The 71,311-nt window shown below is 39.0% G+C and overlaps 6 protein-coding genes, 3 long non-coding RNA genes and 2 pseudogenes across 9 annotated transcripts; 5 read left to right on the top strand and 6 right to left on the bottom strand.

The window, feature by feature from the left end:
- Window positions 1–4,276: 4,276 nt before the first annotated feature.
- On the bottom strand, window positions 4,277–4,815 carry LOC133743637 (uncharacterized). Its single transcript, XR_009863163.1, has 3 exons — window positions 4,685–4,815; window positions 4,459–4,566; window positions 4,277–4,347 (listed from the first exon to the last, which is right to left on the bottom strand). It is a non-coding gene; the product is annotated as an uncharacterized LOC133743637 (long non-coding RNA).
- Window positions 4,816–8,033: 3,218 nt separating this feature from the next.
- Window positions 8,034–11,451, bottom strand: LOC133744350 (uncharacterized). The gene is made up of 4 exons (XM_062172473.1): window positions 10,020–11,451; window positions 8,996–9,893; window positions 8,780–8,885; window positions 8,034–8,678 (listed from the first exon to the last, which is right to left on the bottom strand). The coding sequence occupies exons 1-4, from the start codon at window positions 11,449–11,451 to the stop codon at window positions 8,034–8,036; spliced, it is 3,081 nt and encodes a 1,026-aa protein (XP_062028457.1).
- A 1,186-nt stretch (window positions 11,452–12,637) lies between these two features.
- LOC133743007 (uncharacterized) lies at window positions 12,638–13,762 on the bottom strand. The gene is made up of 3 exons (XR_009862856.1): window positions 13,500–13,762; window positions 12,805–12,902; window positions 12,638–12,666 (listed from the first exon to the last, which is right to left on the bottom strand). It is a non-coding gene; the product is annotated as an uncharacterized LOC133743007 (long non-coding RNA).
- Window positions 13,763–21,204: 7,442 nt separating this feature from the next.
- LOC133744351 (uncharacterized) lies at window positions 21,205–22,534 on the bottom strand. Its single transcript, XM_062172474.1, has 2 exons — window positions 21,940–22,534; window positions 21,205–21,749 (listed from the first exon to the last, which is right to left on the bottom strand). Exons 1-2 carry the CDS (start codon window positions 22,532–22,534, stop codon window positions 21,205–21,207), a joined length of 1,140 nt encoding a protein of 379 aa, XP_062028458.1.
- Window positions 22,535–23,546: 1,012 nt separating this feature from the next.
- Window positions 23,547–25,621, top strand: LOC133744352 (disease resistance protein RGA2-like). The gene is made up of 4 exons (XM_062172475.1): window positions 23,547–23,713; window positions 23,773–23,903; window positions 24,416–25,008; window positions 25,079–25,621. Exons 1-4 carry the CDS (start codon window positions 23,547–23,549, stop codon window positions 25,619–25,621), a joined length of 1,434 nt encoding a protein of 477 aa, XP_062028459.1.
- Window positions 25,622–29,508: 3,887 nt separating this feature from the next.
- LOC133706998 (putative ripening-related protein 1) lies at window positions 29,509–30,772 on the top strand. Its single transcript, XM_062132546.1, has 2 exons — window positions 29,509–30,162; window positions 30,375–30,772. The coding sequence occupies exon 1, from the start codon at window positions 29,579–29,581 to the stop codon at window positions 30,137–30,139; it is 561 nt and encodes a 186-aa protein (XP_061988530.1). The 5' UTR covers window positions 29,509–29,578; the 3' UTR covers window positions 30,140–30,162; window positions 30,375–30,772.
- A 9,693-nt stretch (window positions 30,773–40,465) lies between these two features.
- LOC133706996 (putative disease resistance protein RGA3) lies at window positions 40,466–45,405 on the top strand. The gene is made up of 2 exons (XM_062132544.1): window positions 40,466–44,498; window positions 44,594–45,405. Exon 1 carries the CDS (start codon window positions 40,794–40,796, stop codon window positions 44,496–44,498), a length of 3,705 nt encoding a protein of 1,234 aa, XP_061988528.1. The 5' UTR covers window positions 40,466–40,793; the 3' UTR covers window positions 44,594–45,405.
- Window positions 45,406–48,389: 2,984 nt separating this feature from the next.
- On the top strand, window positions 48,390–50,362 carry LOC133706997 (putative ripening-related protein 1; annotated as a pseudogene).
- Window positions 50,363–50,483: 121 nt separating this feature from the next.
- Window positions 50,484–56,533, bottom strand: LOC133707000 (uncharacterized). The gene is made up of 10 exons (XR_009844861.1): window positions 56,519–56,533; window positions 54,173–55,200; window positions 53,747–54,016; window positions 52,731–52,847; window positions 52,475–52,619; window positions 51,713–51,855; window positions 51,511–51,583; window positions 51,351–51,384; window positions 51,180–51,225; window positions 50,484–50,849 (listed from the first exon to the last, which is right to left on the bottom strand). It is a non-coding gene; the product is annotated as an uncharacterized LOC133707000 (long non-coding RNA).
- A 182-nt stretch (window positions 56,534–56,715) lies between these two features.
- On the bottom strand, window positions 56,716–57,071 carry LOC133706999 (small ribosomal subunit protein eS28-like; annotated as a pseudogene).
- Window positions 57,072–63,740: 6,669 nt separating this feature from the next.
- On the top strand, window positions 63,741–66,530 carry LOC133744354 (putative disease resistance protein RGA3). The gene has a single exon (XM_062172476.1). The coding sequence runs from the start codon at window positions 63,741–63,743 to the stop codon at window positions 66,528–66,530; it is 2,790 nt and encodes a 929-aa protein (XP_062028460.1).
- The last annotated feature ends 4,781 nt before the right edge of the window (window positions 66,531–71,311 follow it).

Consider the following 71,311-nt stretch of genomic DNA (forward strand, 5'->3'; position numbering starts at 1 on the left):
GCTTCAGTGTGAGGCGACCGCAAAACGCCTCTCACCGTTCTTGAATCTAAAGGAATGTGTGTTGGTATATAATGATCTAAAATTTATTGGGGACCTAGATCTTTCACCATATGAAGAATTATATATGGAATGAAAACAAGTTGTCCCATATATTAGATTATTGGTAGGTTAATTTATGGGAAGCTCCTTGACCTAAACTACAAGTAGCTAGTGATGAGGATCTGGATATGAAGTCCGCGATCTTTCATTTTGAAATAACAGAGATACACTAGAATTAAAACTGATTATTTGGAAGGGGAAATTAAGAAGAAAACAAACAAACAAACGAGTGAAAATACAAGAAACATGATTTCAAACTTGCACAATCCTGAGGGCAATCGCAGACTCCTGAAGTTCTGTCCTTGGGGAGTATTTCCTTGACCTCACAACTCTGCAGAACAGCCTTGAGATTGTTGAGTTGAACAACCGGTACTTCCTCTTTCTGTCCATTCATAAATTCTTGGATGCCTTAACAACATCAGAATTAATGGTAATGGGCGGCGGAGTGTGGTAGCCATGGTGGTGGATGAGTGTGACTCTACTGAGGGATCTGATAAAGACCATGATTATCAGCCTCCTTGTCCCAACAACATTGTTGATGCCTCCAAGGCTGTCACATGGTCCGACGCTTAGTTATAATATTAGAGTACGTCCAAGTTTGCTACATATTTTCGTTTCTTCTTTATGGTTTGATGCTGCTTAGTTACACAACATGCGTCTATGTATTTGAAAAGTGTCATATGTACATTATAGAAAGTCAATATGTTAAATCTTCTGTTATCTATTTTTTTTTCTTCTGAAGAATAGATAATTTCATTACTTATCCATGGCCAGAAGGCATGTACATCAGATGCTGTCTTATACCAAAATCATAAATGACACATGCCTCCAAGAAAAAGACAGGTAACCCTCATTGTTAACAAAAGCACTCCATTATTGAGCCTAAAAACAAGAAAACAAATCCTCACCACCTACCTCCCTTTGAGTAGTAACCTAGTCGTCTAGAGACATCAATTGGTGCACAACTAGAGGAACTAAGATGCAAGTAGTAAAAGACCATATATACTTCTAGTGATAGGCAAGAAGACTAGGGAAACTTAAAGCTTCCCTTTGCCCATGTCTTTAGGGCTAGGATCAATACCAGTAACTGCAGGGTAAGAGAGTCGCAAAGTAGCGACATTCGGCTTCTTGCTAGGGCGATGATTCTTGTTCCTACTCCCAAGTAGCTTGCCCGACTTCTTCTTCAACATCACCAGAGTGACATCCATCCAGGTACGAAGGAAGTGAGTCTTGAAGGCCGCAGGGTTGACCGGCCGGCAGGTCAGAGGCTTCCCAATCAAAAAATATTTGGAAGACCGACGAACAGGGCCGCCACCAATTCTCCCTAGATCAGGAGCACTACCTCCCTCTGCAAGCGCAAGGGAGGCAGCAAAGCTAGCGGTGATAGCATAAATGGAGGCCATGTGGCTAAGTGAGGGTTGAGGGTGAGAGACGTAGAGAAGAAAGGTAGGAGAAGAGGAGGCGAGGGCGCCGTAGAGAGCTAGGGTGAGAGAGATTGAAAATCTCTCCTAGGGTTTTTGTGTTTTTTAATATGAGATGACTTGATAATCTTCTGTTATCTATACTTAAGCAGTTTGTTGTGAAATATAGAACAATATCCAACACTACTTCTGTGTTTTCTTTAGGTATATAATATGTTTCCCAGCCTTGTACATATGATAAGGGCCTAAACATATTACAACTTGACAAGAGGAAGTGAAAATTTCCTAGAAGATCGAATTGTATTATACATGTCAGTGATGAAGCTGCTCTTATAAGTATGGTTTAAAAGAGGAACCGAAATGGGGTCACCTTATGGAATTAGATTGCATACTCCAGTGAAGTTATCCATCCGGTCCTCTACTTACTGCAGGAGATCAAACCATTGTCTCTTTTGGACAATTTCAAACCGCCACTTATGTCTTCATTTATAGCAAAATCTGGAGAATGTGCTGCTTTCTTGGTGAACAATGGCCCCAAAGATTCCACCTCAACTCTATGTGCTAATCCTGAGAATGTTGTCTCTTGTGCTTCTTTGAGGTTCCTTTGTTCGGTCTTGGTGGTTTCATATGTTGTGCTTTATAATTGCTCTCTGCTGGCCGGCTCTGCCCGTAATTTGATCGAGGCTTTCTATACTTGCTAGCACCAATCCTGCTAGCTACTCTTGAAAAGTTACAACCACAAATCCTCCTAGCTACCAAGTCATAACTGATCATAAGAAAACGAAACCGAAACGGCGAAACCAGTAGAAATATCTACTCAACATTAAGGCGAAATCATTGGATTGCTTTGGAGATGAACGACCTAGAGCAAAGAACATTGTTTCTGGGTTGCCTAGGGTTACAAACACCTGTTCCTTGACTCCCTACATGAGCCATTGATCTTCCACCACAATGAGTGCGTCAGCTATATTGTGGATCAATGCAATAAATGTTGAAAGAACTGAGGGAGAATATCTTCACTATGCCAAGAAAGCCTTCAGACGACAGATTATATCTGTCGTCTGATGAAGTAAAAATCTGTTGTCTAAGTGGCTGCCGTCTCTTTGCCACTCAAACGACAGATATTCTCCGTCGTTGATAATACACTCAGACGACAGATTCAGTTTAAGGTACTGTCGTCTGAAGTACATAATATTGAAGAATCGGGGTCTTTCTGTCGTCTAAAACACCATACCACTACATATTTATGTTGTTTCTGTCGTCTGATTTGAAGAACAATGACAGTTATATGTCGACTGATGTCGTATGTAACAACATTTATATCGTGAGTTATGTTGTTTGAGATTTCTTTGGACTACAGATAATTGTGATTCTTATGGTTAGATTGGATTTCCAACTACAGTTTTAGTTTTTTTATGTTGTTTGAATGTCACTTGGAGTATAGTCTTACTCAAATTTCTGTTGTTTGAACTAGTATTCAATCTCATTTTTCTGTTGTTTGTTTGGACTTTAAACCATTGTTTAAGTTATATTCTGTTGTTTGAGAATGATTAGAAATATACTTTTATGTTGTTTGAAGTTGGTAGAAACAACATATCAACCACCTACTTCTGTTGTCTTAGAGCACTTTGAACTCCACTTTTCTGTTGTTTGAAGTGGGTAGAAACAACATATCAACATATCAGCCGCCTACTTCTGTTGTCTGAGAGCTCTTTAAACTCCACTTTTCTGTTGTTTGAAGTAGGTAGAAACAACATATGAACCACCTACTTCTGTTGTCTGAGAGCTCTTTGAACTCCACTTTTCTGTTGTTTTAAGTAGGTAAAAACAACATATCAACCACCTAGCTAGTTCTGTTGTCTGAGAGGTCTTTGAACTCTACTTTTCTGTTGTTTGAACGTGGTAGAAACAACAAATGATCATTTGTTTATGTTGTTTCTATTTTCTTGATACAACATAAATTGTGAAACCTGCATATATATATATATATATATATATATATATATATATATATATATATATATATATATATATATATACATCTGTTGATGCCTACGTTTCATTGCATCAACATCATCCAAAATACACTTCATAGTTCCAACTCTAAACCTAGCCAACAGTTACATAATGATCGAGATCGAGAACCAAAAAACCATCTTATCTCGATCATTTACCTAATATTGCACCAAGTCAAAAACCTATAAGGTAAAGAAAGAGTAGCTAGGCAGAGAAACTGCATGCATAATATAGGTTCATCAACACTTTCCATCAGTTATATATAAATGCACAAAAGCAGTTCCTAGTGCTACTCATCTACCTTAAACAGAACCAAAGTTAGAACTTCATAACATGATTTGCCCATTCAGCTCGAACCACATCAATATCCTTCTGTGTGTAAGCAAGATTTGATTTCCTGTCCCACTGAAACAAGCAAATGCAGCAAGTTATTATGATGCAATCAGATTTCATATTATAGGTGTATTTCAGATTTTGACATAATGAAGTTCATTAAATTTGAGAAGCAAATGCAGCAAGTCCATTATGCAGTTGATCATTCTTACCTTGTTAGCAAACTCCAAGTTCTTGTCCTCTACAATTTCTTTCATATAACGCAAGATGAAATAACCACAAGTTTTAGAATCAGTTTGCTCTGGAATACCCTAAAGATAATAAACTAGTATTAACCATCGGGAAATATGATATACCATATGAGGAAGTACGACTTAATGGAGACTACAAAAATTCCAACCAACTTACAGCAAGATTCTTCCATTGGATTATTTTCTTTCCTTTCCTACCCTTTTGGGCATTGAAGATTTTAATGGAGCTTGAAAATGATGATCACAAAAATTAAAATTAGTAAGCAACAAGTTCAGTACATGAAGAAACAACATCAACTGATCAATATGGAAAAAAAAAAATTGGGAAGCAGACTCACTTGTCGACAATAGCTTTCCATTCACCAGCACAAAGTCGCCTTTTTAGCGGATCCATGAAATGCACGACTTCTTCATCCGGGTTCACCACCGACAACATCCAATGAGCACTATAGAAAAAGATGTAAAATTTTCAGGAAGGATTAAGTCCATTAAATCTATACATAGAAGCTATCAACAAGCAATATAACATGCCTAACATATATTGTAGTAATACTAATTACATACCCTGAGTTATATGGAACCAAAAATATCTGCCCCGGTTTCCCTAACATGTACCGATTTGACATAGACCGTGCCCGTTCAGTGGGATTTCCACACCCAATTATACCGGTGTGTGCAGGGTCGATAAAGCCAACCATATCAAGCATCTTAGACTTCTTCAGGACTCCATAAAGGTAGCTACAAATAATATTGCAATATTAAATGGTTAAAAAAAAGGCTTCTAATTATGAAGATTATGCAGTATAGTCAATTACTGAAGATAAGAATAAGGTAATAGAAAACTGATCTGTACCTCATGTAAAAAACAATGACTCCTCCAGATACTTCCAGCATGTTAGCCATGTTAAAGATATCCCTTCTAAAGATGACGGCTTTCCTAGAATGACCGAAAATTTCCCCATGATGTTGTGTGGATTGTGGCGCCATCCGTCAATCCAGTCTTGGCCCACATACACAAGTCCTTTACTGGTATTGGCAGATTCTTCGGCAAGTTTTCCAAGTCTTCATTGTCATCATCAAATGAATCTCTGCTTCTCTTCTTCGGATTAGCACGCTTTGTTTTCTAATTTTGTAACGATAAGACTACATGTTATCAACCCTTTCCAATATTAACATATACCATATATATGAAACAGATTTCCATATTAATTGAACATCAATAAATAAAAGAAGAAGATGGACTATAAATGAATTAAGAATGAATTACTTTCTGCTCAATGGGTTTAGGGGGTGCCTCTGGTGCAGGGGTAACAACTAGCTTTCTTGGCCAAGCAACACAAGTCCCAATGGCGTCTCCGACAGTGACTATGTCAGCATCCTTCACTGGAAACGGTAGCAAGGCATCATGCACAATGGTTCCAATGACTGAGACGCGCACATTGTCCGCTCCCAATGGAACCCCATGGATCTTCTGATTGTCTTCCTCAACATTGACTTGAATGACGGTACCATATGCAACAATATTCTCCACCCTATTTATTGCCAGTCCACAGTCGTTCCCATCAACCAGCTCCTATGTCAAACAATGAGCAGTTAATCATTCACTATATTAATTCCACATTTAGCGATGTTATTGTAGTTTCAGATAAAGACAGTCAAAGAAAAATGAAGTTAAGGAGAACAGAGATAAATTAAGGCAAGAAAGGTGCTTACATTGTCATCATTGACAGAATTTTTCGAAGATATGTGGACTCTAACCTCCTCTTCAATTATAGAAGTTAGTTTCTGCTTTGGTTGATCTGTAGCCACTTGCTGGTCCTCTTGAACAAATATCTTCTCGTCAGCTAAAACCAACTGCTTCTTCACTGTTTTGGCCTCACCCTCCACAATGTCAATCATAGTCTTCTCAGCATTTGTTTGCTTCAATTGTTTTGGTGACTCTAGTGGCACCTCCTTCCCATCAATTTTTGCTTCCAACCTCGCAATCTTGGCTGTCCAATATGCTCTTTCCTCAGCAACTTGTCTATCTCTCTCTTGTTCCCATGCAACTCTTTCCTCCTCCAAAATCAACTTCACACTCTTCCTCACATTCTCTTCCGCATTTTTCTTTCTGCTTTTTGGGAGGTTAAAGTATGAAGCTGGTTTGGTGAAACCACCAATGCCTCGTACCCTCCCAGGATGCTCTGGGTTCCCCAATGCTAAGGTGAGCACATCATCTGAACCATCTGTTGTAAGCTCTCCGTCAGACTCCTTTTTCTTTAACATTTCCTGGTACAAATATATATATGTATATAAGCTCACTTATTAAGTGATTCACATATGAAGGACAAATATATGTGTGTATATATATATATACACACACCAAATCAGCCAGTAAAGTTTCAGATAAAGACTTACAATTTTTTCTGCCGTCTTCTCCACAGGTTCATTGAAGCAGCCATTCTTATCTTGCCGTGCCTTCACCCACATCGTCGCACGATCCAGTTTCTCTAAGGGGATTGACTCAGACTATAAAAAATGAAAAATATATATATTAGAATTGGTAACCACAAGCTCTATTCACAAAGTTCAATAAGTATCATCCAAAAACTAACCAGTTCGGCTTCTAAGTTGGCATATCCTTTACGTGCCATACGATGAGGGTATCGATTTTCCTTTCTTTTTTGTATTTGTGCATCACGCAGTTCCTACAAACCAAACCATATTTAGGCACTACATTGCATTGAACTTATACAAACCACTGATAAAATGAAACCAACATATGAACTAAGTTTCCAACAGCTAACAAACCTGAAATTTTTCAGAAATCCTGTCAGCGACAAAGATATCCCAATCAGCCTTCTTCACACATCGATAATCATCCGGTGGATTTTCAAGCAATTCAGGGGTATCCATATAAGGGATAATGTACTTGTTGGTCAATTTGCTCTTGAATTTCCTCCATTTATTTGCAGCAGAGGTAATCACCAGCTTCTTACATTCTTTAGGGATCACATATGCATCCTACGTATAAGAAAAAGAAGATTAGTTTACATCGGAAACAAGTGTGACTGAAAGCAATAAGGATTGCAATATGTTGTAAGATTTAGTTTAAATACCTGAATCGATTCCCAGATTTTCTGTTTAGCATCAGGGTCCACCTCTCTCCAATCACCAGTGACAATCGAGATCTTTGTACGTGCTAAGACCCCAATGTAAGACTGCATTTCTTTTGCTGCCTTACCATAAGGTTCCCCCTTATCATTAATTTGTATAGTTAGCTTTCTCCCTCTGATGAGTCGCCTTGTAATGCGACTCATTGTCACCATCCCTCGCCTTAGCAGCTTCAAACCACCAGTTGCATCGGGATCTTCCTCATCATCACCATCCTTTGTCTTATTAGAGTTAGAACTATTTCCAGACTTGGTCTTTGATACAGCCTTTGTCTTCTTCTTCGGGGATCTAGTCTTCTTCCTAGTTTCGACAACCTTCTTCTTCGGGGACACCTCCTTCTTCTTGGCAGACACAACCCTCTTCTTTGGAGACAAAGCTTTAGGTGTAGTTGACAGCCCTGCATCCTTAGAGCTAGTTCTTTTCATTTGCACAGCTTTCATCCTCAAAGCTATCGCTTTAGCGGCTGCTGCTCTATTAGATGGAGCCATGATCTAAAACACACAAGCACATAATCTGTTAGCCACATGATAGGCTAGATGACATACATAGGATGCATCACTTACAATGAAAATGACATATTAGTGAAAATCAAACACTTAGGTAATCAAGTAACAACTTGAATTAGCATATATTCCAGCAACTAACAGATTAAAGTACAACAGCTAAAAGCTACAAATGGAAATGCAGCCTATACTAATATGCATACATAAGCATCAAAATCCTAAACACCATGCTACTCCCATCAGTCACGGGGCAAACTTTAATTGTCAACCCATATTCCTTCATCACCATCTCGCATGTGAATGCTAGGTTCATGCCCAACTACATCATCAAAGGTTTCAACTGATGGCATTGTCGGAATAAATGGTAGCTGCTCCACTTCAGGGTCTTTGCACTCATCATTAGCCCCTTCGTAGTCTTTATCCGGGCACCTCACCACTACTGACCATTCAGCATTGAGGGGGTCTTCAATATAAAAAATTTGTTTCACATGCGTAGCTAAGACAAACGGATCATTTAAATGCCCTATCCTATTCAGTTTCTCCAAAGTAAACCCAAGATCGTCTACTTTGACGCCCCTAGAACTCTCTACCCAATTGCATTTAAACAATGGTACCCTAAATTTGTAATAGTCAACCTCCCATATTGTTTTAATTACACCGTAGAAGTCCATATCATCAGTTCTGGGCTTTCGATTCTTTGCACTTGCAACTTGCATTGCATCGGCAAGTAAAAAAACACCACTGTTCTGAACAGATTTGACATTGTCCCGGGCTTTGGTGTTGAAATCAACTCCACTGACATGGTATCCACTAAAGGTTGGCACTTCACGCCTTGGGCCGCCAGCCATCCACCTCATTGTTTCTGAAACATCATTGTCGGGAACACGCATTGCATTTGCAACCTGCTAATTGAATTATACATTAATAAAGTGCACTCATCAAATAATTAAACTCAGAACATTCAAAATCAACATATGAATAAGCATAACCCATATGAACTTACCCTTTCCCTTAACCAATCTCCAAATGTCGCATTCTGTTTTTCCCTCAACCACCTCTCGTTTTTCTTGAACTTAGGGAAAGTTAACTCCAACAATTCCATATGCTCCCTAAGTACAAGGAAAAGAAAACTGATCAACAATATAACTCAAATGAATATATATTACAGGTATTGATATTACAAAGGAAAAACAGTAGCATTGCATAAAGTAATACATACTTGAAGTATGGCATAGCATCTTCAGTGTTCCGCAATACACACAAGTGTGCAAGTCGTAACTCCTTTGCAGAAACGGTCACCATGGTTGCACCTGATAAAGGCTTGGATCCATTACACAGTCCAGATAAGCTTCTTGATGGAATTCCCACAGTGGTATCATCTTCAGGAAGCATACGTTCTGAGCAAAACTCTATAGCCTCTTCAACAATGTAATTCTCAGCAATACACCCCTCAGGAAAATGACGACTTCTCACATACCCTTTGAACACTTTCATGTACCTCTCAAACGGGTACATCCATCGAAGAAACACCGGACCACATAACTCTACTTCTCTAACAAGATGGACTGTTAAATGAATCATTACATCGAAAAACGAAGGTGGGAAGAACTTTTCAAGCAAGCAAACTGTATCAATAAGGTCAGCTTGCATCTGTTGAAGTTTTGAAACATCTATCACCTTACTACAAATTGCCTTGAAGAATAGGCAGAACCGAATAATAGCATACCTAACCGGCTTTTCTAAAACTGATCGTAATGCCACAGGGAGAAGAATCTGCATAATCGTGTGGCAATCATGTGATTTAAGACCAACGAGTCTCAAATCTTCTATTGAAACCAGATTCCTTATGTTTGAGCAGAAGCGCACAGGAACCGTCATGTTGAAAAAGGAAGAGCATAATATTTTCTTCTCATCTAGCAGCAAGTTCCAACTCGCCAAAGGCAACTTGGCCCTTTTCGGACTAGGTGTAGGCTTCAAATCAGTTCTGATGCCCATATCAACCATGTCCAAACGAGAAGCAGCTCCATCCTTGGTCTTCCCGGGAATGTTCAATAGGGTACCAAGAATAGCATCGCAGCAATTCTTCTCAATGTGCATCACATCGAGAATGTGTCTCACTGGAAGATGTTTCTAGTAATCAAGTTCAAAGAAAACTGATTTTTTTTTCCAACAAGGTCTGTTTTTCGCTTCAACACCCTTATAAAGGGTAGAAGGTTTTTTTTTCCCAAATGGTATGTTCAGACCTTCAACTCTTGACAACATCTCCTCTCCACTTAATGGTGAAGGAGCGACATCTTCCTCTATGGTATTGTCAAAAGCTGCAGCTTGCCTTCGATATGGATGATGTCTTGGCAAAAATCTGCGATGTCTCATGAATGCCATTTTGTTACTATGCTTCAACCTGTATGGTCGGGTTTCATCAACACAAACTGGACAAGCATTGTATCCTTTGGTAATGCTGCCCGAGAGGTTCCCATATGCGGGAAAGTCATTAATAGTCCAAAATAGGACTGCCTTCAGTTTAAAGGACTCTCCTCTAAGGGCATCATACACTTCAACCCCATCCCACAGTTGTTTCAAATCATCTATCAAATGCTGCAAATAAACGTCAATATCATTTCCCGGCTGTTTGGGTCCAGATATTAACAATGTTAACATCATGTGCTTCCTCTTCATGCATAGCCAAGGAGGAAGGTTATACGTAACAAGAATAACAGGCCAGCAAGAGTACCGGCTACTTAATGAACTGTGGGGATTAAACCCATCTGAGGAAAGGGCTAGCCTAAGGTTCCTCGGTTCACTACCAAATTCTGGCCACTTTGTGTCAACTAACTTCCAAGTCAGGGAATCTACTGGATGCCTCATCATTCCATCTGTTTTCCTATCATTGGCATGCCAAGTCAAATCCTTAGCTGTCTTGGTCGATAAGAACATCCGTTTGAATCTCGGGATTGGTGGGAAGTACCACAAGACCTTCCCAGGCACCCCTTCCTTATTAGTATTGTCTCTGCCCAATTTCCAACGTGATTCACCACAGGTTAGACAACTTGTTGCTTCTGCATGCTGCCCTCTATAAAGGATGCAGTCATTTGGACAAGCATGAATCCTTTCATAGGCCATGCCCAATGTAGAAAGTGTTTTCTTAGCCTCATATATAGACCCAGGTACCTCATTCCCTTCAGGCAGCAACATGCCAATCATTATTAGCATGTCAGAATAACAAGAGTCCGTCATTCCGTGTTTTGCCTTCAAATTAAAGGTTTGTATCAAACCGTTTAACTTTGTAGTCTTAGTACAACCCGGATACAAAGGCTTATCTCCATCCTCTACAAACCTAATAAACTCATTTGAGTCACTCGAAATCTCATCATCTTCATCCCCTATCCCAAAATCAGCACCCATATCTACTGTTTCTGATTCACCTAATATATCCGCATTCATGGCAGAAGGTTCTCCATGCCATTTCCATTGCTTATATCTAACATCAATACCATTAAAGTATATATGGTCCTTGATCACTCCAATAGAAAATTCATCATTGTTACAACACTTCAAACAAGGACAACATATTTTATCTATGTCGCTTGCATTTGCCAAAGCGAACTTCAGAAAGTCTTCAAGTCCTATCTTAAACTTCAATGATCTTCTATCAGCATGCATCCATGATTTATCCATCTTTTATATAAACACATTATACAATTAGGAACTATATTATCACCTAGGATCAGAAAGCTTAAAAACGTACATATCACTATTAAACAACTTCACCACACACACACACACACACACACACACACACACACACACACACATATATATATATATATATATACACAGACAGATACATGAAGCAACATTAATTCATAAACATACAGCAGAGCTTAATTAACATTCGAATGTAGCTACTCCATGACAAACATGAGCATCAATATAACAGAAAATTCCAATAACTCGTGAACCTAACTCTAGGAGAAAATAGTTCATTCCATGAAAAAAATTCAATTCTATAACACAAAATGAAACATTGTAACCAGAACTATAAAATTCCAAAAATTCATGTGCTTCTAGAACAGAAAGTTCACAAAAATAAAATGAAGAACGAACTATGTGATGATTATAAATGCTTACCTCAATTTGTTTAAGTCAGAGCTAAGCCAATCATCCGCTTCCAATGCTTGCCTAATGAGCCTAACTCCAAGCTTTCACTACATAGCACCAACAAAAAAAAAAAAAAAAAAAACATGATCAGCAGTATATACTATAGAACAAGTTCAGATTGCAGAAATAGAACACGACAAAAAATGATGGATGTAACAGAATAGCTTAAGGGAAAGATATATTTCTATTTGGATATGCGTATGAAAGGGAGAGCCAACTAGAAAGTGCTGAAAGTGCTTTTTTTATCAGAAAACAGAATGCTGAAGCATGCAAGTCTGCAAAATGATTTAAGTGCAAACCAAATGAAATGAAGCTCAACAATAACTGATGAAAGTGTATTTCATGAAATAACTTGAAAGGCAGTTCATCTATGTACTTTTACAATATGACTGCTTCATGAATTTGAATCAAATCCATTGTTCATGGTATTCAAGTAAAATTGGTTTGCACTCTGTCAATACTAAAACTTAAAAATCATAATCTCACATAAATGAAAAAAACTCAAGTCTCACCAAGAAAGATAAAATGTGGTGCTATAATCTTCAAGTTATACTGATTCATTCACTTCACCAATTAAAACTAAATTGGGTGAACCATGCAGAAGGATGTTACAACAGAAAAGTAAACAAACACTAACGATCAATTCCAGTTATTCAATAAAAGGTTCACTTACATTGGCTGCTTCACCCCAGATCAAACAATAGCTTTTTCTCCTTCCTAACTGACTGCAAACTGCACAAAATTGATTGATTCCATTAGTCACTAACTCACTATCATCAATCACCATCATTTAATAAACAAGAAAATATCAATTTATCATCGGAAGAGTGAAGTAAGAAAGGATATGAAATCAAATCTAGAAGTCCATACTTGCTCCAAACTGGCTGAATGCACAAGTAGTTACACCACTTTATATAGTTGTCTAGGGACTTTAAAAATATATTTTGCACCGCAGCCTCATCCAATATCTGCGCAATACAAGGACACAAGTCACAATTTGTGATAAATAAATTAAATCTTACAACAAGTCTTCAATAACACATGGCACTGTAATGAAATAACTAGAAACCTCATGAAGAGGTCCAATAAGTTCTTATGGAGACTGTTGAAGTAAAATAAGATGTGTACTTTTGTTTAACCACCTTTAACGATATGAATATCATATTAAGATAGAAATTTCATTTTATGTAAACCCCCACTGAGGCCAGCACGTCAAAGACAAACTTGTCCACAAAATTTCTTGTCTTTTCCAAATTATAAAGTGCAGTATTATCATGTCATGTGTCTGAAATACATGAAGAGCTTCTTATAGATATCACTTTCGCATAGGTACCAGACGAGTAGGTAGATATAATTCATTATATTCAAGTTTAAATGATGTATATGCCATTGGATAGCTAGCATCAAAAATAAGATTTACAAAAGATCCCCACCCCATCCTTTACTTCCAATAACACTAAACTCAAGACAAAACATATATTCATTGGCAACACAACAATGCCGCCCCATCATGTACTTCTCAGTTAACTATCTCAATTAGCATGGAATATTGATGAGAGACTTACAGGTTCAGTTTCTTCAGGAATGCGAGGACGAGTTCAAGGTCAGCAGAGCCTCGGGGCTGTCGGAGGAGGAAGTCGAGAAGCGCCGGGCGGTGTACGGATGGAACGAACTGGAGAAGCACGAGGATCAGTCGATCCTGAAGCTCCTGATGGATCAGCTCAGCGACACGCTCGTCCGGGTTCTGTTGTTCGCGGCGGTTCTCTCCTTCGTTCTCACATGGTACCGATCTGTTGGTCGTCTGGGATCAGAGATCGCTCTGATCTGGGTTGGTCGTCTGAGATCGGAGATCGCTCTGATCTGGGTTGGTCGTCTGAGATCGGAGATCGCTCTGATCTGTTAGTCTTCTGGGATCGGAGATCGCTCTGATCTGTTGACGATTTGGGGTCTAGCTCTGATCTGGGTTCGCTCCAATCTGTTGCTCAATTGGGTTCTAGGCCGACTGCTGGAGGAGAAGGGTTCTAGGTCGACTGCTCGAGGAGAAGAAAAGAGGCGTCTATTTTTTTAACTAAGTGTTATTAGAGAACTCGGGGTCTAGCGCTAGGTCATTTAGTTCAGCCAGTTTTTTTTAGGGCTAAATACTGGTTACTACCCTGTGGTTTAGGTCCAAAATCAATTCAGTCCCTGGACTTCTAATTTCATCAAAAACACCCCTGCACTTTCAATTTTGATCTAATAGGTCCAATTCGTTAATATTTTGTTATGGGTTCAAGTTATAGTTGAATTATTTGTTGAAAAACTATTTATTTTTAATAGTAGGACTCACTCTTAAATTGACTAGAGGTGGCCTGCAGACACCACATCATAAAACATAGGTCATATATGAGCCACATTAACAAGTTAAATAACTTAATTGTCGGAAAACTAACAAATTGGACCTATTAGATCAAAATTGAAAGTGCAGGGGTGTTTTTGATGAAATTAGAAGTTCAGGGACTGAATTGATTTTGGACCCAAACTATAAGGTAGTAATCTGTATTTAGCCCATTTTTTTAACCAAGTTTTAGTTCAGCCAAAAATGTTTTTTTGTCCAGACAAGGAGAAATAATTTCTCCCTTTACTCAGACAACAGAATCTGTTGTCTGAATTTTCTAAATTATAACAAACTTGAAAAAGTTGAATTGGTGTTGATTTTGATACCATTTAGACGACATAAATTGTTAAATCTGTTGTCTGAAGACGTTCAAAAAAATCAGACAACAAAAAAAATGTCTTCTGTCGTCTGATGGGTATGGTATGAAGCATTTTTTGACATAGTGCTTGACCCGTTAGAGAAATACAATTGGGTGATCGAATAAACAAAAGCTTGTTACTTATTTAATATACACTTGAACATCTTCATCTCCGGTAAGGACAAGTTACCACAAAGGGGTTATCCTCATATTAATGTGTCAGCCGGTTAGAGTCTGCCTGGCGAACTAGAAAATGACGTGTGGAGGAAACAAGGGAAACTTAGGGCATCTCCAATGGTAAGGGTCAAAAGCCATTTTGGCTTTGGCTTTTCCGGAACGCATCTCCATCCATTCCCAATTCTTAGCCATTTTGACTTATTAGTCAAAAGTGGAGCTAAAATGACGAAGGAAGCTGGAACGAAAGCCATTTTGGCTTCAGACGGAAGAGGGTGGGCCCCAGCTACACATGGGTCGTGAGAGGAAGATAGAGGCAACGCGCAGCGGGAGTCTAAATCCCATAAACGCGCAAAAGGAAAAAAAACGACCTCCCAGCCTTTAACGCGCCTTACATGCACAGTAATGTGGCCGACACTGGGCCCCTCCAGTGACAGAAGCCGTTGGGGCTTCCAACGGTCCTCAAACCAACGGACGAGATTCAGCTATGATTAATTCAATTTAAAATGAAAGGCCGAGATTAATTGGTTCTAAAAATGAAAAAGTAAATATATATTTACTGAATATCTAATCTGACGGTTCAAAAAATTGTATGGATTAAAATCAACGGTTAATAATAAAGTAAATGTGTTTTAAACCAAAAAAAAAATTGAAAAAATAAAAGAAAATTTTCTAAAAAATCATAAAAATGTTTTTTGCCCATTGGAACAATAACTTCTATAAATTCTATAAATACCAACCCTCTTCTTCATAATTTTTCACTCCAAAACATCTCCAATCTCCTCCAAACTTCATTCTTTTTCACCATTGTTCTTCATCTAGCTAGCTTTCAATTTTTTTAGAAGATGCCTAACCCGAGACAAGAGTGTTGGAAGGCCGCCGAAGATATAGCCTTAGCCTTGTGCGTAGCTGTAGTTACCGTTGGTGAAGACGGCTCTAAGGGTACTAGTCAAGAGAAAAAAAAAATTGTGGGAGCGTATACATGAAGTATACGAGACTTGCAATCCTGCCGGAGGCATGGTTAGATTGGGAGGAGGGTGTGACGGTCGTTGGAAAAAGATTAGACTGGCATGCCAAAGATGGCGTCAAGCTCTTAACAAAGCGGCACTTCTTCGAGGAAGTGGTGATAACGCCACCGACGAGGTAATCATCCTTATTCTTGACGTTTAATTCTTATTTTTAAAATTAATTTTACCGTTATTTTAGCATGTTATGTATATTGACTTTCGTATAGATATATATAATACATGATTAATATCTTCTTATTTATAGGAATTACAAGCTAAGTCAATATATCGTACCTTAGCTAAAGGAGAGGAGTTTACGTTTGAGCATTGTTGGCCAATATTAAAGGATACAAAAAAGTTTAGCAATCCTTCGGGCATGAATGTCGGCAGCTCAAGTTTTCCTACCTCTATCAACTTAGAGGACGATCGACGGGAGGAGACTAGATTAGCTGAGCAGCATGCGGATGATGCTCGCACAATGACAGTGGATCCATCAATTTTCACACCCAAAAAAAGGAATTGGGAGAGGAAGCAAGCACAGATTATTGAGAGGGAGGAACAAAGCTCTAGTGCTGGTGCATTTCGTCAACCCTCCTTTTCTCCTGAAGAAAATACACCACATAGTGAAGATGACTCTAACTTGGACCTCTACGTGACAGTTCAAGAGACTCAATGGATGGGGAGAAATTAGAAATATTTTATTGGTTGTACTTTTTCACTTATGTTTTTCAATTATGAAATAAAATTGTTGCTTTATTTTATAATTAACAAATAAAAACAAAAACTTGTTTTTATCTCACTTTTATCCATAACAATAAAACACACTACATTACAAAAGCATAAACACACTAACAATAAAATAAAGGGGCTGTGACCACTTACCCAATTTGAACCTAAAAATTGCCCACTTACTCCACTAAGAGTTTTTTAGTCTCATTTACCTGATCTAACATTTACTGACAGTTTTAACCTTATTTTAAATAATAAATTACCTTCTCTCTCTCCCCCTCCCCGCCTCCTCACCCAGACGATCGTCGTCTCTCTCTCTCTCTCTCCCCGCCTCCTCACACGTCCGCCTCCTCACCCAGACCCATCGTCGTCGAGCCCTAGGCCTCGTAGTTCAAACTTCCACTTGGGTTGAAAAGGAGGGCAGTTCTTGTCACGCCCCTGATTTTTAACACAAATAAAATCGATATATAACCCCATAATTATACATGCGTGAACGTTCAGCCATCAATACCAAATATCTGGAAAACTTTTTCCCTTATACAACATACATATTGATGTCCCGAACCCACTATGTCCATATTGACCCGCTCTACAGAGTCATATATTACATAAGCTTACAAATTAAATTGTTAACAACAAAATAATAAGTAAATGCTCCTCAGAGCTTACTACAAGCGGAAGTCATAACAACGGTAAAGTCACAAAATTGGCTTCCTACTGTAATGCTGCCAGCACGCCACCTCAGCTTCAACCACGATTACCCTGACCTGCAGGATTAACCCCTACACCATTCCATTGAATAGTGCACCGGGTTGCCACACAACAAACCCGGTAAGCTTATGAAGCTCGTATGAGTAAACTCAAATCCACAAAGCAAAACACATTTCTTAAGTCACCACAACCTAAACAACGATAAGCACACATCTCACACCTACAACCATCAATTCCATATCCTTCCATATTGTGCTTACATAAGTCAACTGGTGACTAAAGCCTCATGCTCAGATCCTTAATCCTAGCATCCAATTACACAGATTTCGGTCAAACAAGACTTCCTCAAGCAATGTTTGACGCCATCCTAACGCCCTATGGCGGATTCCAGAATCACACTCATTCCCTCCTCACTGGAAGCTTTTGTCATCAACATGACATCAAAGGTGAAAAGCAATGAATCACCTTCCTATCCTCACCACAGAGTACTATTTGTCACCACAATAGCCCTTAAGATAAATCAAAGCATCAATCAATAAATCAAGAAGAAAACGAGGCAATTATAATTCAAGCAGCAAGCAAAACAATTCATAGTAACCCCTACATATAATTTAGTTCAGGGAGTCACATTAAGTCAAGCAATTCAAGTCAAAGTAGTCATCGTAACCCCACACTCTGACGTTCGTAGGAAACCCCGACTATCACAGCAGTCTTCTAGATCATTGTTAACTTAATAACAATCCAGCTCCACTACCGAGCAGTAATCACACTGATCATCGCACAGATTCCACCGATCATCACGCAGATATTCATCATCCTACTGATCATCACACAGATTCCATGGGTCATCACACAGATAGCAATTATCCAGCTGATCATCACACAGATTTCATCGGTCATCACTCAGATAGCCATCATCCAGCGAGTCATCACGCAGATTCCGCCAGTCATCACAGAGATAGTATTGATCACAAAGATTCATCACATTGATTTCAATGATTCATTACACAAGCTTCACATAGCAATCATCACAAAGATTCAATACACTGATTTCAACGATTCATTACACAAATATTCCTACACAAGCTTCACATAGCAATCATCACAAAGATTCAATACTTAATTTCACTATTCCCAACTATACTGAACCCAGTACGTCCTATGCTGCCCATATCACAACAATTGCACCAATACATATATATATATTTCACGTAAATATATATATGCGTAGTCATCCACTCAGAAATGCCACTAATACCAACTATAGTCATGGTTAAACTAATAACTCCAAGACAATATGGTAATTATGCTCATAACACATATCGCGAGATTTACTCACCTTGAAACTCCCGCTGCGTCTTCAATACAGAACAAAGCAGCCAAACCACCTAAATTCGCTGTCCAAAGAATACCTCGTCACGTACCTAAGGAATTTCAGCTCTGATTCAGTTAACGAATCACAAAGAATAACGTTTGAAACCCTAAATCGAACCAAAATTTCTAAAGTGATGCCAATTAAGGCGAAACCACATCCGAGACCACCCAATGTCTCCGGAATACTTCCACGACCGATATGTCCAAACCACAAGTCGATTGAATGCTCGGATCCTCACGGATAGAATAAATTCACCGATATGAAACGGTAAAAATCATAACAAATCCATTCGAACTCCAAAAATTTGCATATTATATATCGAAACGCTCGTATCAACGAGTAGAACATATATAATACCAAAAACAGTTCCCTACATGGCCGGAAAGCCACCAGAACGCTGCCATAGGCGGTGGCGCACCGCCGCCGGCCAAAATTCATTATTTCCCAAAACTCCCAACATCAAAAAGTTTCATCTAAGCATGCTTGTAAATTTTCATAACTAGCTCGAAGTCAGAAAACAAGCATAAAGGATCGAAAACTACCTCACAAGCCGTGGATTACTGTTCAATCCGAGTTGAACCAAGTTTCACGTGAATCGATCCAAACAACCACCAAGGATCGATCAAGGAGGCTGCTCTGAGCTCAACCAAGAAGACTTGAAGCCTCGCCGACGTCGGAGATCGGAGAACCGATCGGGTCCGAAAACACCCAACTGCGCCGCGTTGCTGCATCGTACACGGTGGCTATCACCGCAAGAGGATGCCACAAAGACGACCAGACAGAGGAGACGAATCGGTCTGTGCAGGTTTCAAGGCTAGACGTCACCGGAGATCGCCGGAAAAGCCGGGTCGGATCCGGGTCGGGTCAGTCGGATATTTTCGTTTCTGAAGGTGCAGCCGAGAGAGAAGAGAGAGAGAAAGGAAATCAGTTTCCAGAAATGGAAACCAAATGAAAATAGTAAATTTCCCACTCGGGAAACTTCTATTAATACCAAAATGGAAACTTCTTCCAATGACCATAACTTCCTCATACGAACTCCGATTTTCGCGTTCCACATGTCCACGAACTCGTATCGACATGCTCTACAACTTTAGTGAAGGAAGTTTTTGGAGAATCTCAATGAATAAAAAGTCAACCCTTGCGCCCCCCCCTAAAATGGCGCTTCCTGAATAATTATTCGCCCTAAACACTTCCGCTCCATCCACGAACCACGAAATCGTCCAATAACCACTAATTAAATTCTGAAAAATCCTCGGAAAATAATAACGAATTTCCGGGGTACTACAGTTCTCTCGTGAGAGAACATGGCTTTCTTCATCTGAGCTTTATATATATATGGACAAAGCCACAAAGGTCACAAATGCGAAGGTGGCAGTAGTAGCACGTCATTACAAATGCTCTGTGCTCTCTGTATGCATCGATTATTCTTGAAATCGTCTCTCTATGACACGTTTGTGCACTCAGAGCAGTATGTGTCGTCCTGTTCATCTCCCTCATCTCTTATTTTTTTTTCTCTATAAAGCACACTCCTCTCCTGGGAACGATCATTATCGATCCGTTAATATATATCTCTGTTCAACTTCACTGCCCTAATTAAGCATCATGATCATGGGTAGCAAATGGCTTGGTCTTTTCTTTCTGCTCTTCATTGTCTTGGTTTCACGTAAGTCTCGCTCATCAGTCAGTCACTCACAATTTACAGTTTTATTGCATACCTAGGGTTTAGGGTCAGACCATGAGGGGCAGAAGCTCCAGGTCGAAGTCGTTTTTTTTTTTTTTGGTAAATTTGGCAGAAGGCTTATAAGGAAAGAAGAAAGAAGAATGAAAAAAAGTTTCAAAAAAGGTTTTATTGAGGAGTTATACATGTCTATTGCGGGTCAATAATATCATTATTGCGGGATAATAATATGATTATTGGGGGGCAATAAAATTATTATTGGGGCAATAATAAGATTATTTATTTGTATAAACCTATAAAAACTTTCAAAATTATAAACATTTTTCATTAATATTGATCCCTAATAAACTTGTTACTGGGGGCAATAATATGTTTATTGGGGGCAATAATATGATTACTGGGCATTATTAGGGGGCAATAAAATCAGATGCCGGAATCCGGTTACAAGTCCGGTAGTTGAATTCGGAATTCCGGTGACCGGTCGCGGGATTCCTGTCACCGATCGCCGCAGTCCGGTCACCGGAGTCCGCGGCCGGCCACTGGTCACCGGAGTCCCTCAAGGTCTCCGATGACTCCTCTCTCTAAGTGACAAAGAAGGAGAGGGCATAAATGTCCCAAAAATAAATAAAAAGGAATAAAAAAATAATTAATTGGGTATTAGGGAAATGATCTCTTAGAGTGTTTGGGTAAATGGGCAATCTCTTAGAGTGTTTGGGTAAGTGAGCAATTTTTATCCTAAAATTGTGTAAATGATCATTTCTCCTAAAATAAAACCACACAACATTACAAAGCATAAACACACAAACAATCAAACCACACAATGGTCACATTGCCAATTATTGAAAGCGTGAAAATACAATCTCTTCATCTGCGGTTCCGCTCTGCTTGCAGCTTCATGTTCCAGAGGTGATTAACCAAATCTCCTTGAAGGACTCTATCCACAATTGGGCATCTAACCCCCTGGTAACGGGTCATGAACTCCTCAAGTTCAGGATGGTTGCGCTCAACCTCATGATCAACCTCATACCTCTCATATATTTCTGCTTTCCTTGGTCTGGTGGGGATATCATCGGGGTCAATAGGCGACTCTTCATCTTCTTCATGCTCATCATTGACAATCATGTTGTGCAAAATAATGCAGGTCATCATGATGTATTGGAGATCCTCTCTATCCCATCCACTAGCGGGTCCTCTTACTATTGCAAAACAAGCTTGGAGAATTCCAAATGCCCTCTCCACGTCTTTTCTGTATGACTCCTGCATCTTTGTAAAATGAGCTTGCTCTGGTATAATTGGATTTCTAATTGCTTTCACAAAAGATCCCCATTTAGGGTAGATCCCATTGACTAGGTAGTAGCATTGGCCATATTCTCTATCACCTACATGGTACGAAACTCGAGGAGCCTCACCTGTGCATATTTCGTTGAATAATGGAGACATTCCAAGTACATTGATATCATTATGGAAGTCTGAAATAGGCGTGCCAAATCCAAGCATCGTATGATGCGACCGCCTCCAGAATGATTGTGGGTTTTCCCTTATAACCAGTGAAGTGCCCTTGCCATGAGGTTGGGCAGTTTTTCCACTGCCAGTGCATACAGTCGAGACTTCCCACCATTCCGGAGAACCCCTTTTTGTCGGCAACATCGAGCAACCGCTGCAAATCTGCCGTAGTTGGTCGACGAAGGTAATGCTTGTGGTACACATTCCAGATTGCTCTAGTAAAGTGTTTCAAGATCTCCAAAGCTGTAGATTCAGCTACGTCTAGAAACTCATCACACAGGTCAGCCGGAAGCCAGTAAGTAAGCATCCTCATAGCACAAGTCAGCTTTTGTTCGGTAGACAAACCAACTCTGCCGGACGCATCATCAGTTTGCACAAAGTACGGATCGTGGTTGGCGACATCATTCATCATTTGGTCAAACACATGAGGTCGCATTCTGTACCTTCTGCGAAATACATCGCCCTGAAACCTGCACGGCGAAGTGAAGTATAGAGCTTTCAGTCGTCGATCCATAGCTTCTCGATCTCTTGCGATGTACTGGCACCCGGGTTGTGAACCACCCCACTGTGATTCTTCCTCTTGGATCCTCAAGATATGAGAGGAAGTTGCCTGCATCACCAGGGCTCTTTGACGATTTCTTGTAATGACATCTTCTTCCTCTTGTATCAGCAATTTCCGGAACCTATTCATTGCAACAAGGAACCAAAAATATAAAATGAAAAGGAAGTTCAGAATTTCTAAGCTTCTGATATGAGAAGAGATGTGTTTGTGAATTGGTGAGCTATGATGGAGTGACTCCGTATTTATGGAGGGTTGGAAAATGATATATGAAGATAGGATACGACACGTAGCAGATAAAAATCAAAAAAGTAATCTAACCAGTCTTTCAACGACTCACACGTGGCACTAAAATCGGTAATAAAGTTGAGATAGAAAATCTCATCTTATCACGTGGTAAATAAAATCTCAACCGAGATAGAGATAAGATATCGGATCCGAATAGCATTGACACGTGACACGAATATATAGATTCCCAAAAATAAATAAATAAAAATTTAAAAATCAATTAATGACGATATATTATATAACATAATTATGTATGATATATAAATTCATATTGTAGTTAATTAATTCTCTAAAATGATTAATTTATTAAATGACTTTGGCTTTGACTAAAGATGGTTGGAGATGCAAAAATTGAATGAATAGTGATGGCACTACGGTAGTCAAATTTTGCATATGACTTTGGCTTTTGACTACATTGTTGAAGATGCTCTTAAGATTTTTGATTGAGTGCAAGGGCATACCCCAAAATGAGGATTTTGTTGTTTTGTCGTTTTGTGTACGTGTCACCATAGGTTTGGTCAGGGAACCAATTTCTGGCAGCCCCTCTGAAGTTAATATGCTTCTGTAACATACGAGACATTCTGATTGTACCTGGCGGACTGGTCACATATGTTTTTTAAGGTTGACGAATTTTTTTACTTTTGTTGAAAGTCAACCCACTAAGACAGTTGACCAGAAAGAGTACGTACAGGCTGAAATCTCAGCCCAGGAGATGGAGAAACTGCAGATGAAAGATTAGAAGAAGTAAACTTTGCTGGCGAAAGCTGAAACTTGTGACCTACAGAGATGCCCACCACCTGTTTGACGGAATTTCCACCGTTGTTTGAACACCCAAACAAGGGTGGAAACGAAGGAGATGATTGGTAAGAAGTCGCGCAAACTAAAGGAGCTTCGTGCAAGATTGGATGATGTAGCCAAGGAAATGTCTTCTTTCGGGCTCAAAGAAACTCAGTCTTATGGACGGTCAAGTACCATGGAGCGACGTGAAACTGGACCCTCTGTCAATGAGTCAAAGACTCAAAGGTTTATGGCAGAGAAGAGGATGTGGATAAGATTGTGGGCATGCTATTGTCTTCCAGTAGTGGTCCTGATGTTGGAGTAATTCCCATTATTGGAATTGGAGGGATGGGGAAAACAACACTTGCTCAGTTAGTCTATAATGATTTGAGGGTTACAAGCCAGTTTCAATCTTCGATGTGGGTATCTGTCAATGGTAAGTTTAACGCGGCAGGGATAATAAATCAAATGTTGAGTTACGTCAGAGAGGGCAGCCATGACCTGTTTCAGATTGGGTTGCTGCAATCTCAATTGAGAGAATCCTTACTGGGAAAAAGATACTTAATAGTGCTCGATGATGTGTGGAATGAGGATTCAGATGAATGGGATAAAATAATGAATCCATTGAAAGGCTCCGCAGGTGGAAGTAAAATTATATTAACCACACGGAATGAGGTAGTTGCAGCCATAACTAGCACATTTCCCCCCCTTTTCATTTGGAACCACTGAGAGAAGAAGAGTGCTGGAAGTTGTTCAAGCACCGAGCCTTTGCAGATGGAACAGAGGATGGTTTTCCGATCCTACTGCACATCGGTGAACAAATAGTAGACAAGTGCAAAGGTGTCCCATTGGTTGCAAATATTCTTGGAAGCCTGCTGCGCTTTAAAAGAGAAGAAAGCGAGTGGTCGTTACATGTTCAAAGGAGTGAACTACGGAGTATTGATGCAGGTGAGAACAGAATTCTATCCATCTTAAGGCTGAGTTACAATCATTTGCCATCGTATCTGAAAGCTTGCTTTACATATTGTTCAGTGTTCCCAATGAATTATGAGATTAATAAGGAAAAGTTGATCCATCAATGGCTAACACATGGCTTAATTCCTTATATTGGAGATCCTTCATTTAGGCCGGAGGACATTGGCAATGAGTATTTTAACAATTTATTGATGATGTCTTTCTTCCAAGAAACAACAAAATCTGATGACAGAGGTATGGCAGAATTTATAATGCATGATCATATTAATGATCTTGCAAAATCTGTTGCTGGAGAGGAATCATTGACTCTAGGACAGGAAAATGTGCACTGTAGTCTCTCAAAGACATGGCATGCATCAGTTGTTTCCAGTTCTAGCTCTACTTTGATCCCTGAAGCCTTGTGTAAAGCAAAGAGATTGCGAACCCTCAATTTCCTGTCGTCAAGAGACAATTATGTGGAAGCCATTCCAAACATACTAGCAACTTTTAAACGCCTCAGAATGCTGAACTTCAGTGGATATGGAATTAAGAGGCTCCAAAGAGATTGGTGGGCTAATATCTTTGCGGTATCTTTATCTTTCAAATACTCTCCTAGAAACGATGCCAGCGACTATCTGTGATCTTTGCAATCTGCAGACACTGAATCTCTCAAGTTGTAGTGTGCTCAAGGAGTTACCAAGAGGTACTACCAAGTTGAGAAATCTGAGACATCTTAACATAGATGATTGTCCAAGACTTGCTGGCATGCCTCCATCAATGGGAATTTTACAACAACTTCAAACTTTGCCAGTATATATCGTCGGCTGCAACTTTGAAACTTCTATTTTTCAGCTCTCATCAATGAATCTACGAGGGAAGTTAAAAACCAAATGTCTGGAGGAGGCTAAAATTCCATTTGGGAACAACATGATTAAAGTGTGGATGAAAACTAGAGAGTTTTATTCATTGGAACTGTTGTGGCAAAATGATGATGGGGGCAAGCTAGATCAAAACAGATCTAGGCAAGCTGGCAGGCAAGTTGATGATAAAACTGATTTTACTCTGGTAGATTCTTTAACTGTATCTCCATTTGTAAGGATGTTGTCAATAAATGGTTATTCAGGAACAAAGTTCCCAGATGAGATGAGTTGGTCTCAGAAGTTCCCAGATGAGATGAGTTGGTCTCAGAAACTTGACTGAGCTAAACATAATCAACTGCAGAAGATGTGGAAGTCTACCTCCACTCTGCCAACTTCCTGTCCTCAAGATCCTCAACATCCAAGGAATGTATAATGTAGTCCACATTGGTATTGAATTCTTAGGTCAAAGTGACAGACCCTTTGCTTCTCTTAAAGAGCTATCCCTCATAGATTTTCTTGAGTTGACTACTTGGAATAACGTGGATTCTACGGAAGCATTTACAGGCCTTGGCAAAGCAACCATAAGAAATTGTCCATTGTTAAAAGCCATGCCATGGCTTTCATGCATTCAATACTTGGAGCTGAAGAAATGCCACGAATTGGTAATGAGGTCAGCATCAGAGCTTAAGTCACTGTCCACTCTTGTTATTGACTTCTTTCAAGAGTTGGGATTTATACCAATGAAGTTGCTGCAGAACAATTCGGGTTTGATGTCATTGACGGTTACATCTTGTCGAGTGCTTCGTTATATTCCTGAAGATCTGGAGTACCTCACTGCTCTCAAATCACTGAAAATTGGGTGGTGCAATGATCTAGATACTTTGCCAGGCGGAGGATTGAAGAACCTGACTTCATTAGAGAACTTGGAAATAATGAGTGTCCTAACTTAATCTGTTTGCCGGAGGAAGGCTTCGGTGGCTTGTACTCACTTCATTCCTTCTCAATTAAGAATTCTCCCCGCTTAACTTGTTTGCCTATGGGGATGAAACACCTCACAGCTCTTGAGAGCCTCACCATTATGTATTTGAATCTAGTTCATCTGCTAGATTCCATTGAAAGCCTCTCAGCACTTAGAAGCCTGACCATTTTTGGCTGTCAAGAGCTTACATCACTGCCAGAGGGACTGCAATACAGCCACAACTTACAAATCCTGGAAATTCATAGCTGTTCAAAACTCATGGAATTTCCAGAGTGGGTGGAGCATATTGTTTCACTCCGGTCTTTGGCAATTTCTGATTGTCCAGAGATAAAATTGTTGCCAAAAGGTCTACAATGTCTCAGAGCGCTCCACCACCTGTCTATCAGAGACTGTCCTAACCTTGAGAAGCGTTGTGAGAGGGGAACTGGTGAGGACTGGCGCAAGATATCTCATATCCCCTATGTCTATATTGGATCATCAGCATTGCATCAGCATTGCCAATTTAATTGAATATTCTCATCCTTGAGAACATTGTAATTCAGAAGCTAATAAATCTTTCTTCTGTTTGTTTTCTTGTGGCTTTTGCAGTCATCTAGAGAAGCGTGAAGCCTAGCTACATCAAGAAAACAAAATCTTGGTTTCCAATTGATCTTTTTTTTTTTTTTTCCCCTAATGGTCAGCTCAGAGGAACCAATTCAGATAAGTATCAGATTGGTTTTGCATGATCTGGTTTTGCCAGGTGGTTGCCCATCTATGTTTGCGTTGCTATGACTATTGACTTCCGCAGCTGTGCTAGTCATCTGCTCAAGCTGTCTTGCATCTTTAAGATTCCTTAGTTCGGTTTATATTTTCAGCTGATTTTGACTGTTTTTCTGGCTTTGTGTTAGTCAGTATACGTTTTGTTAAACAAAGCACTTAATGGTTTTCTGTTGCTTGTTTAGTTGTTTTTTGTGTTGGGAGACCTGCCTCTTTGTAGCTCCTGTTTGGTTCAATAAATCTGATTTACCATAAGAGCAGCTTGAACGAGACTGCAAAATAGTGTCTTGCTATGGTGACTAATTTCTTTTGCCTGGTAGCATGGACTAGCTTTTATTTCTTTAACAAAGAGCTTTTTTTTTTTTTTTGGTTAAGATAGGAATCGGGAAGAGCAAGTGCTCTCCCACCCCCAAATTTATTGAAAAAAAGATAATGTACAATCTAATGGGGTGGCACAAAAGCCAAACCCCTGGAGAACAATGAGAATGACATCAAATTTAAACAATACCACTAACACAAAGAGGAAGACCAAATTAATGAAAACGAAAATTAGGGAGACCAAGCTTATCTCGTCGACATTGGTCCTGAATGACATGAGGAGGCTCGTCCCACCAAGTCAATGCAGACAACGATAAACCAATATTAGCAAGAGCATCTGCCACTTGATTACCTTCCCTGAAAATATGAGAAGATCGAAAGTTCATCTGAGATATGCGATGCAAACAATTACCCCATGCCACTCGTAAACGCCATGGAACACGATGAGGATCTCGAAGAAAATTAAGCACAAGTGTCGAATCCACCTCAAGCCAAATATGCTTCCATTCCCTAACCCAAGCCAGCTCAATAGCATGAATAACTGCCATGACCTCCGCATCAACAGAGCTAGGAATATCGAGGTTAGAAGCAAAAGCACCAAGGAATGAACCATGAAAATCTCTAAAAACTCCACCAAAACCCGCTCTCCCTGAAACACTTTGCCATGCACCATCAGTATTAATCTTAATCCAACCCAAGATGGGAGGGTGCCAATTTACTTCAGTAATCCTAAGGGTTAACAAAGAGCTTTCCACTAAGGGTTTTTTTTTTTTTTTCCCCTTGTTTGGTCAACTACCTAGTATTCTCTCAGCTTAATTTCTTTTGCCACATTTATAAGATAATCTAATTTCATTCATATATATATATATATTTCTGTGTTCGTTTATTAATTTTATGAAAAAAGTCTCTCCCATCACCTCCCCCTTCCCACCTAGGTCATGGCAGCTCACATGCCAGACTGACTGGATAGTGAATAACTAAATATGAGCCGTTGTACAAAGGAACCAACACTATTCAGATGTCACAGTCAGTTTCCACATTTTACTTGCAACTCCAGTAGCTCACTGGAAACTTCAAAGATTTGGTGTCAGAGATCCCATACTGAGGCTGGCATGGTCTCAATAAGAATTACTCAACTGAGATTCGCTTATCATTCGGCACATCATAAGTTAGGAAAAAGTTCATAATGATTCCATCAAGTTAGACTGCATAAAACCACTTGGCAAGGAGCTTCAGTTACCTTTGTGACATAACCCAATTTTGTGTATGGAACTTGTTGCACTGGAATTTGAATTTATCATTAATGAACCATACCCGAAGTTTAAAATGCCTTGTGACATTGGGGTCTTCATAGACAAACTAAGCAAGTGGTACCACGCTTTCAATCTTAAAAGTACATATTAAAATGAGTATATACAACACGTAGATTAGGTTTGAAAACTTATATGGACCATACCTGGAGTTTATTAAGCAAACCTGCACACCTTGTCAACACAGTTCATTTGTTTTCAGTGACAACTTAGAAGTAAATGTCAAAAAGATTGAATATATTACCGCCGATATAAATTCAAGTGATCAAAATCATTTCTATGAAGTGAGATGCTGTTAGCTGCAAGCTATAGTTGGTTGGAAATGTCTGATGTGAATAGGAACCTCAGCAATACCAGATTTTCGATCAAGTGAAAAAACCACACACCATATCTCCAAAGACCCTCAAAAGGAATCGACTGACCGGAAGGCCAAGTGGGACAAGGAATAAGTGAACAAAAACTATAACAAGGCATTTGTTTCAACTATGTTTAGATAGAAGAAAGTGCAATGAGACGACAATATAGAAGGAAAACAAAGCAGATGTCACATTTAGGTGAAAACAAAACAATAGCAATGTTTTGTTAAGTACAGAATTTCACAACAGTCCATAAGAACATTCAAAAGATGTAACAGTCCTGATGCTAAACCTCACTATCTATACGAATTAATTCTTAAGAAACAAAAGGCGAGGACACCATTGTAGCCTTAATTAGTAGAACCTGACACATTGTTTTACAACATATGTACAATTGGGGTCTTCGTTACGTTGATGCAGTGTAACTGTAACTGCGTAGCAAATGATATGCTGAACTTTTGATTGTTATCTTCTAGTACTTTGAAGCTATATAAACCTATCTCTGCTTTCATGCATTAAGCATCCCACACAATCTACAAGCAGAGAAATAAACAGAGGCAAAGGCAAACAGATAGAAAATGACTTGCTTCTTCACAAAAGGGTCTATTCTAATCATTCTCCTTTTAGCTATTTGCTTGGTTAGTGAAGCACAGCAATGCCGTCCAAGCGGAAGGATTAGAGGAAAGAAGCCCCCTCCTGGACAATGTAACAAGGAGGACGACTCTGACTGCTGCAAAGCTGGAAAAATGTACCCAACATACACATGCTCACCACCAATGTCGGGTAACACCCAGGCATACCTCACTCTCAACAGCTTTGAGGCAGGCGGTGACGGAGGAGGACCATCCGAATGTGATGGCAAGTACCACAATGACAACACTCCAGTTGTGGCATTATCTACCGGATGGTACAATGGTGGATCAAGATGCCTTAACAAAATCAAGATTAACGGTAATGGGCGCAGTGTGGTGGCCATGGTGGTGGATGAGTGTGACTCGACTGAGGGATGTGATGCGGACCATGATTATCAGCCTCCTTGTCCCAACAATATTGTTGATGCCTCCAAGGCCGTCTGGAAAGCTTTGGGTGTATCTGAGGACAATTGGGGCGGTTTGGATATCACATGGTCCGACGCTTAGTTATAATATTAGAGTTTGTCCAGGTTGTTACTTATTTTTGCTTCTTCTTTGGGGTTGATGCTGCTTAGTTTCGTTGTTTTATGTGCGTCTATGTATTTGGATTTTGAAAAGTGTCATATGTATATATTATAGAAAGTCAATATGTTAAATCTTCTGTTATCTATACTTAAAAGTTTGTTGTGAAAAATAGAACAATATTAAGCATGGACTTAATCATTTCTGTGTTTTGTTTCAGCTAATAATTTGCTTCCCAGCCTTATACAAATGATAAGGGCATAAACATGTTACAATTCGACATGATCGCGGAACTGCAAATTTCCTAGCAGAACTTTATCGTGTTAATGATGAAGCTGCTCTAATGAGTTTGGTTTAATAGAGGAACCAAAATGGGGTCACCTTATGGAATTGCATACTGCAGTGAAGTTATCCTCCCGTCCTCTACTTATTTCTGGATTCGGACAGTTTCAAACCAAAATCTGAAGAATGTGCTACTTTCTTGGTGAACAATGGCCCTATAGATGCCTCCTCAATCTATGTGTTAATTCTGAGAATGCTGTCTCTTGTGCTTCTTGAGGTTCCTTTGTTCGGTCTTTGTGGTTTCATATATTGTGTTTTATAATTGCTTTGTGCTGTCTCTGCCCTTGATTTGAGGCTTTCTATACTTGAATATAACTTCTAATTTTAATAGAGCTGCTGTCTTTTCTTAATCTACCATCACCATCACATGACAACCTAGGTTCTGAGCTGCAAAGCACATCTAGTTATTCCGCTTACACATTTCAAATGGCAAACATGACAACATTACCTAAACATATGTAAAGGACCACAAATTGATCCCACCGCACTTCAAAAGTTACAACCAGCAATCCTCTCCTAATTCTTAAAAAAGTGTAAAATACGACACTTTGCTCTACTTAACTCCAAGGCAAAATCCTTGGGGTTCATAAATTTCCTATCCTAATGAGAAAAACTGATGTATCAGTCGATCCAACTTGGAAGATACTTGCATTATCAGTATTGAACCTTTAATGATACTTGATCCAAAAAAAAAAAAAAAAAGAAGAAGAAGGAATCTTTAATGATGCTCAGTGTCAATATTACGATTCTCAAGTATAGGTATTCTTCCATATCGAGAGTAGAATTACGAGTTTAGAGCACTATACAAACCAATTCTAATGTTTCGATAAGCAAAGATCAAGAGAAGAAAAATTATTAAAAGGTGAGCCATTTGTCTTGGAGTTTATTTTTCAATTTTTTGAACACTAAATTGAAATCTCTTCTACAACTTTTCTGCGCATCAACAATTTATAAAACTCGTGATTGTAGGGTGTTTACAGGAGAAATGCATTTGATGTGCTTCACTAAGCAAAGGATCAATTCGAGGTATTAAACCATTTCAAACATATGTTATTTCTATCAATTTGATTAGTTACTACTTTCTGTTGTATTGTTGCAATTGATGTGAAAGCATAAAAGAAAGTTATGTTTGAAAGTATTCTGCTCAAACTACTGAGAAATTTGGCCTACAATATGAGGAAACTTTAACGTCATTCGTCCCTTCACCAATAACACATGCATCACATGGGTACAAGGTTAGTCTATCTATGAACGGAAGCTTAAGTTTTTTTTTTTGATAAAAGGCTTGTGCGGCTGCCCTCAAGCCTTGATTAATAAAACTGTTGAATACAAGGGGAAAAACATTGACCTAAACCTCTTATTACAATAAATATACAGAGAATATCGTGAAATAATAACAAGAATCTCTACCAAATAAATGTATTTTACGTGGCACCAACTAGCAGAGAGTGCTCCACTAGTCACTCTATTTGTTTTGACATAGCTTTCCTACTATATTGTCACCGGAGAGTAAATTCGACGACACTTAGTTTCATCTTGCTACTAGGAGGTTGCGACTATTTAACAATGGATCGTCGCCTCGCTAGGCCAGACAACGCTTAGAGTGCACACAGGCATTTAGCTCAACTAGCCCTACAAAATACGTGATGGGGAAGCTTAAATTTGGTGTCAAATGATTCACCAAATTTTGATTTACCAAAAATACACTTTAAAATTAAAAAGAAAAAGTTATTCATGGTAAAATGACTAATAATATAAAATGTTTATTGCGGTAAAATAAACAAGTAGGAAAACATGAATATAAAAAATTGAGGAAGTGGATAACAAGGAAACCTTCATTTTATTCATCCATTCACCAATAACCGGTGTGAATGTGTGATGCAGGGGTATAAGGTTAGTTGTTCAAAATAAATTTAAAAAGTCAACTCACTCCAAAACTAAGACAATTGACTAGAGAAAGTTCAGACTAATAATTCTAGTACCTAGGATAAAAGAACCAAAGAACCGGTTTGAACCGACCCGAATCAGCAAGTTTGGTTCGGTTTTCTCTCTTCATTTTGCTGTTCGGTTTGGGCTCGATTCTTGCGTAACATGTAGAGCAATTCTCGTCTCTGGATTTTTCTGTTTACTTGAAAGGAAGTAATTATATGCAGCATATGTATATATATTTATGTAATTGGCTGGCAATTTTTAAGTAGGAAGACCTATAACACATGAAAGACCTGCCCACATGGTGAAAAACCTAGTCGGGTTCACTGATAGCACCATCTCTATCCTGACCTAAAACCAAACTCCCATCAAGCCCAACTTATCACTAGCCCACTCAACCAGCCCAAGTAGTTAACAAAATATCTTTCACAGTCCTACGGACACGTGTCATTTATGACAGTTGTATGGGACTAGCCAAGTAGCTTCTTCTGCAATCCTTTCCTTCTGTTAATATGGAACGAAAACGATTTTTCTTTGAATTTTCTGCCCTTTATCCTTTGTTGCTCTCATGCACACACCGCCTGTTTCTATCTCTTCGCTGCAAACCTCTTCGCTGCAAACCAATTATTCATCTACTTCTTCTTCTTCTTCGCAGGTACCGTTTTAGAGATTAGAGCCCATCTGGCCATCTTCTCTTCTTCTTCATAGCTCCTACTGTCTCCATGTTTCTCCTGATCCACTGCGTGGATTCCTGTTCTACGCATTTGTTTTAAATCCACAGTATCACTGAACCAGAGACGACCACCGTCGATCATAATTCCTCCACTGAGATCTCATGCTCAGAACCAGTTTCCACTCATGCATCACTCGGCTGGCTGATTTGTTAGAACTTGAAGTGAACTCATCATTATCTATGATTAAGTAAACTGTCCTAGATAAAACTATATTCTAATTAATAGGAGATATAAGAGGAGTACTATACCTAGAGACCAAATAAGCTAAATATATCAAGCTTTATTGGTTAGGGATTCATTACTTAGATTACAAGGAAATCTGCAAATCAGTGATACATTAGGACACTTATTGGGATGACTTGATTCTTAAGAAATATCTTTATGGGAGGATTCTTAGGATTAATCATCTAATATAAATTAAGTGCTTGGGGTCCCTGTTCTCTCTACAACAATAAGCATAAGTCCTGCCCCATTGAAGGAGCTTGAGATTAGAGAAGAGCAGAAGACCTTGACCTAAGTAACTACACGTGATCATGTCTTCAATTCAAGAATCAGGTATTGTGTTCAAACCATGTAGCTCTAGTTCATGTTCATATCGATTCTTATGTGTGTTTATGTTTCGTGATTTGATCCTTGGTTTATATTTGCTCATTCAGTCTAACAATTGGTATCAGAGCCAAAAGGTTTTCACAAACATAAATCGTTTTTGATTAATCAAAATTTAGAAGAACCAAAGTTTTATTTTCAGAAAATTACAATATTTCAAACCTAAGCCTTGCTAAAGAAACAGGCCACGAGTGGGCCAAAATTTTAAGAAATCTTTTCGGCCCAAAACCCGCAGGCGCTGACCCGGACCCGAACCTCATTCAGAATCCCTCTGCAGATGACCGTTATACTCTAACGGTTATATACGATTTGGGAATTAGGGTTCTTGGTCTGGGATTGAAAGAGCAGAGGACGTTTATGTCCTCTATGGAATTCGTGACTCCAAACACTGCGGATTAAGAAACCGAATTGATTGCTTGCTGTTTTCGATTAAAAGATTCATGCTTCCGCTAACAAATTATGCAGCAAATTGTAAGGATTCGAGGTTAGGCTTTTCTGGAAATTTTATTTCGATTCAAAGTATTTTTTGATCTATGTTGAAGCACAAGAACACTAGAAGCATTCCCGGCGTGCACCTAGGCTAGAGTAGATGGTGACCGGATGAAATTTACATACTATGGTTGTCCTGTGATTGAGTGACTTTTGAATCGTATGCTGGTATATCTGTGAACATGTATTGAAGATTGTGTTTTGATATGTTGTGAGGATTCTGTATCTGCAATTGAAATATGACGTGTATGATTAGAATTAAGATCTTCCTATATGTATGTTCTGCGTTCTTTAAGAAAATTGCAGGTTATCAATACAGTGACCAAAATTATTTTGGATTAAGATATGTTTTGAAACCTCACTGGGGTCTGTGTTTTTTCAGTGAATATTAGTAGATACATGTTGCACAAAGCAATTTTCTGTTAATATTTACAAGGAACTCATTAAGTTTAAAGAATGACCAGTTTGTGTTTTACTCTTTAAATCATATAAATTATGTCTTCCAAAGAAGTTTTGAATTATAAAAATTTAAATTGTAAAACAGCATTGTACATGTTTTTGAGTTCATATATGGATTTTAAAGACTTTTCTTCTGTCACTAAGATGATGACTGTCTTTAATATAACTTGAACTCACTTATTGTGGTCCAATGATCAAGAAACTTCAGAATATCTTGTCTTCTGCTATAAAAGTGTTGCCTGATATTGATATTGGGGTGTTTAGTTTGCTTTTGATCTCTGACATTGTTCTGCTGTGTGTTTTATGAACTGCTTAAGAAATAACACTTAATGTGCAGAATGGTTTATGTCAAGATTTTCAGTTTTATTTTTTGAAACTAAAACTTACATTATTTTTCTTGTTTTGCTCCCTAGGAAATCTTTACATGAATTTGAACAATGTTCTAATTCTGAACGGAACTAATTTTAGAGCTTGGAAGAATTCTCTGGAACACTATTTGATGATGCATGAAAATATGGATCTTTGTTTCACTGATGACCAACCTGAACCCTTAACTGAAGAAAGTACTGCAGAGGATAGAAAGGAGGCTAGAGCTTGGTATAGGGCTAACAGGATGGCCAAAAATGTTATGAGGAATACCATGTCTGACACAGTGAGAGGTAGTATTGAGGAGCCTGAATTAGCCACTGACTATATGGAGGCAATAGAAAGAAAATTTAAGGAGAGTGAAAAAGCTGAGGCTGCAAGACTATCTAAGGCTTTCCATGATCTTAGGTACAGTGGTACTGGGGGAGTTAGAGAGCACCTATTGAAGCTTATCAACATAAATGCTAGGCTTAGAGAGCTACTTATGGGAGTCAATGATGACCAGGTGGTGCATGTTGCACTGCATTCCTTACCTAGCAGTTTCAGTGGACTTAGAACCAGTTATAACTCTCAGAAGGGAACCTGGACCGTAGATGAGCTGATCTCAATTTGTGTTGATGAGGAAGAGAGGATGAAGAAAGAAAAGGAACCTGCAACTGCAATAAACCTAGTAGAAAAGCCAAAGTGGAAGAAAAATAAGCTTAAAGCCACTAAGACCATTACCAAGCCATCCGGAAACACTGCAGCAAAAGCCAATAAGCCTTTCAAGTTCAAGTGCTATTTTTGTAAGAAAATAGGACACATGAAGAAGGACTGTTCAGGATTTAAAGCATGGCTTGTGAAAAAGGGTAAGATTAATTCTTCTAATCTTTTAGAAACCTTTTCTTTAGAAGTTAATTTTGTTAACATAGAACCTCATTCATATTGGTTAGACTCTGGCAGTCCCTTACATATTACAAATTCATTGCAGGGATTCATAAAGAAGAGGAAACCAAGAAGTGATGAAGTCAACATCTGCGTTGGCAATGGAATGAGGGTTGCAGTGAAGGCAGTAGGGACATTAAGATTAGATTTGGGATTAGGAAATTTTCTGGTTTTAGATAGTGTTTATTACATTCCCTCAATTAAGAGGAATTTGCTTTCTGTTAGTCTTTTGGTCAAGAATGGATGTAACTTTTACATTGGTTCTAGTGGAATAAAAATTTTCAAGAGTTCTCTTGATTTTTTGCTTAATGATTATTCAGTGTTTGGTTCTGGTGTTATGATAAATGACTATTTGAAATTGAATTGTTCATTACCTCAACAAGAAACTTTACTTGTTGAAAACAGTAATAACACATCAAGTAATAACATCATTACTGGTGTTAAAAGAATCTTACATGATGAAAAATCAGCATATTTATGGCACAGGAGACTAGGCCACATTTCAAAAGATAGATTGCAAACACTTGTTAAGAATAAAACACTGCCAGAATTGAATTTTACTGATCTTGAGAACTGTATTGAATGCTTTAAAGGAAAAATGACAAACTTAAGAAAGAAAGATGCTAACAGAAGCAAGAAACTGTTAGAATTGATACACACAGATATTTGTGGACCATTCAGACATAGAACTATATGTGGAAACGTTTATTTTATCACATTCATAGATGATTTTTCCAGATATTGCTACATATACCTGTTATCAGAAAATCACAATCACTTAAGGCTTTTAAAATTTTCAAAACTGAGGTTGAACACCAGTTGGATTTGAAAATTAAAATTGTGAGGTCTGATAGGGGGGGAGAGTTTTATGGCAAATATACTGAGCAAGGACAACAAAAAGGTCCATTTGCTTTATATCTACAAGAAGTAGGCATAAAGGCTCAGTACACAACACCATATAATCCCCAACAAAACGGTGTAGCTGAGAGGAAAAATAGAACTCTATTGAATATGGTAAGAAGTATGATGTGTACTTCTGGATTGCCTAAAATGCTTTGGGGAGAAGCATTGAAAACTGCAAACTATCTTTGCAACAGGTCCCCAAGCAAATCTTTGGATAAAACACCATTTGAAATGTGGTGTGGTAGGCAACCTAGTTTACATCACTGCCATGTATGGGGTTGTAAAGCTGAGGCAAGAATTTACAATCCAAATTTAAGTAAACTCGATCCAAAATCTGTGAGTTGTCATTTTATAGGCTACTGTGAAAAATCAAAGGGTTATAGACTCTATGCATCACATCATTCACCTAGAATTTTTGAGACACACCAAGTTAAATTCTTAAGTGAAAGTGTCTGCAATACAATTTTTGAAGATTTATCTTCTGATTTTGAAGAAGTTGCAGAAAATGTGGATAATGTTGCAATTATGCCTAGCAGTCAAGGAAGTTCATTAAGCTTGGATGCAGTAGAAAACCTAGATCAAAATTCAGTCCCAAATGAAGATAATGTGATCTTAGAACCAGGAAACTTAGATTTGGAAATGGCTGGACCTGAAATTGTTTTTGAACCGGCGGCTGAACCTCACCCTGAACTTGAACCACAACCTGAGCAAGAACCAGCTCAAAATCCAGTTCAGGAACCTAGAAGATCCCAAAGAGCCAGAAAACCAAAATATGGTGGTGAAGGTGACATTTATGAAGTTTATTTGAATGAAGTAGAAGCCACATTGTCAGATGACAATGACCCCACCTCTTTCAAACAAGCAATTGGAAGTGAAGACTCTGATGCATGGACTCAAGCTATGATTGCAGAGCTTGATTCCATGCACAAGAATGGAGTGTGGGAACTTGTGAGGCCAAAAGAAAATCAAAAACCTATTGGCTGCAAGTGGATTTTTAAAACCAAAAGAGATGCAGGAGGTAACATAGAGAGACATAAAGCTAGACTAGTTGCTAAGGGTTTTACACAAAAGGAAGGAATAGATTTTACAGAAACCTTCTCACCTGTTTCAACTAAAGATTCCTTTAGAATCATAATGGCTCTAGTAGCTCATTATGATATGGAGTTACATCAAATGGATGTAAAAACGGCTTTCCTAAATGGGGAGCTGGAGGAGGAGATCTTCATGGCACAACCTGAAGGTTTTATTGAACCAGGAAAAGAAAGCATGGTCTGTAAACTTAAGAAATCTATTTATGGACTCAAACAAGCTAGTAGGCAATGGTATAAGAAATTTGACTCAGTAATTTCATCTTTTGGTTTTACAGAAAACCTTGTTGATGAATGTGTTTATCTCAGAGTAGTTGGAAATAATTTTATCTTTCTTATCCTGTATGTAGATGATATTCTCCTTGCTAGCAGCAATATCAAATTGCTAAAAGACACTAAAGCTTTTCTGTCAAAGAACTTTGACATGAAAGATCTAGGAGAAGCATCTTATGTACTAGGAATTAAGATTAAGAGAGATAGGAAGCAGGGACTGTTGGGATTGTCCCAACAAAGTTACATTTCGAATATCCTTAAAAGATTTGGAATGGAAACCTGTGCTAATGGTGAAGTTCCAATGTCTAAGGGAGATAAGCTAACAAAGAATCAGTGTCCTAAAACTGATATTGAGAAAACTGAAATGGAGTCGATACCATATGCCAGGCTTGTAGGGAGTCTAATGTATGCACAAGTCTGTACAAGGCCAGACCTGTCATTTTCAGTTGGAATGTTGTCCAGATTTCAGTCAAATCCTGGACATGAACATTGGACAGCTGGCAAGAAAGTTTTGAGGTATCTGCAAAGAACCAAAAATCATATGCTGGTGTATAAACGTGTGAATAGATTAGAACTGGTTGGCTTCACAGATTCTGATTTTGCTGGAAACTATCCTGCATCTATGAAGTCCACTTGTGGTTATGTGTACTTGCTTGCAGGTGGAGCAGTAGCTTGGAAGACAATGAAACAGTCTTTAATAGCTACTTCCACAATGCAGGCAGAAATGATTGCTATATATGAAGGTGTATGTGAAGGACTATGGATCAGAAATTTCATTTTAGAGACTAAAGTGTTAAGTGAACTTGTTAATGGAAAATTGAAGGTGTTCTGTGATAATGAAGCTGCAGTATTTTTCAGTAAGAATAGCAAGAGGTCAAATAATTCCAAGCATATAGACTTAAAGTTTTATAGCATCAGGAAGAGAGTGAAAGATGGAGAAGTTGAAATTTCTGGAATCAAGACTGAAGATCAGCTAGCAGATCCATTTACAAAAGCTTTATCAGTTGCAGTCTTTAAAGAACATTCTAAGAACATGGGGATTTTGTCGAGCTTGAGTGATGCTTGAGTTCAGTGGGAGCAAAATGAATTTTGAGAAATATTGTTTTAAGTTAGTTTTTATTTGGCTCAATTTTAAATTTCTGTGTTTAGTTATTACAGAGATTGATTGTACTGTATTTTGGAATTAATAAAATTGAGGTATTATTCAAGTGATATTTACAGCTTATTTATTCATTCTTTTATTTTGAATTTTGAGATGGCTGTTATTTTACCAGTTCTTTGATCAGGTGGATTGGTATATGCATATATTTAGTCTGGAAGCAAACTGCAATCCTCTGGTGTTTGGTTAAAAATGTTTGCATCGTGTTTTGATAGTCAAAATGATTAAGTTTGGACTGTTGTCAAGCAATGTCTGCAGAATGATATATTTTGTTGCTTGATTGTATCATATCAGGAAGTTAAAATAGTTCATGTGAAATGCAGTAGCTTTTATTTGTGGTCTTGAACAAGCTTGCTCTTTTGAACTTGCTTATTTCTAGATTTAGTATTGGATACTGTGTTTTGACTGAATTGAATGAATCTAAGTACGCTTGTATCTCAGTGCACACTTCAGCTATTGTTGGAATAAGTTTTTGGTTCAGTACAGTGCATAGACTATGATGGTTCAAGTGGGAGATTGTTAGAACTTGAAGTGAACTCATCATTATCTATGATTAAGTAAACTGTCCTAGATAAAACTATATTCTAATTAATAGGAGATATAAGAGGAGTACTATACCTAGAGACCAAATAAGCTAAATATATCAAGCTTTATTGGTTAGGGATTCATTACTTAGATTACAAGGAAATCTGCAAATCAGTGATACATTAGGACACTTATTGGGATGACTTGATTCTTAAGAAATATCTTTATGGGAGGATTCTTAGGATTAATCATCTAATATAAATTAAGTGCTTGGGGTCCCTGTTCTCTCTACAACAATAAGCATAAGTCCTGCCCCATTGAAGGAGCTTGAGATTAGAGAAGAGCAGAAGACCTTGACCTAAGTAACTACACGTGATCATGTCTTCAATTCAAGAATCAGGTATTGTGTTCAAACCATGTAGCTCTAGTTCATGTTCATATCGATTCTTATGTGTGTTTATGTTTCGTGATTTGATCCTTGGTTTATATTTGCTCGTTCAGTCTAACATGATTTGTTGTCGTAACTCGTAACACCGGAGATGGAGAAGCTGCAGATGAAAGATTAGAAGATATGGACTTTGCTGGCCAAGCTCAAACTTGTAACACTGAAATTCCTTCCCTCCTTTTCAATAGCCTTTACTCTTTAATTGCAAAGGTGTTTCCTTCGCGGCCAAAATTTGCTCTTTCAGTACTGTTTGAATGTTAATTGCATGTTATTTGCTCTTTCAGCAGTCAAAGTTGTCTCTGCTAGTTTTTATCTGCAGATCGAGTATAGAGTTGAGAATCTCTCACTCTCACCTCCAATTTTACAACTTTTCCTGAATTTGTAAGCTCCATTGACCATGGAGTCTTTGATTGTGTCTCCGCTGGTAGAGGTGCTCTTTGGAAGGTTGGCTACCACTGTTGTTAGTGAAGTGCGAACTCGCAGAGGGTTCAAGAGAGAGATAGAGAAGATGCAGGAGATGTTACCGGTGATTCAAGCGGTGATAGAGGATGCAGAGGAGCAGCAGAGGATAAATAAGAAGGTGAGGATTTGGCTGGCAAAGCTCAAATACGTCGCAGTCGATGCTGACCATCTGCTTGATGAGGTTGCCACCCTAGTTCTGCGCAAGCATTTGATAAAAGAGGAATATTACCGATCACATGCTTCCCGAAAGCTGATTGAAGCTGAGAAGCATAACGACAGTAGTACTCTCCCGATACAGCATCGTCGGCAACTTCGTAATCATACGAATCTGAACATCAAGGACAAGATTGGTGTGATAGTGGGAAAGATTAAAGAGCGGACAAGATATGAGGTAAAGAAAACTTGCTTAACTCTTGAGTCAATTTCTACTTACCGTAAGAAGTCATGCAAACTAAAGGAGCTTAGTGCAAGATTGGATGATGTAGCCAAGGAAATGTCTAGTTTCCAGTTCAAAGAAACTCAGTCGTATGGACGGTCACGTATTATGGAGAGACGCGAAACTGGACCATCTGTCAATGAGTCAAAGGTTTATGGAAGAGAAGAGGACGTGGATAAGATTGTGAGGATGCTATTGTCTTCCAGTAGTGGTCCTGATGTCGCAGTAATTCCCTTTGTTGGTATTGGAGGGATGGGGAAAACAACACTCGCTCAGTTAGTCTATAATGATCCGAGGGTTAGAAGCCACTTTCAATCTTTGATGTGGGTGTCTGTCAATGATAACTTTAACCCGGCAAGGATCATAAATCAAATGTTGAGTTATGTTGGAAAGGGCAGCCATGACTCGTTTCAGATTGGGGTGCTGCAATGTCAATTGAGAGAATCGTTACTGGGAAAAAGATACTTGATAGTGCTCGATGATGTGTGGAATGAGGATCCAGATGAATGGGATAAAGTAATGAATCCATTGAAAGGCTCCGCAGGTGGAAGTAAAATTATACTAACCACTCGGAATAAGGCAGTTGCAGCCATAACTAGCACATTTCCGCCTTTTCATTTGGAACCACTAAGAAAAGAAGAGTGCTGGAAGTTGTTCAAGCACCGAGCCTTTGCAGATGGAACAGAGGATGATTTTCTGAGACTACTGCACATCGGTGAGAAAATTGTAGACAAGTGCAAAGGTGTCCCATTGGTTGCAAATATTCTTGGAATCATGCTGCGCTTTAAAAGAGAAGAAAGCGAGTGGTTACATGTGCAAAGGAGTGAACTATGGAGTATTGATGCAGGTGAGAACAGAATTCTATCCATCTTAAGGCTGAGTTACAATCATTTGCCATCGCATCTGAAAGCTTGCTTTGCATATTGTTCAATATTCCCAAAGAATTATGAGGTTACTAAGGAAAAGTTGATCCATCAATGGCTCGCAAATGGCTTAATTCCTCATATTGGAGAGTCTTCAATTAGGCCAGAGGACATTGGCAATGAGTATTTTAACAATTTATTGATGATGTCCTTCTTCCAAGAAATAAGAAAATATGATGACAGAGGTATGACAGAATTTAAAATGCATGATCATATTAATGATCTTGCAAAATCTGTTGCTGGAGAGGAATTCTTGACTCTAGAACAAGAAAATGTGCACTGTAGTCTCTCAAAGACATGTCATGCATCAGTTGTTTGCAGTTCTAGCTCTGCTTTGATCCCTGAAGCCTTGTGTAAAGCAAAGAGATTGCGAACCCTCAATTTCCTGTCGTCAAGAGACGATTATGTGGAAGCCATTCCAAACATACTAGCAACTTTTAAACACCTCAGAATGCTGAACTTCAGTGGATCTGGAATTAAGAGGCTCCATCGAGAGATTGGTGGGCTAATATCTTTGCGGTATCTTGATCTTTCAAATACTCTCCTAGAGACGATGCCAGCAACTATCTGTGATCTATGCAATTTGCAGACATTAAATCTCTCAAGTTGTAGTGAGCTCAAGGAGTTACCAAGTGGTACTACCAAGTTAATAAATCTGAGACATCTTAACATAGATGATTGTCCAAGACTTGCTAGCATGCCCCCATCAATGAGTATGTTACGACAACTTCAAACTTTGCCGGTATATATCGTCGGCCGCAACTTTGAAACTTCTATTTCTCAGCTCCTTGCAATGAACAATCTACGAGGGAAGTTAATCAAATGTCTGGAGGAGGCTAAAATTCCTGGTCGTACCTACCTGATGAAAGAATGCATGAGAACAAAAGAGTTGCATTCGTTGGAACTGTTGTGGCAAAATGATGGGGGCAAGCAAGATCATAACAGATCTAGGCAAGCTGGCAGGCAAGTTGATGATCAAACTGATCTTATTCTGCTGGATATTTTGACGGTACCGCCCTGTATAAGAATGTTGTCAATAAATGGTTATTCAGGAACCAAGTTCCCAGATGAGATGAGTTGGCTTCAGAACTTGACTGAGCTAAACATAATAAATTGCAGAAGATGTGAAAGTCTTCCTCCACTCGGTCAACTTCCTGTCCTCAAGATCCTCAACATCCAAGGAATGGATTCTGTTGTGCGCATTGGTGTCGAATTCTCTGGTGAAGGTGACAGACCATTTAGTTCTCTTAAAGAGCTATCCCTCATAGACTTTCCAGAATTAAGAACTTGGAGTAGTATGGGTTCCGCAAGTAAATCAGATGTATTTACTTGCCTGGAAAGACTTATTATCACAAATTGTCCTTCTTTGACAACCATGCCATGGTTTCCATGTCTCCGAGACTTGAAGCTGAGGAAATGCGTGCAGCTTGACCAAATGGTAGTACGGTCAGTATCAGAGCTTACCACACTCTCTACTCTTGTTATTGACTCCTTTCCACTGATGAGCTTTCTACCAAAAAAATTGCTGCAAAACAATTCACATCTGATCTCATTAACTGTTACTTCCTGCCCCAAGATTAGCTCACTACCTGAAAATCTGGGAATCCTTACTGCTCTGAAATCGCTGAAGATTGGATGGTGTGACGAGCTAGATACTTTGCCAAGTGGACTAAAGTACCTCACTTCACTGGAGAACTTGGAAATCGTTGAATGTCCTAGTATAATCTGTTTGCCAGAGAAAGGTATGGAAGGCTTGTGCTCACTTCGGTCATTCTCAATTGAGAACTGTCGGAGCTTAACCTCTTTGCCTATGGGTATGAAATACCTCACATCTCTTGAGAACCTCACGGTTATGTTTTTAAATCTGGTTCATCTACCAGAGACTTTTCAATACCTCTTGGCACTTAGAAGCCTGACAATTATAAGCTGTCCAGAGCTTACAAGTCTGCCAGTGGGACTGCAACATGTCCAGAATTTACAAATCTTAGAGATTCATAGCTGCCCGAAACTGATGGAATTGCCTGAGTGGGTGCAGCATCTTGTTTCACTTCGATCTTTTAAAATCTCAGACTGCGCAAAAATAGAGTTCTTGCCAAAAGGTCTACAATGTCTTGGTGGGCTCCAACACCTGTCCATAAGAGACTGTCCTGTCCTTGAGAAGCGCTGCGAAAGGGGAACTGGTGAGGACTGGCAGAAGATATCTCATATTCCATATATCTATGTTGGATCATCAGCATTGCAGCAGAGGCAAGACATTGCATCCACCTCCCACAATCCTTAGGTAAAGTTGAATAACCCATATCAGCGAATTATACTTGAGGATGTTGCTGTGATTCAGAATCTGACAATGCTTACCTTCTTTTCTTTTGTTTCTAGTGGCATTTGCATTGTTGGTGGCTGACAAGCATGCATAGGAAGCCAATATGTAGCATCACTTGACAACAGAGTCATGAAGATTAGCTACATCAAGAAAAGAAAATCTTTGTTTCCAGTTACATATTTGCCTTTTTTCTAAAAGATCATGTGTAGTTTTCCCTTAGCTCTGAGGAACCAGTTCAGATAAACATTGAACTTTGCTTGATCTGGTGTTGCCATGAGAAAATGAGAGAGAGTTGAAGGATTTTCATACCCAAGTGGTTGCCCATGACTTCTGTAGATCTGATTGTGACGTAACTCACTGGTCGTTTTATCACTTGTCAAGTCCTGGGACAAAAGTTGAAAGAAGGGAAGATGGCTTCGGTAATGGCTACGTCATCTGCTCAAGCTGTCTCGTGCATCTTTGAGGTTACTTTGTTGGTTTATATTTTTTAGCAGCTTTCGCTGGTGTTCTGGGTATTGTTGATTCAATACGTTTATGGTTTGATGTTGCTTGTTTGGTTGTTTTTGTGTGGGGAGGCTTGCCTCTTTGTAGCTCCTATTTGGTTCAATAAACTATATTACCAAAAGAACAGCTTAACTGACTCTAAAGATTAGTGTCTGGCTTATGCCTGGTAGCATGGACTTTGCTTTTATTTGTTCAAAAGAGAGCTTTGCACCAAGAGCTCTCTTTTTCATTTTTTTTTTTTTTTGGTCAACTACCAAGTGTTCTCTCAGCTTAGTCAGACTGACCAGTGATCGGACTGGTGAATGTGGGACCATCGGGTGGCTGATTTAGGATTTCCTTGAAACATTTAACTTTTTTTTTTAAGGTTACAAAAAAATCCAAATAATTTCTCCGACTTGTCTTGTTGAAATGAACAGTGGATTAGATTATATCTCGGTGTGCTGCACCAGGCTGGCCCCTGTATCCTATTATTGCATTAGTATTCTTCTTCTTCTTCGATTTGTAAAGATTGACCAGTATTTTCACTGGTAGTATATAGGGTAAAATCTTTATATGGTACTTGAACTATCACGAAATACACTTTTTGGTATCTACAAATTTTTAGGGAGTCTAGTGGTACCTGTATTATCCATCTGTTCGCCATTTTAGTACTTCCGTCAATTATTCCGTTAAAGTATGGGTAAAATCGCAAAACACCTATTTTTCATATTTCTTTTACAAATTTTTCATTAAACTAAATTAAAATAAATTAGACTAGGTTAAAAGAATTGAATTTAGTGAATATCTAGATTTACCTACCATCTCTATTGATTAATCCTATTAATTGTTCGAGACAAAAGTTATCTCCAAATTAGTATATATTAAATTTTCATAAAATAAAAAAAATAAACAAAAATAAAAGTACTTAAATTAATTGACCCAAGTGTCTCAATAACAGTGAAGAATAAATTGGGTATTATTTATCTTTTTTTTCATATGTCAAAATATTTTTTAATTATTGATATTCAATATATTAAATTTTATAATTTTAATTATGAATGAATAGACTATTTTACCCTTACTATTTTACTCACATGAGTGTTACATGACCGCCACATAAGCATTTTTAACGGAATAATGGACGGAGGTACTATAAGGGCTAACAGAGGGATAGTACAGGGGGCTATCAATGGGTCGTGTCGGGTCAAGGTATTTGTCGTGTCGCAAGATACAAACTCAAACCCAACCCATTTAATAATCGTGTCAAAAATTTAAACCAAAACCCAACCTATTTATTAAACGGGTTACCCGTTTCCAATCCGCTTAACCCATTTAATAAATAGGTTGTGTCGTGTTTGACAAAATGACTTATTTAAAGGTTAACAATGCGACCCATTTAACTAAAAAAATGCAAAAATTGATTAAATTCACTAAAAACTCCACAAGATGAAGAATATAAATAATTATATATAATTCATAAATAATTAAATCCAATAATTATAAAGCAAAATATTTTAAATAGTTTAATCTTATGTTTAATCTTATGATCAAATACTCCCAACATCTAAAATATCAAGATGAAGTATAACATAATCAGGTTATACGGGTTCACTTCGTGTTGGCGGGTTGACCCACGGCCGACCCGCTTTTTAATCGTGCGGGTTCAACCCGCTTTATTTCGTTCGGGTTTCGAGTCGTGTTATCGGGTCGTGTCGGAATTGACAGCCCTAAGTACAGGTACCACTTGACTCCCTGAAAATTTGTAGGTACCAAAAAATGCATTTCGTGATAGTTCGGGTACTATATGAGGATTTTACCCTAGTCTATATACATTCCAGCATCTTCATCACCTGGCTAGCAACCAAAGATAAGAGTTACATTGGTTCCTTGATACATGTAGTTTCATAATTTCAGGGGTTACTTTATCTTCCCCATGTGGGATTAATTGGAAGAGGTTGCAGATGTCATAGTGAGAAATGTTCAGCAGTGATGATCAAATGTAGCAAGTTTTTGAAAGTACGTTCTTATAATTTTCTTCCTTTTGCCAGTGGCTGATTTTGTATGTTGATGTTTATTGTCTTGCTTCTGGCTGAGATTACCAATCCCTTGGTATTTGTTTCCTGAGCAACAATTCTCATCCAGTGGCAATCTTGGCTTTCAACTTGGTGACTTACTGCCAGTCTGCAGTCTCTTTTTTGGTCTGGGCCGGTGACATTATAAATCCTTGCACACCGGTTTTACAAATCACACCCCCTTATTCAGTTTTTCATGAATGTTTACATCCAATAGTGATTGAGCATAATTTTCAAGGTCAGTTACTGATTAGGTGAACACCACTATATCTATTAGACTACTATATAGAGGAATCTATTGCTTCTTCTTGGGATATATGCAAAATGTTACCTATAGTCTATACCACTAGGCCCAGGGAACATCCTTCTACGATTACTATTTCTCATTAATTAGCATATGCAGGATATATTGGATTTGCAATTACAGATCCTAGCTAGTATAAAATACTTGAATTCATGATTTATTCCATGCCCTCGTAGCAAAAATCAAAGACAATCAAGAAAAAGATCAACACACAGACCAAGCTCAGCCTTATTTGCATGATTTCTTCAAAGATCCGTCTCAGATTTATAAAATTACCAGGTTTTTCCAGCCTTTTGGTCATATGATCGAGAATTGGAGTTACGCACACCTGCATATTTAGTCCACTCAGTTCATCGTTTTTTTCAATGACCAATTAGAAGTAAATTTCAAAAAGATTGGATACCGCTGATATAGATTCAAGTGATCAAAATCAGTTCTACTAAGTGAAATAGTGCTAAACCGCAAGCTATAGTTAGTTGGAAACTAGTGATGTGAATAGGTACCTCGGCATTCGGCAATACTAGATTTTCGAGTAAAAAAACAACACACCACATCTCCAAAGACCCTCAAAGGAAGTCTAACCTGAAGGGCCAAGAAGGACAACGAATAAGTTAACAAAAACGATAACAAGCAATTTGTTTCAACTGGTCTTTAGATAAAAAAAAATAAAAATAAAAGTGCAATTAGACGACATTATAAAGAAAGTAGCTGTCACGTTGAGATGAAAACAAAACAAGACCAATGCTTTCTTCAGTACAGACTTTCGCAACAAATTCAAAACATGTTTCGAGGTTTGAAAAAACGCGTACGATGGCTTCCATTATATGTTTCTGCATAGCAATTAATGCTTTTTAAAAACAATAGCTTCCATTACAATATTCAAAAGATGTCACAGTCCTGAACTACTGATCATAAACCTCACCACCTATACAAATTCTTAACAAGCACAGCATTGTAGTCCCAAGTAGCAGCTGCACTTGGTTTCACAGCTTATTTACAATTGGGGTCCCCGTTACGTTGACGTGTAATCCCAACTGTGTGGCAAAAGATATGTTGAACTTTGATTGGTATCCTAGTACTCGATCTGACAGCTATAAATACCTATCCTCAATTGCTTTCATGCATCATGCATCCCACACAATCTTCAAGCAGAGAGATAAACAGTAGCAAAGGCAAACAGATAGAAAATGACTTGCTTCTTCTCAAAAGGGTCTTTTCTAGTCATTCTCCTTTTAACAATTTGCTTGGTTAGTGAAGCTCAGCAATGTAGTCCAAGCGGAAGGATTAGAGGAAAGAAGCCCCCTCCTGGACAATGTAACAAGGAGGATGACTCTGACTGCTGCAAAGCTGGAAAAATGTACCCAATTAACATACACATGCTCGCCACCAATGTCAGGTAACACTCAGGCATACCTCACTCTCAACAGCTTTGAGGCAGGAGGCGATGGAGGAGGCCCATCCGAATGTGATGGCAAGTATCACGATGATAGCACTCCAGTTGTGGCATTATCCACTGGTTGGTACAACGGTGGATCAAGATGCCTTAACAACATCAGAATTAATGGTAATGGGCGGAGTGTGGTAGCCATGGTGGTGGATGAGTGTGACTCTGCTGAGGGATGTGATAAGGACTATGATTATCAGCCTCCTTGTCCCAACAACATTGTTGATGCCTCCAAGGCTGTCTGGAAAGCCTTAGGTGTATCTAAGGACAACTGGGGTGGCTTGGATATCACATGGTCCGACCCTTAGTTATATTAGAGTATGTCCAAGTTGTTACTTATTTTTGTTTCTTCTATAGGGTTTGATGCTGCTTAGTTTTGTTGTTTTATGTGCGTCTATGTATTTGGAAGTGTCATATGTACATTATAGAAAGTTAATATGTTAAATCTTCTATTATTTATACATAAAAAGTTTGTTGTGAAATGTAGAACAATATCCAACATGGACTCAATTATTTCGATCTGTGTTTTGTTTCAGTTTTTATAATCTGTTTCCCTGCCTTATACATATGATAAGGGCATAAACATATTACAATTTGACATGAGGAAGTGCCAATTTCCTAGCAGAACTGTATCATGCATGTAAATGATGAAGCTGCTCTTATGAGTATGCATGGTTTAAAAGAGGAACCAAAATGGGGTCACCTTATGAAATTGCATACTGCAGTGAAGTTATCCTCCGGTCCTCTACTTATTGCTGGAGATCAAACCATTGTCTCTTTTAGACAATTTCAAACCGCCACTTATTATGTCTTCATTTATATCAAAATCTGGAGAATGTGCTGCTTTCTTGGTGAACAATGGCCCTAAAGAGTCCACCTCAACTCTATGTGCTAATTCTGAGAATGTTGTCTCTTGTGCTTCTTTTGTGAGAAAAATATTTGAGGTAGAATAAATATTCTCATTGATACTAGAAGATTATATACATACTAGGTTCTTGTACAACAAGTAAATCCCTACAAGTTACACTATTAGAAAAACAGATACTTTCACACGGATGGATTCTATGTGAATACATTGAAATACACACGGAAATCTGTGTGTATGGGTAGTTTCACATAGTACAGTCACGGATTTAGAATTTGTATGTGTTGCGAGCTTTGCTAAATCACTTTCACACGGAAAGCTTGTCTGTGTGAGCTATATTAGGTGGGTCCGGTATGAATCCCAATTAAATTAACTTCCAAATTTACCAACATTCACTACCACAAAATTGGGCTTTAGACACCATTATTAATGGTGTGTCAATTGGGCTTCAGACCACCAATGAATGGTGTGTAAAGCCAATAGACACCAACCCACTCACCATTATTGTTTGGGTTGCTAAAAGTGGCGTGACAATTACCCATGGGCTCACTATCAGTTTTTTTGGTGCCTCAACTGATGGGTACTGTTCATGCATTGGTGACTATGGATCACCACACCAATGTTGTGATTGGTGGAATATATGGTTGAATAGTCAGCCTGGGTATATCACTACAATTAGCACCACACCAATTCTATTGGTGACTATATTTCTTTTAAAAAAAATAAAAAAACATCTATTCTAGCAGCAGCTGAAATCAATAGTGTGAAAAAGACAATATGAAATCGAAATCCTGTGGAATGGTACAAAATATAAGTAGCCTTTTGTTTCAGGAACTCACGGTCCAAAATCTCTCTCAAGCCATAATACTGAACAAACCAATACATTGACTAACACAACAAAAAGGAAGTGTAACTATTACCTTCTTAAGCTGCTTGGTTGGATATAATTCAGTTAATTCCTATCGTATTGCAGTTCATATTCATAATTTTGATGCACAACATAACCAATATATTTTTTCTTTTACTTTCAAAAGCAGAAACCACACCCCTCTGCATCTGGTCCCAATCTGCAGGAGCTCTTCAATGTCGAAAAAGCTGTCACCATTGCTCCTCTGCTGCTGTTCAACATCAATGATTTCTGAGCCTGAAATTTAGATTGAAGTATCAAACCATAAAAATGCATTAAATTCTCAATTAGCAATCACATCACCGTGTGGAATAAAGAAAACTCATAATTGAACTGAACACTTTGTAATACAGTTCAGTACATTTGGGCAGAGTACAAAAACATGCATGCACCTAAAGAGAGACGATTGATGACTTCCAGCAACATGTTTAAGGCTTCAAGCAACATAATTGAAGTAGAAAAGAATCTAATTTAAACTTAACACCTATAATGAGATGCATGGGAAACTAAAGTAGTTGATAATTAATTAAAGCGATTTATTAAAGTGCACTATAAGAGGAGGGATACTTAAACTGCCCACATCTTCTAGCATTCATATGCAGCACGTCCCAACCTATGTAAAGGAATACTTAAGTCACAAAATAGTCTGCAACTCATTGGCTAATATACAAAACTCGAATCATAACTCCTAGCATGAAAAAGACAGTGAAGCACAGAAATAAAAAGCAAGATCCATACCTGGAAAGTATGTAATTTTGTTTAATCTGGCTGCCTGAAAAGACAACATCAAACTCTTAAAATATATTTAATACATACCAAGCTGAACCAAAACCATAGAAGTGAGACAGGGAGCCAAGATAACTAGCACTCTATAAAAAGTATAGTGAAACAAACTAACCAATTCATATGAACAGGTGGGGTGATCAACTCTTCACTTACTGCAGCAGTGCTAAATCTACTGACACTTCTCCCTAAAGATCACATCAGAAACAATTTCATTACATAAATTCGTGAAAGGTAAACAGAGGAAAGAGAAAAGCCACGAGAGCTAAACAAAAGACTGCAAAAAGTAAAGAATACAAAGATAAAGGTGGTGTCACCTTGAGAGAGAAGCTTAGAAGCAGACCTAGCAGAGAGAGCGAGAGAGTAAGGAGGAGACTCTCCGAGCTGCCATGTCGACAGACAATAATAACTCTTCAGAGGCCCTTATCCTCTTCTTGTTATATTACAATGTACTCTATTTCTGCGCAAAAAGAAAGACAGTAAACAAACTGTTTTCTCTCCCTCTAAACCAGTGGAGTAAGTCTATAAGCAAGTGACTCAAGATCTTCACTTCTAATTTCAGTACTTCCCAATTGAGCAGTAGACAGTTTTACAAAATCGTAATAAGGTATGGAGCATAAACCACAGAACATGAGCCTTTGAATTTTTTTTTTTTTTTCGCTGATCAAATACGGTATACAGACATGCTCCTCACAGCACAAGTAAAGAACAAAGAAGCGTTTCCTTTTCTTCATGCCAATGAAGTTTTCTTGTAAATATGTCGTGGCTAAAAACGTTTATTATCAGGGGCCATCAACAACACCCTAAAAATGCATTGCTGCTTGCATAAAGAAATCCTATTCTCATTCTCGCCTAACTCAATACCTAGAAAACATATTCTAGAGGTAGTTCTCTAGTTTTATTGACACAAAGAAATAGAATGAGATGCCTGCTAGACTGTTACCAGGTACAAGTACTGAAAACTAGAAGTTTTGTTGAATCAGATGCAATGGTTGTAATTGCAATTCATATTTGCACCAATTACTAAATATAAACCCATATAAGTTTTATATAAATAGATGATTCAACGTAAAACTTACAATGCTGCAGCAAATCGTGCAAAACTATCTGAGGAGTGGCCCACAAGTGTCCTGTGAAAAGTGTCCTAGGGAACCATGGATTTGATGAGGTAAAATACCAAGAGGTTGCTCACTGCTTCCGTTATTACTAGAGTTTGCAAATATCCTAAACACATGCAGGTTAACACAAGAATTCCAGGTGAACCATTGAGAAAAACTAAAAAGCAATAATAAAATACAATGCCAAAGACAGTTTATAAATCAGAAGATTACATACATGTACTGCTTCCATAGAATTGAAATATGTTTCTGAACAGAATATATGGGCGGTCAGATACCAGAAGATCTTGGATACCCCAACATGGAAGAAGCCAATAATACGTGATGAACAACACTGAAAAACAAGTAAAGAAATGAGGATTTTTGCAAACAAAAAGTGAGCATCAAGGCACGTATAGTATCTGCTATATAAATTCAAGGGATGTAAGAGCAAGTTAAGGATTTATGATCCATCCACGATAATGGTTTCACATTAACGAGGGCGCATTAAGTGGCAGGGAAGCTTTACCCAAATTGGTTCAAATCTTTTAAGCCCGGATACCTTAAACAATCTAACGAGCACTTGACAAATCAAATATTTACAATGATCGGAAAACCAAAAGCAGTAAATCTGAATCAAATCAATCTGACCATAAAAAGAAAAGAAAAAATAGAAATTTAACAAATCTAAAATTGATTCAAGGAAAGAGAAATAATTTTCCAAATCCACATGGACATGATAACCCATATCTAAATAATAAACTGAGAGAAGAGATCTCAAGTTAGTTGATTGTAAAAGCCTCAAATCCCTTCTTACCTGATTTATATACATACAGAAAAAAAGAAATTTTAAAAACAAGGTAAAACTTAAGACTGATTGTAATAAGCATAGCAACCTAAAATTATATCCAATTTCTGACATTTGGCTTGCTTAATGTATATTGAAATCTTTTCTTTCTTTCTGTTCCATCAATTTTGTCAGCTACGAACCAAACAACAGAGGAGTAAGCTTAGAAATTAGAACCAGTAGCTAAGGTGTTAAAAAATAAATTAATTAATTAAAAAAAACAACAACAATTCTAGCTCCTTATCATATATCTGAAAACGGTGAAAGAAATCTTTCCGACATTTCACAACTAGAGGACTTATATTTAATAGACAAGAGTCAAGAAAAAAATTATCTGATAATTAAACTGGATGCTTATGCTTTTAGGGAAATACTCAATTACAAGAAAATAGAAGGCAAAGACTAACCTATTCAAACCTTTCTGAGATTATTAGTGCTCATATGTAATAAAGCCATGGGCAGTTGGGAGTAAGGAAAACAAGCCCTGCTTCAGGCAAAGGCGTATAACGAAGGAAACATTCTGGTAATCGAACCAACTCTGATGAAGGCATAACATTCTGAACATGATTTGAATTCCATAGAAATGAAGTAAAAGAAATAATCTGGAATCAAGAGAGATGCAAAAATAAACTACAGCAATATACCCAAAATTCAGATCTGCCATCAAGAGAGATAACCTACAGAAATAAACCCAATATTCAGATCTGCCATCAAGAGATATGCATGCAATAGCCTAAAATCGAAACCGAAACCGAAACCGAAACCGAAGCCGACCAAACATCATTAAAGAACAAATACACTAGATTTTAACGAAGAGAAATAATCTGTTGTACCTCTTGTGCAAGTCTGAGATTTCATTCCATATGGGTATAAAATTCTCGCCATTTTGATGGTGATGGAGATGGACATGGACATGAGCCGAACTCTTAAAGGATGGTTAGTGATGAAGAGATAGCTGCTCTCTTCAACACTTGAGAGATGGGAACAAAATAGGGGAGAGGGAGAGTTCTACACCGCAAAGGGAAAAGAGGAGAGAGATAACAAGAATATTTTAAAGAGAGAGGCACTAAAACTTTCTAACATTGGTGATATTACAACAGTATATTGACCCCACATTTGGCAGGATTTTCACAAAAGATACACACGTTTGGGAGGATTAGTGAGAACAAAATTGGGTGCTGTCACCATTAACCAAAACGTGGGGATAAAATGGTATCCAAAGCCCACTTTTGTGGTAGTGATTTGAATTTTTGTAATTTCCAGATTATTCAAATATTAGATATTTATTTTTAGGTCCATTTATTTTCATGTTGTTTTAGGTCCTTCATTTAAGTTTTGCAAAGCTGGAGATCTTTCCTTCATCGTTCTTCATTGAGATCTTGCAAATCTGGGAATTTTTCCTTTAGCGTTCTTCATTGAGATTTTGCAAATCTGGGAATTTTTTCCTTCATCATTCTTCATTAAAAGTTTGCAAATCTGGGATCTTATTGCAGTAAATCATACACAAGCATCCAGTTTCAGCTACTCAATCTCTGACGCAATATAGATCGGTAAGTTTGAATACAAATAAACAACAAACCAAAAGTGATTATATATACCTTTATGAATCTCTATTTGTTTGCCGCGGTCAATGGTGTCGATCTGTATGCTGTGAGAAAGAATCACAAGAATCACAAGTGACTCAATCTTGCATCGATCTTCAGCAGATTTTAAACGAGCTGCCCGCAAGAACCCTCTGTATAGACCAAGTACTTGCCTCTGCATTCCAGAAAGCCTTGGCCCACTGGAGGCTTCCATTTCACCGTCTTCTTATGTTCCGCCCAGATTCAATTCTGAAGAGAGCTTCGAAAAGTACACAAATCTGCAGCAAATGCAACACAAATTAGTACCTTTCTTAGACCCAAACCCAATAATACAAAATTAAGAGAGAATTTGTAAACAGTATTAGATTTTGCAAAATGGGATAAACATAGCAATAATATCATCTTTTGAATCGTGCATCCCCACAGAGGACATTTCTCATACACATGGTGGGCATTACAGAAAATATGGATGTTAGCGATTCCGACTCCAGATACATTTTGTGGAAGTGACTACCCAACGAAATTGATATGTAGATGCAATGAGGAAAGGAAATAGATCTTTTGGAATAATAATTGAAGAATTCCAACATTAAGATTGAAAAGTATGAATAAAGTGGACCCAACCCAGCCATCTCCACCCCTAGGGTTATACCGTTTGGTGGTCCTCCAACTGCAGGTGGAACTTTCTCCTTTTCAGCCCAGGGCAGCCGAGAACTCCCACAACTCTCCTCTACCTTGCTCAAGAAGAAAAAGCCTGTCATCCAAAAGCTAGACAGATCATTGTCAGAAGTTGATCCATCTGCGAGTTCCGTGGCCGTGATGGTTGCTGGGGAAACTGATGAACCTGTAGGAGCTCAGCAGACAGAGCTAGTTGGGACCGATGCTTCCGGTTTGGCCTTCAAGGTTAGGAGTTCCGGATCTAGTCCACCTATTCAGAATGCACCAGTGGAGCCTAAGGTGTATAAGAAAAGAAACAGGACGGCGGGTTGCACTCCCTCCCCAAAGAAACTCAAGACAATCCTGGGTGGTAAGATACCCATACTGCGAGCAGATGCCCTAGGGTTGGTTGAAGCTGTTAATGAGAGTGAACAAGGAATTCTGAAGAAGAAGGTTGGAAGACCTCTGGGAAGCAAGAACAAACTTCCTCGCCCTCAGAAGAAGATGAGTGGGACGTTGCGTCTGACTTACCCTTCGGTTGAAGCTGCTCATGAGATTAGCCCTAAGAATAAGGGCAAAGGAAAGCTCTAAGCTTCCCGTGTTCGATACCTAGCATTTGATTCCAGTCTATTTCTATTTAAATTTAGTTTCTCTGATTGTACACCAATTGAGGTCCTTGGCAATTAGGGTTACTCTAGAAAGGGTTTAGATAGTTGTTGGATTAGTCTCCTTATGGCTAGGTCAAAAATTTGTGCTCAAGTTGTTCCTCAATGAGGGTTACCTGTTATGTGTTTAACAGCTTAGACTATCTAGGTTTTCATTTGGTGTAAGACAGCATATGATGTACGTGCCTTCTGGCCATGGATAAGTAATGAAATTATCTACTTCTCAAAAAAAAAAAAAAAAGTGGAGCAACGAAACAGAGAAGAAGTAATTAACCTTGGTTAATCACAGGAACTGAAGATAGGCTCCAATTTGGTATGTCAGATTTCAATCGACTGAGGAAATTGAATTACGGATAACACTACAATAACCAGTCTTTCTTGCTAATCAACACCACAAAACATAAACCCAGTTAGAAAGCAAAGAACATAGCTTTTTACTTTTCCATCGTTGAAGACGAAGACGAAAACCCATCAACGCAACCTTCTTGCTTATCTAGCGGACTCGAGCAGGGTGAGGATGTCGCCCTCCCGGACAGGACCCTTGACGTTTCTCATGATGAACCGGTTCTGGTCGTCGAGAAACTTAACTCAGACTTGGGTCACCTGACCTCTAGATCTGGTCCGGCCCATCACCTTCACCACCAGGGTGTGCTTCACAGTCGATTCCATGCTCAGATTTGGGAGCTCGAGACGAGGGTCTGGAGGAGGAGGCGGCCGCTTGGCTTGGAGGTTGGAGGTCCATTCTTGAGAGAGAAAATCGGAGAGAGATGAGAGATCGTTCAGAATGAGGGAGATGGAGAATAAAGAGTAAAGACTCTGGATCGAGATGCAGAATTAGAATTTATTATTAATATTTTTACACAAATATCAGTGTGAAATATTAAGCAGGTATTAGAATTTTATTATATATATTGTTTACATAGATATCCGTGTGAAATTAAATGGGTATTATAATATTTATTTATATTTTTACACAGATATCCGTGTGAAATTAAGTATGTATTATAATATTTAATTATATTTTTACACAGATATCCGTGTGAACTATTAAGCTGGTATTAGAATTTTATTATATATATTATTTACACAGATATCCGTGTGAAATTAAGTGGGTATTATATTAATTTTTACACAAATATCCGTGTGAAATTAAGTATGTATTATAATATTTATTTATATTTTTACACAGATATCCGTGTGAACTAATATTTCACACTGAAAACTGTTTGAATTTTTAATTTACTATCTGACAACCTTATAGGAATTTCTAAATTTGACTTTATTTCACACGGACTCCGTGTGTAAATTGACTTGTAAAATATTGGGTCCCAATCTGAACCCTATGTGGCCACAATAGGCAGTGTGAAAAATATTTACACACGGATTTCCGTGTGTACTATAACACTTTATACACAGATATTCATCCGTGTGAACCTCTGTGACAACACGATCCGTGTGAAAGGACCTGTTTTTCTAGTAGTGTTAGGGATACAAGGAATATTACAAATAATCTCGTAAAGATACACATAATTACAATATTAATTATAGAATATTCTTAACACTCCTCCTCAAGTTGGAGAGTGAATATCAAGCACTCCCAACTTGCATAACAATGCTTTGAACTTGTCTTTGCCCAACGCCTTTGTGAATATATCTGCTAATTGTTGTAAAGAACCAACGTATCTGGTGCTGACTGAACCATTCAATATATTGTCTCGAATAAAATGACAATCCATTTCAATATGACGTGTTCTCTCATGAAAAACTGGGTTTGCGGCTATGTGCAGAGCTGCTTGATTATCACAATGCAAAATAGCAGGTCAAGAAATAGGCATATGCAAATTAGCAAACAAATATTGTAGCCAAGTGAGTTCACAACATGTATTAGCCATTGCTCTATACTCGACCTCGGCACTAGACAATGAGACCGTCTTTTATCTTTTGGTACGCCATGAGATCAAAGAATCTCCTAAGAAAACACAATATCCAGTAGTAGACCGACGAGTAATAGGACAACCCGCCCAATCTGAATCACAAAAAGCTCTCAAATTCAAATTGCTATTGGAACTTAAAAGCAAACCTTGGCCAGGAGAGGATTTCAAATATCTGACAACTCGAAGTGCAGCAGCCATATGAGGTTGACGCGGCTCATGCATGAATCTACTAAGAACATGAACAGAATAGGTAATTTCGGGTCTTGTGATTGTAAGATATATAAGCCGTCCAACCCAACGTCTATATGCAGCCGAATCCTTAAGTAGCTCACCTCTATTTGATAATTTGGCTTCTTCCATGGGAAAATCAACTGGCTTTACACCCAAAAATCCAGTGTCCTTGATAATTTCTAAAGCATACTTGCATTGAGATATATAAATGCCCTTTTTTGAACGAGCAATCTCAAGTCCAAGGAAGTATTTAAGTTCACCCAAATCTTTGATGCGAAAGCGGGTGTGAAGAAATTGTTTGAGAGCTTTAATAGAGTCAAGGTTGTTCCCAGTAATGAGGATGTCATCAACATAAATTAATAATACTGTGAGGGAATTACCAACCTTTTGAACAAAAAGAGAATAGTCAGCCTTTGATTGAGTGAATCCGGCAGCAAGAATTGCTTCTGTAAACTTGGCAAACCATTGACGAGAGGCTTGCTTTAAACCATATAAGGACTTGTTAAGGCGACACACATGATTCTCCCCCTGTTGCCGAAGACCTGGAGGAGGAGACATGTACGTACAGCTCTTCTTGCAAATCACCATTAAGAAAAGCATTATTAACGTCAAGCTGGTGAAGAGACCAACCTTGAGAAGCAGCAATGGCAAGGAGGCAGCAGACAGTAATCATCTTCGCTGTGGGTGAAAAAGTATCATGATAATCAATCCCAGCAGCTTGAGTGAATCCCTTGGCAACAAGGCGAGCTTTATACCTCTCAATAGAACCATCAGCATTATATTTAATTCGATAAACCCATCTGCAAGCAATAGGACGTTTGCCAGGAGGAAGTGGGACGAGTGTCCAAGTGTTATTGGCAGTGAGAGCGGCAAGTTCATCGTCCATTTCTTGCTGCCATTTAGGATCAGAGGCTGCATCTGCATAAGAAGAGGGCTCCTCAGCCCTACTGATGGAAGCAACATAAGAAAGATGGGACGGTGAGTACCGTTGATAAGAGATGAAATTACAAAGCGGGTAACGCGTACCTGGTGGAGGACTTGGCGGAGGAGATGATAAATGGTGTGGTGGCAGAATCACCTGCGAGCAGACATAATCACGGAGACGAGTGTTAGGCGCACGGGAACGTTGGGACCGGCGTAGCGCGGGTTCAGGCGTTTGTGCTAGCACAGGGTTAAGCACGGGTTCAGGTGCGGGTTCAGGAGTGGGGTCAAGCACCGGGTTAGGCGCAGGTATAGGCGCTTCAGGCGCCGGTTCAGCCATTGAATCAGGCGCGTGTGCGACAGAAAATGATGGAGAGTGAGAAGCAGGTACATTAGAGGAAGATGATGGCTGCAAATCTGGAACTGGGTTAGGTAACACGGGATCAGAAGGAGAAAAAAGAGAATGAGTTTGGGGAGGAAAATGAAAGGTATCTTCAAGAAAAAGAACATCCCTATTGGTAAAAAATTTCTTTGTTTCTAGATTGTAGAGCTTATAAGCTTTTTGGCCCAATGGATACCCAAGAAAAATGCATTTTTGAGCTCGTGGAGCAAATTTTGAAGCTGGGTGAACAGAAGTAGCAAAAGCAACACATCCAAAAACACGCATTCCAGAATAGTCAGGAGGCTTATGATAAAGAACTTCAAATGGGGTTTTCTTATTCAATAAAAGTGTAGGAAGTCGATTAATTGTGTAGGCAGCGGTAAGAACAGATTCCCCCCAAAAATCAATTGGCAAGTGAGATTGGAAGCGGAGGGCCCTAGCAGTTTCTAGAAGATGTCTATGTTTGCGTTCAACAACACCATTTTGTTGGGGTGTGTAAACGCAAGAATGTTGAAAAATAACCCCTTGTTCAAGAAAAAAATCCTGTAAAGAAAGAAATTCCGCCCCGTTATCGGTACGTATTTGTTGAACATGAGTCTGAAATTGAGTTTTGACATAAGCAAAAAAATTTCGAAGCAAGGGTTGTGTTTCACTTTTATGGCGCATTAAGAAAACCCATGTAAAACGAGAAAAATCATCCACAATAGTTAAAAAAATAATAAGCGCCATTGAGTGAAGGAGTTTTATGTCGTCCCCAAATATCACAATGTATAAGAGAAAAACATCGAGAAGTTGATATTGAACTAGAAGGAAAATGTTGGCGAGTTTGTTTAGCCAAAGGACAAATTTCACACTTATTGTTGGAATCAAAATGAAAATGAAGTGACTCATTGGCTATATATTGTAAACAGGCAGGAGAAGGATGCCCCAAACGGCGATGCCAAAGGTTGGAAGAGATGGTAAGGTGGGAAGCAAAAGGATGTTTGGATGTAGAGATGGAAGCTGCCACAAGGTAATAAAGCTAGCACCACAAGGTAACAAACATCTTCTTTTTTTTTTTTTTTTTTTTTTTTTTAAACCCCACCCCATTCCCACCCTTAATGGGGCTCGAACTCCTGACCTCTTATATATGAGACCAAAGCCTTACCACCCCACCAAACACACACACCCAGGTAACAAACATCTATCTTCTCATCGTTTTGTTTCCATCTTGTTTAATTAGAAACAGAGCAAAAGCTTAGAAGCCCAGAAATATAGAAAGGAAATAAGATCTGTTCTCTGATTTTATGCATAATTGGGTAAATGTAGAGACAATAAGGATTCATGAAGGTTTTTCATGAGTTGCTTTGGTCTGGGTAAGATGAGAGAGAGAGAGAGAGAGAGAGAGAGAGAGAGAGAGAGAGAGAGAGAGAGAGAGAGAGAGAGAGAGAGAGAGAGAGAGAGAGAGAGAGAGAGAGAGAGAGAGAGATTAGAACGCAGAAGGGAAGAGAGAGAGAGGCGAGAAAGAAAGAAACAATAAACAAATAAAAGATGGACAGAGCTGGAGCTGTCAAATTTAACAGAGGAAGACTCAATGCCAAATACACTTGTGAATGACATATAGGTTGATTAGGTTCTCCTAACGCCATCTCTATCCTGACCTAAAAGTCTAAAACCAGCTCCCATCAAAGATTCAAACCCAACTCATCACAACCCACTACACCCAGCCCAAGTAGATCAAAAAATATCTTCCATAGTCTTAAGGACATGTGTCATTTGGCAATACCTAAGTAGCTTTTGTAATCCTTTGGATTTTGAAATGGTATGTAACAAAATGATGTTTCTTTGAATGCCCTCCCTTTGTTGCTCTCATTCACACACCCACCCACACCCACATTTCTCGACCACGTTTTTCTCTCATCTAACTCTTCGCTGCAAGCCAATTCTTCATCTACTTCTTCGCAGCTACTGTTTTAGAGATTAGAGCCCATCTGGCCATCTTCTTCTCTTCTTCTTCTTCTTCTTCTTCTTCTTCTTCATAGCTCCTACTGTCTCCATGTTTCTCCATATCCACCGCGTGGATTCCTGTTCTACGCATTTGTTTTAAATCCATAAAATCACTGAACCAGAGACGACCACCGTTGATCATAATTCCTCCACTCAGATCTCAGCTCAGAACCACTCGGCTGGCTGATTTGTTGCAGATGAAAGATTAGAAGATATGGACATTGCTGGCAAAGCTTGAACTTGTGATCTGCCCAGATACCCACCACCTGTTGGACGAAATTCCTTCCCTCCTCTTTACTCCTAATTAATTGCAAAGGTGTTTCCTTGGCGGCCAAAATTTGCTCTTTCAGTACTGTTTGAATGTTATTTGTTATTTTTAGGGCTGGGATTTTAGCCCGAAAACCAGAAAACCGACCCGGGATCGGCCCGAACGGTCCGGGCTTTAACATTTACTTAACATGTTGTTCAAGGCCCGGCCCGAAATAAATAAAATACAGTCCGGGCCCGGGCCCAAGAAATCAGAAAGAAAAAAAGCCCGAAGGCCCGAAATTTGGTGCAATTGACACATGTTAGCATATTATTGGTAGTGATATTCAGGCTTACAATATGTGCATACATGTGATTCCTAACCCAACTAAAGACCTAAAATCAATCAACCCTAACCTAACCGAGTCAGCCACTCAGCCTCACTCTCTCAGTCTCAAGAGGCTTTCGATTCTCTGTCTCTCTCGACCACCATCCGCCGACCCAAGGCCTGTCGCCGCTTCTACCGTAGACCCAGCCTCGCCGGTTCGATCTCTCCTACTCACTGTAAGTAAAACCCTATCTTTGAACTTCATTGTTGGGATTGAATTCGAAACCACCTCTTCCAATAACCAAAATTGATGCGATTTCCTTTCAATCTTTCATGGCCGTGTGAAGAATCTTCGAGGAATGTCTGCTATCAATTTTGGCTGCGAGGATTCGGGGAAGGTCAAGATCTGCATCGTCTGCTATCCAATCTCTCCCTCGTGTAGCCTGGTACAGATCATACTTAATAAAGCACACTGAATATTTCACACAGATCGTCTGCATCCACTGTAATATGATCATTTGTGATTTTCGTGACTTTGTGTGCTAATGAAATCATGACTTGACACAACAGAAATAATGGTATATGTATAGATCGAAGATATATCTTCGACTAGCTTTAATTTGTGAATGCATGGTCAAAGTTTTAACTTTCAAGTACTAAACCTGCTAGAGTTCTTATTTTTGAATTGTTGCTGGTCATGTTTTCAAATTGCAGGGAACAAGCCTTCTGTCCAAGCTCAATGAACTCACTGCAGGAAGATACTGAAATGAAGCTGCTGGAATGAATGAACTCAATTAAGGAGCTGCAGCAGTGCAGCCTAGAATTCAGTGGATTTGTCCATTTACAATTTTAATCCATTACTGCTAGTTATGTTTTACTTTAGCATTCTACAATGTTTGCCTGTTTGGAACTTGTTTTTTACTTTATTTGGAAGTTGGGACTTTGATTATGAAGTTGTTTATTTGAAACTTGGAAGATTTTAATCTGCAAGTTGTTATGTTGGAGTGTGGATCTTGGTCAGTTGGACTTTGAATCGTTGGAGTTGGACTTTGAATTGTTAGAATGTGGAAAACTGGAAGTTTGGAACTTGTTTTTTTTTTCATTTTGTTTCTATCATCAGTTAGCTGTTTTTTTTTTTTCTCTTTCCCCTAATCAGGTTTTGGGCCCGAAAACCCGGAAAACCCGGCCCGTAAAAATCGGTCCGGGCCCAACTCGGTCCTAAAAATAAAATATCATTATTTGGGCCCGGCCCGAAAAAAATTGTCATGACCCGAGCCCATTAAATTTTACCCGGGCTCGGCCCGATCCCAGCCCTACTTATTTTGACGGATCCTCGTTGACTCATTGACAGAAAGTCATCAGTCGACGAAGTTGTCTCCGCTAGTTGTTATCTACGCGCAGTCTCTCACTCTCACCTAGCTCCATTTTTTTTTACAACTTTTCCCTGAATTTGTGAGCTCCATTGACCATGGATTCTTTGATTGTATCTCCGATGGTAGAGGTGCTCTTTGGAAGGTTGACTGACACTGTTGTTGGTGAAGTCCGAACTCGCACAGAGTTCAAGAGGGAGATCGAGAAGATGCGGGAGACGTTACCGGTGATTCAAGCGGTGATAGAAGATGCAGAGGAGCAGCAGAGGAAAAATAAAAAGCTGAGGATTTGGCTGGCAAAGCTCAAAGCCGTAGCAGTTGATGCTGATGATCTGCTTGATGAGGTTGCCACCCTAGTTCTGCGCAAGCATTTAATGAAAGAGGAATTTTACGGGTCATATAGTGGCAGCCTCATGGAGCTCGCACTACAGATCTATCGCACTGAGAACAGCATAAGTTTCGTCACACGTAACTACGAAAACCAATTTTTTGAGCAGCTATTTCATTCACGGTCGAATCTGAACACGAAGGTGAGAAAGATCAGAGAGCGGACAAGGTATGAGTTTAGGAAAACTTTCTTAACTCTTGAATCGATTTCTACTTACCGTAAGAAGTCACACAAACTAAGGGAGCTTCGTGAAAGATTGGATGATGTAGCCAAGGAAATGTCTAGTTTCCAGTTCAAAGAAACTCAGTCGAATGGACGGTCAAGTACAATGGAGAGACGCCAAACTGGACCCTCTGTCAATGAGTCAAAGATTTTTGGCAGAGAAGAGGATGTGAATAAGATTGTGGGGATGCTATTGTCTTCCAGTAGTGGTCCTGAAGTTGCAGTAATTCCCATTGTCAGCATTGGAGGGATGGGGAAAACAACACTCGCTCAGTTAGTCTACAATGATCCGAGGGTTACAAGCCACTTTCAATCTTTGATGTGGCGTTCTATCAATGATAATTTTAAACCAGCATGGATCATAAATGAAATGTTGAGGTATGTCGGAAAGGGCAGCCATGACTCGTCTCAGATTGGTGTGCTGCAATGTCAATTGAGAGAATCCTTACTGGGAAGAAGATACTTGATAGTGCTCGATGATGTGTGGAATGAGGATCCAGATGAATGGGATAAAGTAATGAATCCATTGAAAGGCTCCGCTGGTGGAAGTAAAATTATACTAACCACCCGGAATAAGGCAGTTGCAGCCATAACTAGCACATCTCCCCCTTTTCATTTGGAACCACTGAGAAAAGAAGAGTGCTGGAAGTTGTTCAAGCACCGAGCCTTTGCAGATGGAACAGAGCATGATTTTCCGAGCTTACTGCACATTGGTGAACAAATAGTAAACAAGTGCAAAGGCGTCCCATTGGTTGCAAATATTCTTGGAAGCATGTTGCACCTTAAAAGAGAAGAAAGCGAGTGGTTACATGTGCAAAGGAGTGAACTAGGGAGTATTGATGCAGGGGAGAGCAGAATTCTGTCTATCTTAAGGGTAAGTTACAATCGTTTGCCTTCGCATCTGAAAGCTTGCTTCGCATATTGTTCAGTATTCCCAAAGAATTATGAGATTAATAAGCAAAAGTTGATCCATCAATGGCTCGCACATGGCTTAATTCCTCATATTGGAAACTCTTCAGTTAGGCCAGAGGACATTGGCAATGAGTATTTTAACAATTTATTGAAGATGTCTTTCTTCCAAGAAATAAGAAAATATGATGACAGAGGTATGGCAGAATTTAAAATGCATGATCATATTAATGATCTTGCAAAATCTGTTGTTGGAGAGGAATACTTGACTCTAGGACAGGAAAATGTGCACTATAGTGAGTATAGTCTCTCAAAGACATGTCATGCGTCAGTTGTATGCAGTTCTAGCTCTGCTTTGATCCCTGAAGCCTTGTGTGAAGCAAAGAGATTGCGAACCCTCAATTTCCTGTCGCCAAGAGAGGATTATGTGGAAGCCATTCCAACCATACTAGCAACTTTTAAACATCTCAGAATGCTGAATTTCAGTGGATCTGGAATTAAGAGTCTCCACAGAGAGATTGGTGGGCTACTATCCTTGCGGTATCTTGATCTATCAAATACTCTCCTAGAGACGATGCCAGCAACTATCTGTGATCTGTGCAATTTGCAGACCCTGAATCTCTCAAGTTGTATTGAGCTCAAGGAGTTACCAAGTGGTACTTCAAAGTTAATAAATCTGAGACATCTTAACATAGATGATTGTCCAAGACTTGCGAGCATGCCCCCATCAATGGAAACTTTACAACAACTTCAAACTTTGCCAGTATATATCGTCGGCCCCGGCTTTGAAACTTCTATTTTTCAGCTCTCAGCAATGAAAAATCTACGGGGGAAGTTAAAAATCAAATGTCTGGAGGAGGCTATAATTCCACTTGGGAACGACATGATTAAAGATTGGATGAAAACGAAAGAGTTTCATTCATTGGAACTGTTGTGGCAAAATGATGGGGGCAAGCTCGATCATAATAGATATAGGCCAGCTGGCAGGCAAGTTGAAGATAGAACTCATTTTAGTCTGGTAGATTCTTTGACTGTATCACCCTTTATAAGAAAGTTGTCAATAAATGGTTATTCTGGAACCAAGTTCCCAGATGAGATGAGTTGGCCTCAAAACTTGACTGAGCTAAACATAATTAATTGCAGAAGATGTGAAAGTCTTCCTCCACTCTGTCAACTTCCTGTCCTCAAGATTCTCAACATCCAAGGAATGGATTCTGTTGTGCACATTGGTGTCGAATTCTCAGGTGAAGGAGACAGACCATTTAGGTCTCCTAAAGAGCTATCCCTCATAGACTCTCCAGAATTAAGAACTTGGAGTAGTATCAATTCCACAGAAGTGTTTACTTGTCACGCCCCGAATTTTGAATAATCAATTCAAAGTCCGAAACATGAATAATAACAATTACAAATAAACGTCCTGAATTTTTTTCTCACAAACAACCACACTTCACATCTCTCAATAATACAATAAACCAAATCCTCAAGTTATTTATTACAGCACACTCTCCCAAATCAAATTGTAAGGCTCAAATGAGCTTAACTCACCTCACTATTACAATTGCTGTAAAACTATAACAAATACTCTAACCCGCACGATCACCGCTCTGATTCTCCTGACCTGCAGGATTACACGCTACACAATTTGAATAGTGTACCGGGATTGCAACAACACCAAACCCGGTAAGCTTTTGACAGCTCGTATGAGTAAACAAGAATGAACTGTTGATTTATTAAATCATATTTCTTTTAACTCAAGCAAAACAACCAACAATCACAATATCCACGAAGCAATCCACAATCCCCAAAATCAGTCACTAAAATCACAAACTCTAAATCACCAAAGATTAATACGGGATCTAAACTCACATCTTTCTTCCCAAAACCCCGAGAGCGTATTTATACAAATACGGTGACTGACAGACTAGAGCTCTAACTGAATTGTAGCCCATCACCTGGCCTAGGTTATGGCATCCGACATGATTGTCAATATCGTAGTTCATCTGACGGTCGGATTCTCACGAATCGCCTTCCGAATCACCATTTCACATTTATACGAAGATCCAACGGTCGGATCTTCGCCCGTGACCACACAAAGTCATCGGGACAGTCATACGATCAACATATCAAATCTACAATTCCATCCGACGGTCTGATCTTCACAGATCAAAAATCGAACGATCGAAATCGATCGAAACTTAAAAATTCATAACTTAATCATACGATATCCAAAAATTGCGTATAATAAATCTAAATGATCGTATTGAAATAAAGAACCTAAAAATGTATAGAATTCATATTTTTGACCCCCAGAGGTGGCCGGAAATGGCCGCCGGAGTTAGTGGCAGAGCCGCCACCGACCACCGCCAATGGTGATAGGGCCGGGCTGCTCTTCTTCCTCTCATCATGCTTAACAACTTTCATAACTACCATGTAAGCTGAAAATGACCGGAAGTGGTTGAAATTACCCAAAACAGTCGAGGTGGCCGGAAAATTTCCAGAATCCGGCGAAAATTTCCAGAATCCGGCAAGGCTTGATTTCGACGTCAAAACTTCAATTTTAGGCTTCGATCCCTTCTGGAGAGTTATTAAGAAACTCAAGGCGAACTCACTGGTTCAAGAATTACAGAAAAAGGTAGTCTGTAGCTCGAGATATACCGATCGAAAGCTTCGGTGGTCGGAAAAATTCCAAAATCCGGCGAGCTTGAGTTTCAACGTAAAAACTTCAACAAATCGCTTCGGTTCCTTCTGGAGGTTGGTTCATTAACTCAAGGCGAACTCACGGGTTCAAAAATCACCGAACAAGGTGGTCTGTAACTCGAGATATCCGGATTTGAAGGTGGTTTTCGATCTAAATCGGGGCAAGCTCCGACGAACGTGAATCCGGTCACTCCAGGTGCGATCCTTCTGGGATGATGATCAGAAGGTTGAGGCTAGTTAAGGGAGCTAAGGATCGTGAGTCTTGGTGGCCGGAATTAGGAGAAAACCGGCGTTGACCGTTTTCGGCTCAAACCTTGCAGCTCCGATTCGCCGGATTTGAGGCCGACCCGGTGGAAAAGGTGACGTCCTGCAGCTAGGTGAGGTTGAGGCGAAGCTGTGGACACCTTGAGGTGGCCAAACGGCGTCGGTGGAGGTGGAGGAAAATTCCCCAGAAAGAGAAAAAGAACGGGGGAGAGGAGAGAGAAGAGAGAGAGGAGCTGAGTTTCCAAAAAAGAAGAAAATGAAATTATTTTTGGAAACTTCCGAAAATGGAAGTTTTATACCAAATTGGAAACTTTTTCGAAAAATCATAACTAATTCATACGAACTCCGATTTTCTCATTCCGCATATGCACGAGATCGTATCGACGAGCTCTACAACTTTCATGAAGGAAGGTTTCCCAGATTCCATACATACATCAAGTCGATTTTTTTCACGAACCCCATTCAGTCTTATTACAAACCAGAATCAAAATAAAGTTATTGTCGAACGAAAGTTAAAATGCAGACAAATAAATACAATAACTAGAAGATGAATTGTTTTTACTTCTTCCCATTTGATTGGGAAAGCTCAGCAATCTCCTCCCTGAGTTTGGTGACTTGATCATCGACCTCTTCACTGTCCTGCTAGTCACTACTGGTTGAGTCAAGAGCTTCCCAAGGAACATGAGGAGCGGTGCGCGAGCAAGTAGCAGCCCTTTTGCTGGTTTCAGCCTCTGGAGGAAGGTCTTTATGGAGTGACGCAGCAACGTCCTTGCAAGGAAACCCAGGAGGATAACTCTTCATGTTATTGACTTCCTGAGCAAGCTTGTTCATGGCGGTGTGACAGCGAATCAAAGAGATGTTCACGTCAGAGATGTAATCGATCATGCATGTGACTCGCCAATCCGTCACCATAATACCATCACGGAGAGAGGAACGCAAAGCATCAATCGAGTCAGACAAGCTCTCCAGGGTGACCACAGGTCGAGAAGCACGAGCAGCCGGGGAGGAAGGGGACTCGCTAGGATGCAGTCTGGGAGAGCGACGAGGCAGAGGAGGGGGACTGCGGCTACGCTCACGTATAGGACGATGGTCCCCAGAACGAGTGAGGCCAGCGCGAGTGGCCGCTTGACGACCTTCTTCTTCTAGAGAGAGAATGCGGCGTTGATTGACACCCATACGAGCGGTAACCTTGGTTCGAACCATGAGGAAGGAGAAGAAATTTGAAACTGCACGCTTAGACAAACCCTAGTAAAATCCGAAGGAGACAAAATGAGGTTTATATAGAGCACAAAATAGAGTTGCGAGAAGGCGAGAATTGAAGAACGGTGATGATGAGTGTTCAAGAGAGATTGCTGTTAGAATGATTGAAGTTGATGGAATGGTGTTGGGGATTTGAGTTTATAGTGTGGAGGAAGAGATAGGCTTGAGTTAGTCGAAGAGAAAAATCAAAAGTAATGTCAGAAAAGCAGATCAAAACGGGGAAAAGAAAAAGTGGTTGGCGCGTGGGGAGAGCGCGTAAGGGAACCAAACTAATCTCGAGGAGCTGTGGCAGACAAGCTTTAGCCGAAAGTAGATCTGATTTTCGTAAATCACGGAAGAGACGAGTCGTGGCACGTGGAGTGTGCCGACAGTTTGTTTTTATTCTATCGCTTATGATAGAATAAATAAAAGAATTGTAAGGACAACAGTGAGAGCAGCTGGTGCTCTAGTGGTTGAGAGCGAAACTCTTGTACAAGAGGTCTGAGGTTCGAACCTTGCCTCTCTTTTATTCTTATTATGTTCGCATAAGACATAATAAATATAACATTTGTACATATTATAATAAGGACAGCTTGTGCTTCAGTGGTTGGGAGCAGAGTTTTTTTTTGCAGCAGGTTAGGGTTTCGAACCTTGCCTCCTACAAGTTTTATGGTTTTTGTATATGCTTCGGTATGAAGACGTATATACGGTCGATACGGTATATCGACAGTATGTACAACTTCATACCGTAGCCGAGCCGAAGGTTGGTGGGCCGATTTTTCAGCCCAAATTGGTTAGGGCCGGTTTGAATTGCAGCTGGTTCAGTTTCTTCGGCCCAAATTGCCAACCCTAGTGATTAGCCCAAGTCATCATCACTGGGTGACATATTTTATTGGCGTGCTTTTGAGAATGATTTGTTTTGAGTGATGCATCTCTATTGTTGTGTTATAATTTTTAGAAATATTGATTGCGAAAGAATGTTGTATTGTTGATTTGTGTTGAAATGAAAGTTTCATTTGTGAATTCTTGTTGTGTGGGTTACATTCGTGATGAATTGATTTAGTGGCTATTTGGATGTAATGTTGTACATAGGGCCGTAGCGTTGCAGATTGTTACAGTTTTGGTAAAGATGGAGATTCGATGGTTAGGTTAGGCTTATCTCCTAGAATTCTTGTGGAGCAATTTTTTGCTTGAGCCTAAGCTGAAGAAGAAAATCTATGATGGAGCTAGTGTAGTCAATCGTGGTATATTTGAAGTAGAAATTATTGTGACTATTTTTGGTGGTTGGTTAGTATTCTGTATGAAATACAGAAAACCTTAATCGGGAGAATTTGATTTTCTCTTAAATTTCGGGACGAAATTTCTTTAAGGAGTGTGGATTGTAAAACCCCGAAAATTCAAATTAAATTCCGTGGATTTTTAGAAAGGATTTCGCGGTAGTAGGAGCGAGTACGAAGCTTGGATAAGTTGTGGAATTAGTTCAAACGATTTTATTTTCGAAAACGAACATTATTTAGGGGTTCGTGAAAAAAATCGACTTGATGTATGTATGGAATCTGGGAAAACTTCCTTCATGAAAGTTGTAGAGCTCGTCGATACGATCTCGTGCATATGCGGAATGAGAAAATCGGAGTTCGTATGAATTAGTTATGATTTTTCGAAAAAGTTTCCAATTTAGTATAAAACTTCCATTTTCGGAAGTTTCCAAAAATAATTTCATTTTCTTCTTTTTTGGAAACTCAGCTCCTCTCTCTCTTCTCTCTCCTCTCCCCCGTTCTTTTTCTCTTTCTGGGGAATTTTCCTCCACCTCCACCGACGCCGTTTGGCCACCTCAAGGTGTCCACAGCTTCGCCTCAACCTCACCTAGCTGCAGGACGTCACCTTTTCCACCGGGTCGGCCTCAAATCCGGCGAATCGGAGCTGCAAGGTTTGAGCCGAAAACGGTCAACG

The sequence above is a fragment of the Rosa rugosa genome, chromosome 4, assembly GCF_958449725.1.
Source record: "Rosa rugosa chromosome 4, drRosRugo1.1, whole genome shotgun sequence".
NCBI classification, from domain to species: domain Eukaryota; kingdom Viridiplantae; phylum Streptophyta; class Magnoliopsida; order Rosales; family Rosaceae; genus Rosa; species Rosa rugosa.

Excerpts from the sequence above, each read along its gene's own strand:
- LOC133744350 (XM_062172473.1), bottom strand. The coding sequence starts at position 11,451 with ATGGATAAATCATGGATGCATGCTGATAGAAGATCATTGAAGTTTAAG. Across the intron at positions 8,886-8,995 it reads GATGCTATGCCATACTTCAA|GGAGCATATGGAATTGTTGG; the intron begins GTATGTATTACT and ends CCTTGTACTTAG. Across the intron at positions 8,679-8,779 it reads GAGATTGGTTAAGGGAAAGG|GTTGCAAATGCAATGCGTGT; the intron begins GTAAGTTCATAT and ends TTCAATTAGCAG.
- LOC133744351 (XM_062172474.1), bottom strand. The coding sequence starts at position 22,534 with ATGAATAGGTTCCGGAAATTGCTGATACAAGAGGAAGAAGATGTCATT. Across the intron at positions 21,750-21,939 it reads AATGGTGGGAAGTCTCGACT|GTGAGGCTCCTCGAGTTTCG; the intron begins GTATGCACTGGC and ends AAATATGCACAG.
- LOC133744352 (XM_062172475.1), top strand. The coding sequence starts at position 23,547 with ATGATTGGTAAGAAGTCGCGCAAACTAAAGGAGCTTCGTGCAAGATTG. Across the intron at positions 23,714-23,772 it reads AATGAGTCAAAGACTCAAAG|TGGTCCTGATGTTGGAGTAA; the intron begins GTTTATGGCAGA and ends GTCTTCCAGTAG. Across the intron at positions 25,009-25,078 it reads GGTGGGCTAATATCTTTGCG|ACACTGAATCTCTCAAGTTG; the intron begins GTATCTTTATCT and ends TGCAATCTGCAG.
- LOC133706998 (XM_062132546.1), top strand. The coding sequence starts at position 29,579 with ATGACTTGCTTCTTCACAAAAGGGTCTATTCTAATCATTCTCCTTTTA.
- LOC133706996 (XM_062132544.1), top strand. The coding sequence starts at position 40,794 with ATGGAGTCTTTGATTGTGTCTCCGCTGGTAGAGGTGCTCTTTGGAAGG.
- LOC133744354 (XM_062172476.1), top strand. The coding sequence starts at position 63,741 with ATGGATTCTTTGATTGTATCTCCGATGGTAGAGGTGCTCTTTGGAAGG.